At 45.7% G+C, this 68319-nt stretch overlaps 3 protein-coding genes and 1 pseudogene across 3 annotated transcripts; 1 reads left to right on the top strand and 3 right to left on the bottom strand.

Annotated features, from left to right (window-relative positions):
* The first annotated feature begins 16733 nt into the window (after window positions 1–16733).
* LOC123489004 lies at window positions 16734–30917 on the top strand (annotated as a pseudogene).
* A 4447-nt stretch (window positions 30918–35364) lies between these two features.
* Window positions 35365–44521, bottom strand: LOC123489007 (ras-related protein Rab-1B). Its single transcript, XM_045219724.1, has 6 exons — window positions 44438–44521; window positions 41345–41417; window positions 41134–41229; window positions 37873–37968; window positions 37517–37648; window positions 35365–37059 (listed from the first exon to the last, which is right to left on the bottom strand). The coding sequence occupies exons 1-6, from the start codon at window positions 44449–44451 to the stop codon at window positions 36865–36867; spliced, it is 606 nt and encodes a 201-aa protein (XP_045075659.1). The 5' UTR covers window positions 44452–44521; the 3' UTR covers window positions 35365–36864.
* Window positions 44522–48778: 4257 nt separating this feature from the next.
* Window positions 48779–56851, bottom strand: LOC123489006 (tyrosine-protein kinase receptor TYRO3-like). Its single transcript, XM_045219723.1, has 9 exons — window positions 56723–56851; window positions 55485–55576; window positions 55226–55345; window positions 55022–55102; window positions 50660–50752; window positions 50372–50493; window positions 50079–50187; window positions 49037–49196; window positions 48779–48824 (listed from the first exon to the last, which is right to left on the bottom strand). Exons 4-8 carry the CDS (start codon window positions 55053–55055, stop codon window positions 49078–49080), a joined length of 477 nt encoding a protein of 158 aa, XP_045075658.1. The 5' UTR covers window positions 55056–55102; window positions 55226–55345; window positions 55485–55576; window positions 56723–56851; the 3' UTR covers window positions 48779–48824; window positions 49037–49077.
* A 971-nt stretch (window positions 56852–57822) lies between these two features.
* Window positions 57823–60153, bottom strand: LOC123489005 (ephrin type-A receptor 3-like). The gene is made up of 4 exons (XM_045219722.1): window positions 59821–60153; window positions 59333–59397; window positions 58413–59055; window positions 57823–58215 (listed from the first exon to the last, which is right to left on the bottom strand). The coding sequence occupies exons 1-4, from the start codon at window positions 59900–59902 to the stop codon at window positions 57956–57958; spliced, it is 1050 nt and encodes a 349-aa protein (XP_045075657.1). The 5' UTR covers window positions 59903–60153; the 3' UTR covers window positions 57823–57955.
* Between the last annotated feature and the right edge of the window lie 8166 nt (window positions 60154–68319).

Genomic DNA, 68319 nt, shown 5'->3' with positions numbered 1-68319 from the left:
TTGCTTCTCATCCAAGAATGGGCTCACTCACAATTTTGCCTAAGAACTACAGCCATGAACAAAAACGGTACCAACACATCCTCCGAGAGCAACTTCTCCGCAACCATCCAAGAACCGTTTGGTGACGACCGATGCCTTTCCAGCATGATGGAGCACCCTTGCCATAAGGCAAAAGTGTGGATACTAAGTGGCCTTACGAGAACAAAACATCGACATTTTGGGTCCATGGCCAGGAAACTCCCCAGACCTTGATCCCCATTGAGAACTTGTGGTCGATCCTCAAGAGGCTGGTGGACAAACAAAATCCCACAAATTCTGACAAACTCCAAGCATTGATTATGCAAGAATGGGCTGCCATCAGTCAGGATGTGGCCCAGAAGTTAATTGACAGCATGCCAGGGCGGATTGCAGAGGTCTTGAAAAGAAGGGTCAACACTGCTTTTATTGACTCTTTGCATAAACTTCATGTAATTGTCAATAAAAGCCTTTGACACTTATGGCAATGCTTTTAATTATACTTCAGTATACCATTGTAACATCTGACAAAAATATCTCATAACACTGAAGCAGCGAACTTTGCTTGAAGACCCAATACTTGTGTCATTCTCAAAACTTTTGACCACGACTGTACACACTGCCTATGCTACTGTATACCTGTCTGAAGCCTACCTACTGTACTGTACACGTATCAGGGATCAGCAGCTGGCTGGAGCCAGCACGTTGTGCGAATCTGAAGACTGCCTTACGCAAGAATCGCGGAATCCTGACCAACTGCAGAGACGCATTAATGTGGGCGATGGTGGATCCGTGTGACTCCTGAGTTTTTCCAAAGGAGACAAAGCGCTAGAGAGAGATGGGCGTGACAACGGGGGTGTCTGGACCAAGACTAGTCTCCGGGAGGAAAGAGCATATCGCAGTCTCCAATGTATCCGATGACAACGGAGAGGCAATGCCGACTGTCCGGTCCAATGGTTGTTCCATCCAATTTACCTTCCCAGGTGGTGTTTTAACAACGGCACGACGCCCGATATTGAGGCCGCACGGGGATTGACACAATCCAAAAGGAATACAAAATCTAACGGACTCTACTTCGAAAACATCAGCGGGTATGTATTGATTAATTTGGCTACCTGTTCAATTACTTGCCATCAATGTGTGTTTGGATGCTGAAGTGGGGTGACAATTGGCCGGTCGTGTGTTTTATTTTTTATTTTGTTACATTCATGACACGATGCTAGGAGATAGGATAGCCTATTTTGTTGTCCGCGCGTGTGTGTTTGCGTGCGTGGTGATGTCTTACATTGTAGTATTTATTGTCTGTGCAGTGGATTCCCTTGTGTACTTCCCTGCCCGATAGACTGCTGTGCTATGGAGCGGAGAAACGTTGGACAAATAAAACATTATTACAATGGAAAGGCTATTAAAATAGACACTAACCTCATTAAGTTTAAAGATACTGTAATAAACAGACATCATCACTTCTCACCATAATAAAATGTAATAAAAAAATGTATGTTATAATAACATAACAACATGTTTTCATATAGCTTAAATATATTTCCAGTGATGGTTCTTTCAGCAAGCCTACGTTCAGCAAGCCTATTAAGCAAGGTTGTTAAAGCTGCAATATGTATAGTCCAACGAAAACGTCATCTTTTCCATACTGTTACGGCTACGATTATTATAAGCCAAATGACAAGGCCTTGTTAACACAACTGCGGCTCCTTGGATATAGCGACCGTCGTGAGTGTGACAGAGGGAGACGCAATCCTCTGCAATCTGCCCGCTGAAGGCACAAAGCAGAACCAGCCATGATCATTTTATCCTAGCTCAAATCAGTGTGTACCCTAGTTGGTTTACATTACATATAAAAATATGTCTAGCTTAGCCTTATTGCAGAACCAAAGGGCTCTGTGCATAGTTTATTTATTCTGATTATTGGTGCTTGGCAAATTATGTTATTTGGGGAGGCCTGCTTGATGAGAAAATAAAATCCGATAGGCGTGATGATAATGGGGACCAAGATGGCTCACAACTCCCGCATACTTTGGAGTACAAGTACACAGTGTGGAACCTGGAAGTGTGTCAATATTATGTAAGAACAATTATTGAGCATGTTTGGTTCCTTTAGGACCTCTTGTCCAACACACACACAAACATATTGTGAAGTTCTTACGATAAACTGTATAGGTAGTACGATCTGTAAATGTAGTAGATCTAGAAATAAACTAAAGCCTCAGTCTAAGAAATCAGTGTTGATTTGCCATATACTGTATTGTGTGCACAGTATAACACACACACACACACACACACACATACACACACACACACACACACTCACGATTCAACAACAGGTTTTGAGACACACTCATTCTCAATTTGTGTGCACCATAACCAGTCTCCTATTCCCCATGATGTACTGTAGTCTTTCTGTGGTCTTGCTGTGCTTGTTAAAGAGGCCCCGCTGTTCTCCTGTTGTGTCCTCAATAGAGCCTACTGGGAACCTGTCTGTTTTGTTCCTCCTCCTCCACTGTTTCCTCCTCCTATTCCTCCTCTTCCTCCTATAGAGTAAATACACAACTTCACTAATACGGTTTACAACTACATTAATACTGTTTACAACTTAATGAATACTGTTTACAACTTAATGAATACTGTTTACAACTACAGTAATGCTGTTTTCAACTTCAGTAATACGGTTTACAACTACATTAATACTGTTTACAACTTAATGAATACTGTTTACAACTTCATTAATACTGTTTACAACTTAATTAATGCTGTTTACAACTTCAGTAATACGGTTTACAACTATATTAATACTGTTTACAACTTAATGAATACTGTTTACAACTTAATGAATACTGTTTACAACTTAATTAATGCTGTTTACAACTTCATTAATACTGTTTACAACTTAATTAAAGCTGTTTACAACTACATTAATACTGTTTACAACTTCATTAATGCTGTTTACAACTTTAATTAATACGGTTTACAACTTCATTAATACTGTTTACAACTTCATTAATGCTGTTTTACAACTTAATTAATACTGGTTGACAACTTAATTAATGCGGTTTACAACTTCATTAATACTGTTTACAACTTAATTAATACTGTTTAGGAACTACATTAATGCTGTTTACAACTACATTAATACTATTTAGAACTATATTAATGCTGTTTACAACCACATTCATACGTTTTACAATGTCATTAATACTGTTTACAACTACATTAATACTGTTTACAATTTCATTAATACTGTTTACAACTTCATTAATACTGTTTACAACTTTATTAATACCGTTTACAACTACATAAATACTGTTTACAACTTAATTAATACTGTTTACAACTACACTAATACTGTTTACAAACTTTAATTAATGCGGTTTACAACTACATTAATACTGTTTACAACTTAATTAATGCGGTTTATAACTACATTAATACTGTTTACAACTTAATTAATGCGGTTTACAACTACATTAATACTGTTTACAACTTAATTAATGCTCTTTACAACTACATTAATACTGTTTACAACTACATTAATACTGTTTAGAACTTCAAAGAGCAAATACAGACAACCATAATGAGCAAGTTCCTCACACTAAAACAGAATCCCACATAAAAAATGCCTTATTAAATGGACGATTGTCTACTGTCTGCAACCACACAGATTAATCCTGCATGACTGATGCTTACTCATACAGGCCGCTAGCTGATTGTCTGCTGTGACACGTGGGAGAGAGAGAGAGAGAGAGAGAGAGAGAGAGAGAGAGAGAGAGAGAGAGAAGAGAGAGAGAGAGAGAGAGAGATGGAGGAAGAGAAGGATAGAGAAAGGGTGACGATAAGTGAGGGAGTGAGAAATAGAGAGAGAGAGAGAGAGAGAGAGAGAGAGAGACAGAGAGAGAGAGACAGAGAGAAAGGGTGGAAGAGAGACAGAGAGAGAGATGGAGGGAGGGGGGAGAGAGAGGGTGAGTCAGAATGGCTGAGGAGAGTGTGTGTGGTATTGGTAGAGAGGTGATGAGGTAACAGAGCAGCCCACCTGTGTCTTCCTGTAGAGCCAGAGGGGTCAAGCAGCTAGGTGGAGGTGGCAATAACACAGAGAGGAGATTTTTTAAAAACTTTTACCTACCGGCAAAATATTATTAAGTCTTTAGGGGAACCTTAGGCCAAGTGTAGACCAAACCCATTTGAACCATTTTGAGATATGAACCCAGTGTAACCTGACAAAGACTAGTCTCAGTAAAGGAAGGGAACGTGCTGTAACTCTGAATCCAGATGTGTAAACAAGTAAAAAGGTACTTTGAACCAAAAATGTATCACCTAAAAAAAGACCTGACAAAGACACCGTAATGTAACTTTGAAGGAAAATAAATGGTGTTATCAATGAAAGAGGACCCTTTCCAAGGAGATAGAGATAGAACTTTGACTAAGCTATAGTATGGCATGGATGTTGGACCTGGTAATGGATGTTGTTGTTGTTTTCAAGGCCTCCTCTATTGCTACAGTCTGTGTGTCAGCTGAATGGGAAATGAGGATTTGTCTCCTTCTATTATCTAGTGTAGAACATTGAGTGGTTTTCCTAACCTGATTAGGTGGAACCCTCATGAAGTTTGATGAAAGGAGAGAGGGAACAAAGACACACACACACACACACACACACACACACACACACACACACACACACACACACACACACACACACACACACACTTTCTCTCTCTCTCTCTCTCTCTCTCTCTCTCTCTCTCTCTCTCTCTCTCTCTCTCTCTCTCTCTCTCTCTCTCTCTCTCTCTCTCTCTCTCTCTCTCTCTCTCTCTCTCTCTCTCTCTCTCTCTCTCTCTCTCTCTCTCTCTCTCTCTCTCTCTCTCTCTCTCTCTCTCTCTCTCTCTCTCTCTCTCTCTCTCTCTCTCTCTCTCTCCTCTCTCTCTCTCTGAGGTGTTATGTTGTCCTCTCCTCCGACTGTGTACCCAGACAGGGCCAGCGAGGGCCAGACAGGACTGCAGGACATTGTACTCCCATCATAACACATACTGCATCACACAACACCGTCGGTCACAGACAGTCTCAGATAGGCCCTTTAGTACACAACATGAATGCTATCGGCATTTGGCCACCATAGACCATGACCGACCAGTGACTGGCAATCAATGCCATAACACAGGTTGAGCCAATAGCGTAGTATGTCCTCACGGATTCAAATGATCAAAGCTTGATGATTCGTTTATTATTTGAATCAGCTGTGCTAGGGCAAAAACTAAAATGTGCACCCCTTGGGGTCCTGAGAACCGAGTTTGGGAAACCCTGCACTACAGTAATAACCTAATACTACAAGCAATGATCAAATCAAATCAAATCAAATGTTATTTGTCACATGCGCCGAATACAACGAGGTGTAGACCTTACAGTGAAATGCTTACTTACGAGCCCTTAACCAACAATGCAGTTTTAAGAAAAAGAAGTGTTAAGTAAAAAATCGATCCGTAAAAATAAAAGAAGAAGAACATAAATAGAAAAATAACAAATAATTAAAGAGCATCAGTAAAATAACAGTAGCGGGGCTATATACAGGGGCTAGCGGTACTGAGTCAATGTGTAATATCAGTAGTGAGGCTATATACAGGGGGTAGGGGTACTGAGTCAATGTGTAATAACAGTAGCGAGGCTATATACAGGGGCTAGCGGTACAGAGTCAATGTGTAATAACAGTAGCGAGGCTATATACAGGGCTAGCGGTATTGAGTCAATGTGTAATAACAGTAGGGGGTATATACAGGGGGTAGAGGTACTGAGTCAATGTGTAATAACAGTAGCGAGGCTATATACAGGGCTAGCGGTACTGAGTCAATGTGTAATAACAGTAGGGGGCTATATACAGGGGCTAGCGGTACTGAGTCAATGTGTAATAACAGTAGCGAGGCTATATACAGGGGGGTAGCGGTACTGAGTCAATGTGTAATAACAGTAAGGGGGCTATATACAGGGGTAGAGGTACAGAGTCAATGTGTAATAACAGTAGCGAGGCTATATACAGGGGCTAAGCGGGACTGAGTCAATGTGTAATAACAGTAGGGGGCTATATACAGGGGCTAGCGGTACTGAGTCAATGTGTAATAACAGTAGCGAGGCTATATACAGGGGTAGCGGTACTGAGTCAATGTGTAATAACAGTAAGGGGGCTATATACAGGGGTAGAGGTACAGAGTCAATGTGTAATAACAGTAGCGAGGCTATATACAGGGGCTAAGCGGGACTGAGTCAATGTGTAATAACAGTAGCGAGGCTATATACAGGGGCTAGCAGTACTGAGTCAATGTGTAATAACAGTAGCGAGGCTATATACAGGGGTAGGGGTACTGAGTCAATGTGTAATAACAGTAGCGAGGCTATATACAGGGGGCTAGCGGGACTGAGTCAATGTGTAATAACAGTAGCGAGGCTATATAGGGGTAGCGGTACTGAGTCAATGTGTAATAACAGTAGCGAGGCTATACAGGGGCTAAGCGGTACTGAGTCAATGTGTAATAACAGTAGGGGGGTATATACAGGGGCTAGCGGTACTGAGTCAATGTGTAATAACAGTAGCGAGGCTATATACAGGGGCTAGCGGTACTGAGTCAATGTGTAATAACAGTAGGGAGGCTATATACAGGGGCTAGCGGTACTGAGTCAATGTGTAATAACAGTAGCGAGGCTATATACAGGGGGCTAGCGGTACTGAGTCAATGTGTAATAACAGTGCGAGGCTATATACAGGGGCTAGCGGTACTGAGTCAATGTGTAATAACAGTAGGGAGGCTATATACAGGGGCTAGCGGTACTGAGTCAATGTGTAATAACAGTAGCGAGGCTATATACAGGGGGTAGCGGTACTGAGTCAATGTGTAATAACAGTAGCGAGGCTATATACAGGGGGTAGGGGTACTGAGTCAATGTGTAATAACAGTAGTGAGGCTATATACAGGGGCTAGCGGTACTGAGTCAATGTGTAATAACAGTAGGGGGGGTATATACAGGGGCTACGGTACTGAGTCAATGTGTAATAACAGTAAGCGAGGCTATATACAGGGGCTAGCGGTACTGAGTCAATGTGTAATAACAGTAGCGAGGCTATATACAGGGGGTAGAGGTACTGAGTCAATGTGTAATAACAGTAGCGAGGCTATATACAGGGGGGTAGCGGTACTGAGTCAATGTGTAATAACAGTAGCGAGGCTATATACAGGGGCTAGCGGTACTGAGTCAATGTGTAATAACAGTAGGGGGCTATATACAGGGGGTAGAGGTTTTTTTTTTTTTTTTTTTTTTTTTCACCTTTATTTAACCAGGTAAGCCAGTTGAGAACAGGTTCTCATTTACAACTGCGACCTGGCCAAGACAAAGCAAAGTAGTGCAACAAAAACAACACAGAGTTACATATGGGGTAAAAAAAAACATAAAGTCAGAAATACAACAGAAAATATATATACAGTGTGTGCAAATGTAGCAAGTTATGGAGGTAAGGCAATAAATAGGCTATAGTGCAGAATAATTACAATAGTATTAACACTGGAATGCTAGATGTGCAAGAGATTATGTGCAAATAGAGATACTGGGGTGCAAAAGAGCAAATTAAATAACAATATAGGGATGAGGTAGTTGGGTGGGCTAATTTCAGATGGGCTGTGTACAGGTGCAGTGATCGTAAGGTGCTCTGACAACTGATGCTTAAAGTTATTGAGGGAGATAAGAGTCTCCAGCTTCAGAGATTTTTGCAATTCGTTCCAGTCATTGGCAGCAGAGAACTGGAAGGAATGGCGGCCAAAGGAGGTGTTGGCTTTGGGAATGACCAGTGAGATATACCTGCTGGAGCGCAGACTACGGGTGGGTGCTGCTATGGTGACCAATGAGCTAAGATAAGGCGGGGATTTGCCTAGCAGTGATTTATAGATGGCCTGGAGCCAGTGGGTTTGACTGACGAACATGTGGTGAGGACCAGCCAACAAGAGCGTACAGGTCACAGTGGTGGGTAGTGTATGGGGCTTTGGAGACAAAACGGATGGCACTGTGATAGACTACATCCAAATTTGCTGAGTAGAGTGTTGAGGCTATTTTATAAATGACATCGCCGAAGTCAAGGATCGGTAGGATAGTCAGTTTTCACGAGGGCATGTTTGGCAGCATGAGTGAAGGAGGCTTTGTTGCGGAAATAGGAAGCCGATTCTAGATTTAACTTTGGATTGGAGATTCTTTATGTGAGTCTGGAAGTTGAGTTTACAGTCTAACCAGACACCTAGATATTTGTAGTTGTCCACATACTCTAGGTCAGACCCGTCGAGTGGTGATTCTAGTCGGGTGGGCGGGTGCTAGCAGCGTTCGATTGAAAAGCATGCATTTAGTTTTGCTAGTGTTTAAGAGCAGTTGAAGGCTACTGAAGGATTGTTGTATGGCATTGAAGCTCGTTTGAGGTTTGTTAACACAGTGTCCAATGAAGGGCCAGATGTATACAAAATGGTGTCGTCTGCGTAGAGGTGGATCTGAGAGTCACCAGCAGCAAGAGCGACATCATTGATATACACGGAGAAAAGTGTCGGCCCAAGAATTGAACCCTGTGGCACCCCATAGAGACTGCCATAGGTCCAGACAACAGGCCCTCCGATTTGACACACACTGAACTCTATCTGAGAAGTAGTTGGTGAACCAGGCGAGGCAGTCATTTGAGAAACCAAGGCTATTTAGTCTGCCAATAAGAATGCGGTGGTTGACAGAGTCGAAAGCCTTGGCCAGGTCGATGAAGACGGCTGCACAGGTACTGTCTATTATCAATCGCGGTTATAATATCGTTTAGGACCTTGGCGTGGCTGAAGTGCACCCGGGTGACCAGCTCGAAACCGGATTGCATAGCGGAGAAGGTACGGTGGTATTCGAAATGGTCGATTCTGTTTATTAACTTGGCTTTCAATACTTTGTATGTGTAATAACAGTAGCGAGGCTATATACAGGGGCTAAGCGGTACTGAGTCAATGTGTAATAACAGTAGCGAGGCTATATACAGGGGTAGAGGTACTGAGTCAATGTGTAATAACAGTAGCGAGGCTATATACAGGGGGTAGCGGTACTGAGTCAGTAATAACAGTAGCGAGGCTATATACAGGGGCTAGCGGTACTGAGTCAATGTGTAATAACAGTAGGGGCTATATACAGGGGGTAGAGGTACAGAGTCAATGTGTAATAACAGTAGCGAGGCTATATACAGGGGCTAAGCGGTACTGAGTCAATGTGTAATAACAGTAGGGGGCTATATACAGGGGGGTAGCGGTACTGAGTCAATGTGTAATAACAGTAGGGAGGCTATATACAGGGGCTAAGCGGTACTGAGTCAATGTGTAATAACAGTAGCGAGGCTATATACAGGGGGTAGCGGTACTGAGTCAATGTGTAATAACAGTAGCGAGGCTATATACGGGGGTAGGGGTACTGAGTCAATGTGTAATAACAGTAGTGAGGCTATATACAGGGGCTAGCGGTACTGAGTCAATGTGTAATAACAGTAGCGAGGCTATATACAGGGGCTAGCGGTACTGAGTCAATGTTAATAACAGTAGCGAGGCTATATACAGGGGGTAGGGTTACTGAGTCAATGTGTAATAACAGTAGGGAGGCTATATACAGGGCTAGCGGTACTGAGTCAATGTGTAATAACAGTAGCGAGGCTATATACAGGGGCTAGCGGTGCTGAGTCAATGTGTAATAACATTAGGCGAGGCTATATACAGGGGCTAGCGGTACTGAGTCAATGTGTAATAACAGTAGCGAGGCTATATACAGGGGGTAGCGGTACTGAGTCAATGTGTAATAACAGTAGCGAGGCTATATACAGGGGGTACCGGTACTGAGTCAATGTGTAATAACAGTAGCGAGGCTATATACAGGGGCTAGCGGTACTGAGTCAATGTGTAATAACAGTAGGGGGCTATATACAGGGGTCAGTGGTACTGAGTCAATGTGTTATAACAGTAGCGAGGCTATATACAGGGCTAGCGGTACAGAGTCAATGTGTAATAACAGTAGCGAGGCTATATACAGGGGCTAGCGGTACTGAGTCAATGTGTAATAACAGTAGCGAGGCTATATACAGGGGCTAGCAGTACTGAGTCAATGTGTAATAACAGTAGCGAGGGCTATATACAGGGGGTAGGGGTACTGAGTTAATGTGTAATAACAGTAGCGAGGCTATATACAGGGGCTAGCGGGACTGAGTCAATGTGTAATAACAGTAGCGAGGCTATATATGGGGTAGCGGTACTGAGTCAATGTGTAATAACAGTAGCGAGGCTATATACAGGGGCTAGCGGTACTGAGTCAATGTGTAATAACAGTAGGGGGTATATACAGGGGCTAGCGGTACTGAGTCAATGTGTAATAACAGTAGCGAGGCTATATACAGGGGCTAGCGGTACTGAGTCAATGTGTAATAACAGTAGCGAGGCTATATACAGGGGGTAGAGGTACTGAGTCAATGTGTAATAACAGTAGCGAGGCTATATACAGGGGGCTAGCGGTACTGAGTCAATGTGTAATAACAGTAGGGGGGGCTATATACAGGGGGTAGAGGTACAGAGTCAATGTGTAATAACAGTAGCGAGGCTATATACAGGGGGTAGCGGTACTGAGTCAATGTGTAATAACAGTAGGGGGCTATATACAGGGGCTAGCGGTACTGAGTCAATGTGTAATAACAGTAGCGAGGCTATATACAGGGGTAGAGGTACTGAGTCAATGTGGGGGGCCCGGTTAGACTGAGTCAGTGGCGCTACTGTGCAAACATTAGTACCACTGCTATGAATGATAAACCACGAACAATAACTGAACTGACATCCCCACCTCTATAATTGTAGACTACTGGTATGATAGTGGCAAATATTTTCCATATATGGAAGAATATTAACAAAAAATGGTTAAAATGGCTAAAGAGGAGAAAAATGTGATCAATGTTGCCTGGAATTCATCATTTATTCCTGAGATCATTTCCCTGGTATTTATATTTAGCTCTCTGTTAATTTGTTACTGGATGGAGATGGAAGAGCTACACCCCTCCCTTTCTCTTTCTCTTCTCCTTCTTTTTCTATCTCTCCCTCCTTTACTCTCTCTCTCTCTCTCTCTCTCTCTTTCTCTCCCTCCTTTACTCTCTCTCTCTCTCCCTCCTTTACTCTCTCTCTCTCTCTCCCTCCTTTTCTCTCTCTCTCTCTCTCTCTCTCTCTCTCTCTCTCTCTCTCTCTCTCTCTCTCTCTCTCTCTCTCTCTCTCTCTCTCTCTCTCTCTCTCTCTCTCTGTCTCTCTGTCTCTCTCTCTGTCTCTCTCTCTCTCTCTCTCTCTCTCTCTCTCTCTCTCTCTCTCTCTCTCTCTCTCTCTCTCCTCTCTCTCTCTCTCTCTCTCTCTCTCTCTCTCTCTCTCTCTCGTCTCTGTCTGTTTCTCTCTCTCTCTCTGCTCTCTGTCTGTCTCTCTCTCTCTCTCTGTCTCTCTCTCTCTCAATTTCAATTTCAATTTAAGGGCTTTATTGAAACGTGTGTTAACATTGCCAAAGCAAGTGAAGTAAATAGTAAACAAAAGTGAAATAAACAATAAATATTAACAGTAAACATTACACTCAGAAGTTTCAAAAGAATAAAGACATTTCAAATGTCATATTATGTATATATACAGTGTTGTAACAATGTGCAAATAGTTAAAGTACAAATGGGAAAATAAATAAACATAAATATGGGTTGTATTTACAATGGTGTTTGTTCTTCACTGGTTGCCCTTTTCTTGTGGCAACAGGTCACAAATCTTGCAGCTGTGATGGCACACTGTGGTTTTTCACCTAGTAGATAAGGGAGTTTATCAAAATTGGGTTTGTTTTCGAATTCTTTCTCTCTCTCTCTCTCTCTCTCTCTCTCTCTGTCTCTCTCTCTCTCTGTCTCTCTCTCTCTCTCTCTCTCTCTCTCTCTCTCTCTCTCTCTCTCTCTGTCTCTCTGTCTCTCTGTCTCTCTCTCTCTCTCTCTCTCTCTCTCTCTCGTCTCTGTCTCTGTCTCTGTCTCTGTCTCTGTCTCTCTCTCTCTCTCTCTCTCTCTCTCTCTCTCTCTCTCTCTCTCTCTCTCTCTCTCTCTCTCTCTCTCTCTCTCTCTCTCTCTCTCTCTCTCTCTCTCTCTGTCTCTGTCTCTCTTTTCTCTCTCTCTCTCTCTCTCTCTCCACCCACACACACACACTTACACTCACCCTTCCCCTGCAGTAGGAGGAGAGAGAGTTGTGATGAATGTGGTGGAGGGAGGGAGGGAGGGAGGGAGCCAGAGAGGGGAGTTACAGTTGAAGAATGGTGTTAATAAAACCAACCAAAGGTAATATAATAAAGCGTTAGATAACGTTGTGATACCCTGTGTAATAACTGCAATGGAAACCTTGAAACATGTTTTCCTTTGTGTCTATTGACCTGTGTACTATCAGTGGTTGTTAGTCCTTTTCAGCCCCTATAGCCACCATCCTAGTCTTTTACTACGGACTGCATCTCTCTCTCTCTCTGTCTCTCTCTCTCTGCTCTCTCTCTGTCTCTCTCTCTCTCTCTCTCTCTCTCTCTCTCTCTCTCTCTCTCTCTCTCTCTCTCTCTCTCTGTCTCTGTCTCTCTCTCTCTGTCTCTCTCTCTCTCTCTGTCTCTCTCTCTCTCTCTCTCTCTCTCTCTCTCTCTCTCTCTGTCTCTCTCTGTCTCTCTTTCTCTCTCTTTCTCTCTCTCTCTCTCTCTCTCTCTCTCTCTCTCTCTCTCTCTCTCTCTCTCTCTCTCTCTCTCTCTCTCTCTCTCTCTCTCTCTCTCTCTCTCTCTCTCTCTCTCTCTCTCTCTCTCTCTCTCTCTCAGGTTGTGGCGGTGGGTTGATTAGAAAGTGCATGGCAGAGAACAAGCAATCAATCACCCTGCCAAACCCCTGCACCCGCACGCATGTGCACACACACACACACACACACACACACATACACACACACACACACACACACACACACACACACACACACACACACACACACACCGTCTGTCTGTCTTGTACACATCAGGGCAAGGCTTTATGTCTGTCTGCCTTGTACACATTTATATTTACATTTACATCATTCAGCAGACGCTCTTATCCAGAGCGACTTACAAATTGGTGCATTGAACTTTTTTTTGGGGGGGTAGAAGGATTACTTTATACTATTCCAGGTATTCCTTAAAGAGGTAGGGGTTTCCAGTGTCTCCGGAAGGTTGTCAGTGACTCCGCTGTCCTGGCGTTGTGGGGAGCTTGTTCCACCATTGGGGTGCCAGAGCAGCAAATAGCTTTGACTGGGCTGAGCGGGAACTGTGCTTCCGTAGAGGTAGGGGAGCTAGCAGGCCAGAGGTGGATGAACGTAGTGCCCTCGTTTGGGTGTAGGGTCTGATCAGAGCCTGAAGGTAAGGAGGTGCCGTTCCCCTCACAGCTCCGTAGACAAGCACCATGGTCTTGTAGTAGATGCGAGCCTCAACTGGAAGCCAGTGGAGTGTGCGGAGGAGCGGGGTGACATGAGAGAACTTGGGAAGGTCGAACACCAGACGGGCTGCAGCGTTCTGGATAGGTTGTAGGGGTTTAATGGCACAGGCAGGGAGCCCAGCCAACAGCGAGTTGCAGTAATCCAGACGGGAGATGACAAGTGCCTGGATTAGGACCTGTGCCGCTTTCTGTGTAAGGTAGGGTCGTATTCTGCGAATGTTGTAGAGCATGAATCTGCAGGATCGGGTCACCGCTTTGATGTTAGCGGAGAACGACAGGGTGTTGTCCAGGGTCACGCCAAGGTTCTTTGCACTCTGGGAGGAGGACACATCAGGGCAAGGCTTTATGTCTGCCTGCCTTGTACACATCAGGGCAAGGCTTTATGTCTGTCTGCCTTGTACACATCAGGGCAAGGCTTTATGTCTGTCTGTCTTGTACACATCAGGGCAAGGCTTTATGTCTGTCTGCCTTGTACACATCAGGGCAAGGCTTTATGTGTCTTTACCTCTCTTTTCTCTCTTCATCTCTCCTAGCCCTCCAACCCCTCTATCCCACACCTCCTCCTCCTCCTCCTCCACCATCCATCCATCCGCCCATGCCGTCATGCTTTTTCTGTTTCCATCTCTTCCCCCTCTCCCTTTTCAACCCGTCCCTTTCTTTCTCTCTCTCTCTCTTTCTACCCCCCCCTTTGTCCATTCTCTCTCTCCGTCCCATTTCTCTACCACTCCATCTCCCAGCCATAGCAATGAAGAGACGTAATGAAATGGTGACTGGCTGCCTAAATCTGCTCTCTGTCATCCATCATCTGATTACGAGGGGATATTCTCCCTGTTGGCCTCCGATTAGACGTCTTTATATTGAATAAAGTCTAATGTTCACATCATGATGCAATTGACAACTCGCCGGTACAGCTGTAGTTCCCTGCTCTTTGTCTGGTCTGGCCGTTCATTTTGAGGGATGGGTCTTTGAGGGATGAACGCACAAACTCAAGGTTATCTAGGGCATCAGACACATAGAAATAGAATGGAAATGTCAGTTCTAGTAAATCTAATTATATGATCAGACGTACAGTATGTGTGCTGCTGGGGGAAGAGAACATATTGGAGAGTTGGGAATTCCAGTCTGTTTATGACCGTAACGTGTTTGATTTGTTGTGTACGTATGCCATCTGCATGATCCATTAATGGGGAACAAGGCATTAGTCTCTATGGCTGGCTGTGTGATGTCACTGGCTTCATTGGGTTCGTGGAGTAGGTGGTCTCGCCCACTTCTGATTAATAATAGAGTATTTATATTAAACATTGGCATAGAATTTGTGTTCGCCTCATTGCCAACACAGACAACAATGTAGAGATTTGTTTTACTTGTGTAGATACGTTTGCAAATGTCAAAGGATCTACATGTAAATGAATATTGCGAGTAATTTACTCAATACATGTGCACCCACTGTTTAGGATAGAATAATTTTTATAAATAATTCATGAAATATGATGCTTGTTACTGTAAAGCGGCACTAAAATGTAACCCTGTGTTATTATACAATTGCATTAGGCTATCATAAAAATGTATTTTTAGTCCAATTCCTTTAATGCCAAGTGCTTGTTTTAATTTGACAGGGGCCCCCAATCGAACCGTTGAAATGCCACAGGCAGCCAAACAGCCATAAACCTTTAGTAAGAAATTAAAACCAATAATGTTGAACCGGGTCCACCCGGGGATGGGACCCGGTTGCCTAGGAAAAGGGTTGCAGCTCTCACAGGGTTCATTAAGAATCTTGGACATGACAGAACGTCAATTGATGGTTATCTGGTTGCTAACTTTAAAAGCTCTAGGAAACATGAGTTCATTTAGAACAATGGTAGGATATGTCAGACAGATACACAATGCGGTACAAACTGAGGCTGTAGATTTAGGCGTTTGTTTAACTGCCTGTGTGAAAATGCTAGGCCCACATACAGTCCCATTAGTCTTGCCTGTCGTGGGCACACACACACACACACACACACACACACACACACACACACACACACACACACACACACACACACTGTAATGTAAATGCACCAAGTCAGCAAAGAAGAGACAGTACTTCTGTTTAGTCACATAATGCAGAATGACAGTTATGACCTAGTATAGCAACAACATCAGGATGACTGTCTGAGTCTGACCACAAATGCAGCGTCTTCGTTGAGGGCCACATTACATAGATTAAGCCTATTGGTTAGCTATTTTAGGTGCAGGGGGCTTGATCCAGTAATTAACCAACACAAATGGATGCCAAGAGGAACTTAGTTGTTTTCCTGATTTGACAAGCTGTCATGTTGAGAGGGTACTTTGCATTAGGACTAACTGACATTCCCCCTCATGCCAGTAATTTGAAATGAATAGAGACCTTTCATTGTCCCCATTCAAAGGACCACCTGACAGGTGGATGAGGGGAGTGGGGGAAGACCCTAATGCAAATATTATTTAGTTTACAGGTCGTGTTTATTTGATTATTGATCTCTTTGATACTGTGATGACACATCAGTGATGGTCTACAGTTGTATCATTCTCTCTTTACTGATTGTCTTGTTTCTCTCTCTCCCCCTTCTCTCTCTCCCCCCTTCTCTCTCTCCCCCCTTCTCTCTCCCCCCTTCTCTCTCTCCCCCCTTCTCTCTCTCTCCCCTTCTCTCTCTCCCCCTTCTCTCTATCCCCCCTTCTCTTTCTCTCCCCTTCTCTCTCTCCCCCTTCTCTCTCTCTCCCTTCTCTCTATCCCCCTTCTCTTTCTCTCCCTTCTCTCTCTACCCCTTCTTCCCCCCCTTTTCTCTCTCCCCCTTCTCTCTCTCCCCCATTCTCTCTCTCCCCTTCTCTCTCTCCCTTTCTCTTTCTCTCCCCTTCTCTCTCTCCCCCCTTCTCTCTCTCTCCCCTTCTCTCGCTCCCCCTTTCTTTCTCTCCCCCCTTCTCTCTCTCCCACTTCTCTCTCTCCCCCCTTTTTTCTCTCTCCACCCCTTCTCTCTCTCCCCCTTCTCTTTCTCTCCCCTTCTCTCTCTCCCCCTTCTCTCTCTCCCCCCTTTTCTCTCTCCCCCTTCTCTCTCTCCCCTTCTCTCTCTCCCCTTCTCTCTCTCCCCCCCTTCTCTCTCTCCCCTTCTCTCTCTCCCCCTTCTCTCTCTCTCCCCTTCTCCCCGTTTCTCTCTCTCCCAGCTGTAAGCCCACGTTGTGGTCGGTGGGCATGGTTTTGGAGGGTAGCTCGAGGCCCTGTGTCCCCCACCCTCTCTGGAGCTGCGCCCATCCTGCAACAAGAGCCCCCTGGGTTCATGCTCCACACCGCACGACGGACTCTTTCCCGGGGACAAGGAGCCCGTCGAAAGTACGGGGAGCTCATCGTTTTAGGGTTGGTTACCTATATGTCCCTCTGGTGTGTGTGGTGGAGAGGTGGGGGGTGGGGGTGGGGGTGGGGGGGTTGAAGGTTGTGGTTGTGAGTGCATGTGTGCACGTGTGTGGCTGGGAGGTTGTATGTGTCACGGTTAACTAAGCCCAGAACCCAGAAGCAGACCAGGACACGGTACGTGAGACAAAGGTGAGTGTTTATTTATAGAGTCCGAGTGAAGCTGAATAATCCAGGGAACAGAGCGGGTGGCGTGGATGGGTTGTTGAGGGTGCAGTGGTTGGTCGGTACTGGCTCGGCAGCCGCCACCATCAGGCAGAGGTTGGGTGAAGGTTCGGGTGAGAGACTGCAGACAGAACAAAACGGAGGTGAGTACACAGCAAATCAACAAGGTGCAAAACAACAAAACTAACGCTAGAACTCAAAGGCTGATACGCTGACAAACATACTGTTCATGGCTAACGATCCGGCAGGAACTGGATGTTGGGCCAGAGCCTAAGAAGGGTGATGATCAGGACCAGGTGTGCAGATTGCTGATGGGATGCAGGTGCGGAAAACCAGAGCGCTCCCGGAGCGTTCCCGGACCCTCGGGAAACTGGAGAATACGAGCAGGAACACTAGTCACCAGACAGGACCCGACTCAGACAGCCGGGATCGTCACAGTACCCCCCTCCGACGAACGCCACCGGGCGGACTTCCCGGAGCGCCAGGATGGAGGCGGTAGAAGTCACTGATGAGGTCTGCGTCTAGGACCTGTCGCCGCGGAATCCAACTCCTCTCTTCAGGGCCATACCCCTCCCAGTCCACGAGATACTGGAAACCCCGGCCCCGCCGTCTGGAATCCATGATGCGACGCACCGTGTAGGCAGGGACCACCTCCGATCATCCGAGGAGGAGGAGGGGAGGAGGCGGAGGAGGCAACAGAGGACTGAGGAAGACAGGCTTGAGGCAGGAGACATGAAAGGTGGGATGGACTCTGAGCGTCCTCGGTAGTTTGAGTCGAACTGCCACTGGATTGATCACCTTCTCCACCACAAACGGACCAATGAACTTCGGCAACAACTTCCTAGACTCAGTCCGTAACGGAAGATCCCGTGTGGCCAACCAAACCCTATCTCCGATGGTATAGGTGGGAGGCGGGAATCCGGCGACGATTCGCCTGGAGCTGATACCGGTCCGAAACTCTAAGGAGTGCCTTTCTGGCCCGATGCCAGGTCCGGTGGCAACGCCGAATATGGGCCTGAACAGAAGGCACTGAGAGCTCCTTCTCCTGAGAAGGAAACAGGGGAGGTTGGTAGCCATACAGGCACTGGAAGGGAGACATCCCAGTGGCAGATGTAGGAAGAGTATTGTGGGCATACTCAACCCAAGGCAACTGAGAGACCCAGGAGGTGGGGTTGGAAGAGACCAGACAGCGTAGCGTTGATTCCATCTTCTGGTTGGCTCTCTCCGCCTGACCATTGGATTGGGGGTGAAAACCAGATGTGAGACTGACCGTAGCTCCAATGGCCAAACAGAAGGACTTCCAGACAGCAGAGGTAAACTGAGGGCCACGGTCGGAAACGATATCACTGGGCAAACCGTGGACCCTGAAAACCTCCCTAACCAGGATCTCGGACGTCTCCGAGGCAGAGGGAAGCTTGGCAATTGGCACAAAGTGGGCGAACTTGCTGAATCTGTCCACGATAGTCAGAACGACCGTGTTCCCCTCAGAAGCGGGCAACCCCGTGACGAAGTCCAGGGCCAGATGCGACCATGGTCGCCGGGGAATAGGAAGGGGGTGAAGTAGTCCAGAGCTGGCCCGATTGGTACTCTTATTCTGCGCACACACTGGACAGGCAGCAACAAAACCCCGAGTATCCTCGGCCATGGCAGGCCACCAAAAAGCGTCTGCGAAGAAACGCCATAGTCCGAGCCACGCCAGGGTGACAAGCCATCTTGCTGGCGTGGGACCATTTGAGGACAGCAGGACGAACCGACTCAGGCACAAACAACCGACCGGGTGGACCGTTACCGGGACCGGGCTGAGTCCGAAGGGCCGCCAGCACCTCCTCCTCAATCTTCCACATAACTGCTCCCACGACGCAGTTCCGGGGAGGATTGTCTCGGTCTTGGACCCACTCTCCTCCGTCTTGGAGAACATCCGGGACAAGGCGTCCGCCTTGCCGTTCTTAGATCCAGGTCGGAACATCAGGGCAAACTTGAATCGTCCGAAAAACAACGCCCACCTGGCCTGACGGGAGTTGAGGCGTTTAGCCGATTGCACGTAAGCAAGATTCTTGTGGTCCGTCCAGACCATAAACGGTTGCTCCGCCCCCTCCAACCAGTGGCGCCACTCCTCCAAGGCAAGTTTCACCGCGAGAAGCTCCCGGTTACCCACATCGTAATTCCTCTCCGCAGGCGAAAGGCGACGAGAGTAGTAGGCGCAGGGATGGAGTTTACTGTCCGTGGAGCATCGCTGCGACAGGATGGCGCCAACTCCCACATCAGACGCGTCCCACTTCAACGACGAACTGACGGGCCGTGTCCGGTTGAGAGAGAATCGGTGCGTTGGTGAATCGCCTCTTCAAATCCAGAAACGCTCGATCCGCCTCCGATTCCACTTGAAGGTCCTGATGCTGGAAGTCAAGGCAGTTAACGGAGCGGCCACACGGCTGTAATCCCGGATGAATCTGCGGTAGAAATTCGCAAACCCCAAAAATCTCTGGAGCTGCAATCTCGTACCGGGCTGGGCCCATTCCAGAACCGCTCTAACCTTCTCCTGGTCCATCCTAATCTCTCCCCTGGAGATGATGTACCCGAGAAAGGATGTCGTGTGGGCGTGAAACTCGCACTTCTCGGCCTTCACAAACAGGCGATTCTCCAACAATCGCTGCAGAACCTGCCGGACATGCTGGACGTGGTCGGAAGGTTCCTTCGAGAAGATCAGAATGTCATCCAGGTAAACAAACACAAAGAGACCGATCATATCTCTCAGGACGTCGTTCACCATACTCTGGAATACCGCTGGAGCATTGGTCAGTCCAAACGGCATCACCTGATACTCGAAGTGACCCATCGGTGTATTGAAACCCGTCAACCACTCGTCCCCTTCTCTGATCCGGACCAGGTGATACGCATTGCGTAGGTCTAGCTTGGTGAACACCGTAGCACCCTGTAAGGAGTCGAAGGCAGAACTCATCAAGGGCAGGGGATACTTGTTCTTGACCGTGATGTCATTCAACCCCCGATAATCAATACACGGTCGAAGAGAGCCATCCTTCTTACCCACAAAGAAGAATCCTGCCCCCAGGGGTGATGACGAGGGACGAACGAGACCAGCAGCTAGGGACTCCTTGATGTAGGTCTCCAACGCCTCACGTTCAGGTCGGGAGATACTGTATAACCTTCCCTTGGGGTAGACAGCTCCAGGGACCAGGTTGATGGCACAATCGTATGGTCGGTGGGGAGGGAGTGACAGAGCCTTCTGCTTACTGAAAACTTCCCCAAATCGTGATATGTCTCGGGAACCAGGGACAAATCTGGGGGTTTAGCCTCAATCACCTGACTGGGAACCGAATGGGGGCAGGCAGTCTTGAGACAGTTAGCATGACAATCAAGGCTCCAACTCGTTACCTTGCCCGTCACCCAATCGAACGTGGGATTGTGTTCCTTCAGCCAGGGGTATCCAAGGACCAGAGGAACATGGGAAGACGGCAGAATGAAGAATGAAATCATCTCAGAATGATTCCCCGACAACCGCATCTTAACCGGTTCAGTCCTCATCGTGATACGTGCCAGACTACTGCCGTTCAGAGTGGTAGCTTCAATGGCTTCCGGCAATTGCTCCTTGGAAAGCCCCAGCTGTTCCACCAACTCGGCATCTAGAAAGCTTCCATCGGCACCTGAATCGATAAAAGCGTTAATCGCTAAGCTCTGATTCCTGTTCATAAGGGTAGCCGGGAAACGGGGTCTGACAGAGGTATTGAGAGGTCGAAACTGGCTCGCTAAAAGTCCTCCCAACTTTAGCGAGCCGCGCAGTTTGACGACCCCGACTGGATCCTGAGAAGCTGATCGGTTGGACGGAACCCATTGCTTCTCCCTCCTTCGCTCTCGGACTCGATTATCCACCCGAATAGACAAAGCTACCAAGCTGTCCAGGTCACTAGGCTCCGGATAGGAGATCAACTCATCCTTGAGCTGCTCCGACAAACCCTGGTAAAAGGCCGCTTGCAGAGACTCCTCGTTCCACCCACTCTCCACAGCCAACGTCTTGAACTCGATCACGAAGTCGGCCACGCTGCGAGTTCCTTGGCGAAGCGAAAACAGGCGCCTAGCTGCGTCCCTCCTCGGACGGAATGGTCGAAGAGCTTCCTCATCTCGGCCGTGAACCCCTGGTATGAAGCCATGCAGGGATCCTGTCGTTCCCAAACGGCTGAAGCCCACTCCAGCGCTCGACCACGCAGCAACTCAATCACAAAGGCTATCCTAGCCTTGTCTGTGGCATAAGAGTAGGGCTGTAGATCGAACACTAGTCCACACTGCATAAGGAAGGAACGGCATCTTCCCAGCTCTCCCTCATACTTATCCGGCGTCGGAACCTTGGGCTCACGGATGGACACAGCTTCAGAAGCGGCAGGCGAGATGGGTGAAACCGGTAGTGGATCCTCCACCGGACACTTGCGTTGGTTCTGGACCTCCGTCAGACCGGTAGAAAGGTTCCGAACTGACAACGCGATCTCCTGTAGTACCGTGCTATGATAGCCCAACATCTTCTCCTGCTGGGTAATAGCATGGCGAACAGAGTCCAGGTCCGCTGGGTTCATTACTGGCGGATCGTTCTGTCACGGTTAACTAAGCCAGAACCCAGAAGCAGACCAGGACACGGTACGTGAGACAAAGGTGAGTGTTTATTTATAGAGTCCGAGTGAAGCTGAATAATCCAGGGAACAGAGCGGGTGGCGTGGATGGGTTGTTGAGGGTGCAGTGGTTGGTCCGGTACTGGCTCGGCAGCCGCCGACCATCAGGCAGAGGTTGGGTGAAGGTTCCGGGTGAGAGACTGCAGACAGAACAAAACGGAGGTGAGTACACAGCAAATCAACAAGGTGCAAAACAACAAAACTAACGCTAGAACTCAAAGGCTGATACGCTGACAAACATACTGTTCATGGCTAACGATCCGGCAGGAACTGGATGTTGGGCCAGAGCCTAAGAAGGGTGATGATCAGGACCAGGTGTGCAGATTGCTGATGGGATGCAGGTGCGGAAAACCAGAGCGCTCCCGGAGCGTTCCCGAACCCTCGGGAAACTGGAGAATACGAGCAGGAACACTAGTCACCAGACAGGACCCGACTCAGACAGCCGGGATCGTCACAGTATGTGTGTTGGTGTGTGTGTGTTTGTGTGTGTGTGTGTTGGTGTGTGTGTGTTTGCTTATGTGTCTTCAACAGTGCTTGATATGTACAACAGTTGGTCCATTTGCCATACCATTCCTCCCATCCCAGACTGTTTAACAAACACCATGCCCTGAGGAAACCTTATTTTATATGGGGTTGCAAGTCTGAGTGGTTGTGTGTACAATAGACTTGTATGTACCTTAAAAAAATGTTTTTTTCCCTTTTAGAAGAAATTAGAAGAAAACCCTATTCATCCTACCTACTTTACAAAGCCAGAAAGACTCCTCTCTCTCCGTTTCAGCGGCTCGTGAAAAAGAGCTCATTTGACTGCCTTACAAAGATGTCAATAAGACACGGAGTCATGGGGAAGAATAGGACAATTAAACCCTCAACGAGAGAGAGAGAGAGAGAGAGAGAGAGAGAGATCCACCACAATCGTGTTCATGAGAATGCCCCCTTTCCACAGTGGGGTCACATTAGTTTTTTAGGCCAAACCGCTCGGTCACTAAAGACATTTTCGTGAGAAGACCAATTTTCGGGATGTATCATGGTCTGACAAACACCGCTGTAGATGTGGAAGGCCGCCATTGGCGGATGTATTGGATTGAGACGCAGCCTATGCAAAGAAAACATATCTCTAGCTTAAATTGATGGATGTTGACAGGATTAGTTTATTATGTTACTTTGAAGCAGTCTAACCTATATAAGGAATATTACCCTTAGAACCCAATGGCGGCAGGTAGCTTAGTGGTTAAGAGCGTTGTGCCAGTAACTGAAAGGTTGCTGGTTCTAATCCCCGAGCTGACTAGGTGAAAAATCTGTCAATGTGCCCTTGAGCAAGGCACTTAACCCTAATTGCTCTGGATAAGAGTGTCTGCTAAATGACTAAAATGTGAATGTTATGGATTGAGATTCAATACATTTGGTCCAGGTTTAAAGGGATAATTCACCCCAAAACTAAACCTACTGGGAAAAACTGGTTGAATCAACGTTGTTTTCACGTCATTTCAACAACCAAAAATCTATGTGATGATGTTGAATCAACTTGGAAAACTGATTTGGATTTGCAAAACGTCATCAACGAACGGAAATTTCGTATTGCTTTTCACCTAACTTTTAAACTAAATCCAATGACATGGTAATTGTTTCACGTATAATTCTCATTAGTTGACAACTCAACCAGATGTAAATCAAAACTAAACATTGAAATGACGTCTGTGCCCAGTGAGAAGTTTGTCACGTTTTCATACCTCAAAAGTAGTCTAAAGTCAACTTCTCCTTTCACATCATTTGTTGTGTAGATTCCACTATATATAATAGGATAAAACTGCAAGCCTCAATCCCAACTGAATGGGAAATATAGGCACCATCTAATAAAAGTGTATGTTTTGTCTATGTTGTATATTGGATACGTGTTTTCTATTATGGCCCATACTGTACTCAGGCACAATGGTTCCTTGGCCAATGGGGACAAGGGACGGAGGAGAAGTCGCCTGGCCCTCTACAAGAGACCCAAAGCCAACGGGGTCAAACCTGATGTCATCCACAATGTCTCCACCCCTCTGGTGTCAAAGGTGAGAGGTCACATTATATTTAGACAGTCTTTCACAGTATTAAACACTATCTATAAAATGTTTACTTATTAACTCTATAACTGTTTTTTAAAACGCAGGAATTAATAGTACATATATACGACTACGTTTTTTAACTCTTACCACATATGGTACTAATACATTTTCAAACAGGCAAAACTTTTGGAATGCCCTTTCCTATGTAGCTGGCTATATGACCTGGTTCCTGTATATGTGTCTTCTGCATCGACAGGCTCTTAGCAACAAAAGCCAGCACAGTATCTCCTACACCCTGTCCAGGAGTCACTCGGTCATCGTAGAGTACACCCATGATAGCAACACAGATATGTTTCAGGTGAGTCACCTTTAACATGACATGCCAACTCAGCCAGAGCCCCAACGCTTCAGCCCAAAAAGGACCTAGAAACTGAGAACAGAGTATGCAACACCCTATTTCCATTTTATTGCCATTTGGGATCCACACAGTCACAGCCTTATAGGAGACTCCCCTGTCCTTGCCTACACACTAGCCTGGCCCTAGATCAGTTTGTACTTTATAGCATAACAACGACCGTAGGAGTTGGCTATATGGCACAAACAGATCTGGGACCAGTCTACCTACACACTCACTGTGAGCAGATGTCACAGTTCAATGTAATTTGTTAGCAGACGCCATAGGGATTCTTAGAAATGCAGAGTCATGAGAAGACTGTGGTGGTGTCTGCTCCTCTCTTCTCCTCTCCTGTCCTCCCCTCCTTTCTCTCTCCTCTCCTCTCCTCCCATCCGCTATCTATCTCTCATCCCTGTGATGAATGTGGAGTCCCAACTCCTGCAGACTGAATGGATCCGAGGTGCTGCAGGCTGCAGGGCTGTGATGCTCCAGGGCTGCAGTGAGCCCATCTGTCCCTCTGTCTGCTCTCTCTCCAACCAGGGGCTGTGATAGGCTGCCATTTTATCTCCTGGCAGCCTGGGAGGGAGCTGATAGGAATTTGAACTGTTTGAAGTGGAATTGGGCTTGGGACGGACTTGTGAAATGTTGTGGGCATTTGTCCACAGTGCCCCAGACGATATCCTGACTTCAGTGGGATTTAAATGGAATTGGGTCTTTCTATCTCCCTCCTCCCTAAAGACATATTTACACTCATATATTTGATTATATTCATGACACTACTCCACCCTACTCCACCCTACTCCACCCTACTCCACACTACTCCACACTACTCCACACTACACACTACTCCACACTACTCCACCCTACTCCACACTACTCCACACTGCTCCACCCTACTCCACACTACTCCACCCTACTCCACACTACTCCACCCTACTCCACACTACACACTACTCCACACTACTCCACCCTACTCCACACTACTCCACCCTACTCCACACTACTCCACACTACTCCACCCTACTCCACACTACTCCACCCTACTCCATACTACTCCACCCTACTCCACACTACTCCCCACTACTCCACCCTACTCCACACTACTCCACCATACTCCACCCTACTCCACACTACTCCACACTACTCCACCCTACTCCACACTACTCCACCCTACTCCACCCTACTCCACACTGCTCCACCCTACTCCACCCTACTCCACACTGCTCCACCCTACTCCACACTGCTCCACACTACTCCACCCCTACTCCACCCTACTCCACACTGCTCCACCCTACTCCACACTACTCCACACTACTCCACCCTACTCCACACTGCTCCACACTGCTCCACACTGCTCCACACTACTCCACACTACTCCACACTACTCCACTCTGTTCTGCTGTACTTTATTCTGTAATTCTATTAACCATCTCCTATGTTCTATCTCCTATGTTCTATCTCCTATGTTCTATGTTCTATCTCCTATGTTCTATCTCCTATGTTCTATCTCCTATGTTCTATCTCCTATGTTCTTTCTCCTATGTTCAATCTCCTATGTTCTCCCCCCTACAGATCGGGCGTTCTACAGAGAGCATGATTGACTTTGTGGTGACGGACACGGCAGGCTGCAGCACCAGTGGTGGCGGGGGGCAGGGCCAGGGGGGTGGAGGAGGAGGAGGGCAGTCGGCCCAGAGCACACATATCCCGCTACGCGTGCCGCATCATGTGCGAACGCAGCGCCCGTACACGGCCCGCATCTATGCCGCCGGCTTCGACTCCTCCAAAAACATCTTCCTGGGGGTGAGTCATCACGTTGACGACTACAGTGTGAGTGACAGCATGGGCAACATCACACCCCTTTGATTTAATTGTGGTGATGAGCGTCATTATGTGTGATATACTGTGGAGATGAATCATGGAGGAACTGGTGTTGTGGTGTGGAGGAGTTGTTAGTGGGTGTGTGAATGTTCACCATGTGGCCTGCTTCTTGGGAATGTTTTGTCGAGGTGTACACAGCCTGGACAAACACATTAGCACTCTCTTGTCCCCATCTTATGCACAAACGCACTTCATCTAGCCCCCCAGTGCACACACACACACACACACACTTCATCTAACCCCCTAGTGCACACACACACACACACTTCGTCTAGCATGGTTTTCATGTGTTTGATGCCATTCCATTCACTCCGTTCCAGCCATTATTATGAGCTGTCCTCCCCTCAGCAGCCTCCACTGATAGAGACATACACACTCCTCTGGTCTGGCTGTCTTCTTCGCCTTGGTGGTATAGCTTCTCACTGGCCGGTTGGCCCTGCGCCCAGCCACAGAAACAGCTCCGGCCTGCACTTTGTTTAGAGATAAGACGATCAACGGTAATTATCAATAAACACATGTCCGGGACGGCCAGGCCGCTTTGTCAGGCTCTAAGTGCCACAACTCTTTTAATGGATTGGATTTATGACAGCATTGTTGGATACTATACTCTCACACACACACATACACACACACACACACACAAACTGCAGGGAAATGGGACTTGTGGGAATCAAGGAGCTGTGATTAAATAGATATGTATGCATGTTATGTGTGTGTGCAAACACTTGTGTCTGTGTGTGTGTGTGTGTGTGTGTGTATGTGTGTGTATGTGCACAAACGCGTGTGTGTGCATGTGAGTGCAAGTGTGAGTGTTCGTTTGCTGAAAACCGCTCCAATCAGCAAATACAACAATCGACTAGCATTAAAATCACAGTGCAGTGGTCCAGTGTTGTGAAGTGGAGGGGGGTTGCTAGCTTACTCATTGACAAAATAAGCTTTTGATCCATTCTGGCAGAGGCACTCAGTTCTCCCCCTCCCTCTCCTCTCGCCCATACCATGGAATGAGATATTGAAGGGGTTCTGCAAGATTAATTTGTTAATGGAGAGAGTTGGCAAGGGGGGAGACAGGGAGGCCGGTGGGGGAGGGAGGGAGGGAGGGAGGGAGGGAGGGAGGGAGGGAGGGAGGGAGGGAGGGAGGGAGGGAGGGAGGGAGGGCATTGTCATTGTGGAAGACATTGGCGGCAGGGGTCCAGCAGTACTCATCTCCATCGATGGGAGCGAGCCCCAGGGTCCGAGTCAGACACACTGTACTGCCACACCGCCAGTCTGCCACTGACCTCCACTAGCACTTGATTATGAGGGGCAAGAAGGGCGGCCATATTGGATTGGATTAAGGAAGGTGGTAATGGGTTTTAAAAGATTGAAAACTGCCTCCTGTGCCAACAGTGACCAATGACAGGATAGTTAATATACCATATGCAGTTATACAGTGTGGGCTTTAGTGCATAGCACACAAGAAAGCATTGTTTATTCTGAAAATGTTTTTACTGACTACAGCCAGAGAGGAAGAGGAGAAGCGAGAGGAATAACTGGGCCCAAAATCTGTCTTCTCCAGCAGGTGGAGATTTTTCAATGTTTTTTCACTCACCATGCGAGGGATTTTTGTATGGAGATCAATGACAGCATGTCGAATTTGGTAAAGGAAAAATTGAAGGGCTTATTTGCTACGTGTGGCATATTTGATAAAATAGAAGTTTCGTAATGCTCATATGTACTCATATCTCATATGTACTCATATCTTTGCCCGTTTTGCCTGTTGTTTACACACGTATCTGCCCTCTCATTGGCTAGAATGCTCCCACCTGATCTTGCCTCCTGCCCTGCCTTCCATGTTTTGTTTTATTGTTAGAGCAGCCACTTGAGTATCTGGTCAATATAATGGATAATCTGTGCTACAGCTAACACAAAATGACGACACTGATGACAGTTATAGCGTGACATCACATCTTGTGACACTACAAAGTCAACCCACAAGGACAATGTGACCATAACATCCGGATGACTAACCTAACCCAACTATAGAGACTTTTATAACTGATCTCAGCATCGTAGCATGCCGTCGGTGCGCGGCTATGCTAACAATACAGCTAGAGAACCTCAGAGCCCACAAGGACGTCTAATAGCTTAAGAGCTGCTAGCTGCTGTCAATGAAGTGCAGGCTTAGTAACCTCAGCACGGCTCCCTCCTTCATACTGTAACTGGCACACATACAATGTCCTTGGCAGATAGCGGAGTCAGGCTGGCAGCTCGGCCCACTGCTAGTGTGGAGGTGGAGAGAGAGAGAGAGAGACGTACATTTACTGTACTGGTTGAATGGCTTGCAGTCGTGACCGCTTTAAATTCTATGTCCACTGACAGAGAATATCAGAGAACACTGCCGCTGCAGGGATTGAATGCCCTGCAATGTTTATGCGTGCGTGTGCATCTCTGTGTGTTAGTCAGTATAGCAGTCATACTCTGTGCTAAATATAGCAGTGCAAAAAAGCAATGTTAGCTGTTTTTTTCTCCCCCTCTTTCTCTATTTGCCCTCCCTCCCTCCCTCTCTCTCTATTTGCCCTCCTTCCCTCCCTCCCTCTCTCTCTCTCTCTCTCTCTCTCTCTCTCTCTCTCTCTCTCTCTCTCTCTCTCTCTCTCTCTCTCTCTCTCTCTCTCTCTCTCTCTCTCTCTCTCTCTCTCTCTCTCTCTCTCCCTCCCTCCCTCCCTCCCTCCCTCCCTCCCTCCCTCCCTCTCTCTCTCTCTCTCTCTCTCTCTCTCTCTCTCTCTCTCTCTCTCTCTCTCTCTCTCTCTCTCTCTCTCTCTCTCTCCCTCCTCCCTCCCTCCTCTCCCTCCCTCCCTCCCTCCCTCCCCCTCCCTCCCTCCCTCCCTCCCTCCCTCCCTCCCTCCCTCCCTCCCTCTCTCTCTCTCTCTCTCTCTCTCTCTCTCTCTCTCTCCTCCCTCCCTCCCTCCCTCCCTCCCTCCCTCCCTCCCTCTCTCTCTCTCTCTCTCTCTCTCTCTCTCTCTCTCTCTCTCTCTCTCTCTCTCTCTCTCTCTCTCTCTCTCTCTCTCTCTCTCTACCTCCCTCCCCCCTCTTGATCTCTCTATATCTCTTTCATCACTATCCCTCACCTTGGCTCTCTGTCTGTCTCTTTGTGTGCGGGGGCGGGTCTCTCAGGAGCGGGCTGCCAAATGGCGGACATCGGACGGCTTGATGGACGGCCTGACCACCAATGGCGTGCTGGTGATGCACCCGGCGGGGGAGTTTGTGTCTGAGCCGGCGCCAGGCGTGTGGCGGGAGATCTCAGTGTGCGGGAACGTCTTTGCCCTGCGGGAGACACGCTCGGCCCAGCAGAGGGGGAAATTGGTGAGAGGGGGTACATGAGTGGTAAGGGGGTGGGGGGTTATCAAGGCTACTGTTATGCCTGGAGGTATCTCAAGGACACCTAGACTAGACTATGAATGATGAGATATTATTATATTTTATAAGTAAATTAATTGATAAAGGAAACAGAGCCTCAAACCTGTCTGGTTATCAAGGCTGTTACACTACTATGTGTGTTTCTGAGGGGTTATATAATGGACTGCACAGTCAAACTAGGTTTCTCAACTATGAGTGATGAATTATTGAATGATGTTTTGTTAATCGATCATTGGCATTTTTATTAGATTCTTGATGGTATGTAAATCATTTGATTCAATTCTTGATGGTATGTTAATCATTTGATTAGACTCTTGATGGTATTTGAATATTTTGATTAGACTCTTGATGGTATGTGAATCATATGATTCAATTATTGATGGTATGTGAATCATTTGATTAGATTATTGATGGTATGTGAATCATTTGATTTGATTATTGATGGTATGTGCATCATTTGATTAGACTCTTGATGGTATGCAACAGGATAAGATGGATCCCCTGGTTTTAATGTCTATGGTCTGATCACAGTGCCATTAAGTTAAGATCGTTGGGAAGGAAACAGGAAAATAAGTACCACACACCTAAAAAGGAAACAATGTATGCAAATAGTTATGGGTTAGTCAGTTACAGTATTTTCTGTGCTAGTTTACTAATCGTCCCCCCTATCCCTCCTCACTCTCCCTTCCTCCACCCTCCCTTCCTCCACTCTCCCTTCCCTCACCCTCCCTTCCTCCACTCTCCCTTCCTCCACCCTCCCTCCCTTCCTCCACCCCTTCCTCCACCCTCCCTTCCTTCCCCCAGGTGGAGAACGAGTCCAACACCCTGCAGGACGGCTCTCTGATCGACTTGTGTGGCGCCACCCTCCTGTGGCGTACCCCGTCGGGCCTGCGCCGCACCCCTACCCTCAAGCAGCTGGAGACCCTCCGCCAGGAGCTGAATGCCGCCCGGCCCCAGTGCCCCGTGGGTTTCAACACCCTGGCCTTCCCCAGCCTGGCCCAGAGAGAGATTGTGGACAAGAAGCAGCCCTGGGTCTACGTCAACTGTGGTCACGTCCCACGGCTACCACAACTGGGGCTACCGGAAAGACAAGGGCCACAACGTGGGCCCCGGGGGACGGCTCGGCGAGCACCGGGAAAGGGAGTGCCCCATGTGCCGGTGCGTGGGCCCCTACGTGCCCCTGTGGCTGGGCTGTGAGGGTGGGCTGTACCTGGACGCGGGCCCCCCGACGCATGCCTTCTGCCCCTGTGGCCATGTGTGTTCGGAAAAGACAGTGGCGGGCTGGAGCCAGATCCCGCTGCCGCACGGCACGCACGCCTTCCACGCCGCATGCCCCTTCTGTGGCACCTGGCTGACGGGCGAGCAGGGCCACATCAAACTCATCTTTCAGGGGCCCGTCGACTGAGGCTGGCACTGGGGGGTGATATGGGGGCAGGGTGGAGGGAAGGTGGACTATGGAAAAGTCTAAAAGGAAATGAAAGGATAAGGATTGGAAAGACTGTTGAAATGACGATGGACTGAACTGAAGAGGCAAATGTGATGGAAGCAGATTAAGCATAAATGGCATTTAAGTTGTATTTGGGGAATATGTAAATAAAAGGTGTTGAAATGAAAACGTGACAAGTGTTTGATGATTTTTGGATTACTGATCGTAGATAAAAAGCGTGAATGAATAGCTTCATCATTAGATGAATTGAATTGGTGAACTGGCTATGGTTTCATTGCCTGACGACTCATCCTGAATATAATTCCGCTGCTCCATCGATCGTGTGGAAAAGAAACACTAGTGGGCGTGGCGTTTGGCCAAAGCCATGTGGATGGTAGTCCACATGGTAGTCCACATAATAGTTTTAGTCAATGCAGATGAATCAGATCTAATGATGAAACCAACCATTGTTAATGATGGTGTTTACAGATCTAAAACAAGTGATTTTTTGAGCACTTGGTTCCCCATTGACTCAATGTTAGAGCTAGATCTGCTAACTGTTTCTATCCTGGTGATTGACTCATTAGATCGGATTCATCAGGATGGGTGTGAAGCAACAAGATGGCTGACTACCTACCAGGCCATTAGCCAAACAACAGCATCCTCAACAGCTAATTGATGACATGAGGAAACCCATTCAGTGAGGTTTGATTTCAACCTACATCAGAACCTCTTGGTTTCTCTCTCTCTCTCTCTCTCTGTGCGGTCTCCCCCTGAGTAGTGTCTGGTACCTTGCCCCGAGTCTGCAGCGTCACCACACTATAAATAACTCACTCAAAGTCACCAGCGCCCTGCCACCACGCGGCCACGATAGGAGAAGAAGAGAGGGAGGCAGGGAGGGATGAAGGACAACGGGTCAGTTTAGTCAGGACAGATTCCACATAGGTCATGGCCCTGGAGGGCAGATCTCGGATCAGATCCCCCACTCCTGTCCATATAATCTTATTCGTTATGATCTAAAAGGCACAACTGACCCTAGGTCAGCACTCTTACTCAGATGCTTTATGAATACAGGCCCTGTCCAATGAGCGCATCACACTCTCAGATCAGCGCAAATTGCATCAGGACTGATTTTGAACAATGACCTGATTCTAAGCCTGAATACTACTTAAGGATACGTGTCTACACCAATGTCTGGCAGATTACTGAAAATAATGTACTTGGCTTGTATCACAAAACTTAATTGAATTCAACATACAAATATGAATTTTAGTACACACGACTGCAATTCTCCATTGTAGCTTCATCATTACGTTTCAATATGTGATGCAAATAGTGCTAGAATGGGATTAGCTGGTATGTTTTCACTGAGAGGGTCTTCCTACTGCAGACAACGAGCAGTCTGCAGCAGCAGTCCTAAGAGGGAAGTCTGCAGTACTTTCCATACTGGAAACACATTACTTCACTCTCATGCAGTGTAGGAGAGTACATATTCAGATGAGCAGCTGTCTGGGTCTTCAGTCTCAACGTTTATTTATGCTTGTTTGTGTGTGTGTGTGTGTATGTGTGACAAATCAAGGACAAAGCAGAGATGACAGATAGGGCCAGAACAGATCCAGTATCTGCTATCTGCCTGGCAGCCTCCGGCGGTGATTCATGGAAGGGAGTGACCTCATGCGGCACCTCCAGCGGACTACACTCCTGCAGACACAAAACACACATACTTTTAAAAACACACAAAGTCTGGCTGACATGGACTTGTACATATAAAACACACACTTTCATATAGCTGACACAACACCGGTGTACTGATAATAATAATAGTATACATTACATGGGGGAAATAAGGGACAGTTTACCCATGTTGACACTGATCTTTTTTATTCGTTTTATTATATATATATTTATAATATGTACATAAAAAAAAAAAATACAATGATCAAACTCAGCAGTGAGACAGAGAGCACCAAAGTGGACAAGCGAAAACAGAAAAGAAAAAGTGCGGATCAGGAGACGACCTGCATGATATTACATTATGATACGTTACATGATATTAATATGATTATTACGGTATTAAAGAACAATGTGTGCGCTCCTTTATTAAGCCATAGGAGAGCCACAAAGAAGTGTGAAAATTACATGGAAAAAAAACAAAAAGGGAAAAAGATCAGATTCTAGCAAAGTTCCATCATAATCACATTCATGAGTAAGCGCCCTACCAAAGCCCGCCCTAACTCCACCCCCCACATGTTGTCCCACCTACATTTCATAAACCCCTCCCTCTTACCCGTCGATGGACCACAATATAACCACAGTATATTTTCAATGAATATATTAAAATCAGTAGAATATCAAGAATTCTTGGTAGGAAAAGCACATTTAGAACAAATCGAATGGGGACTCACGCTGTTATGGCGTGAAACTTCCATTTTAGCGGGTCTGTGTGACCGAGTGTGTGTGTGTGTCTGTGTGGAGAGTTGCAAACAATCAATTCATTCACATAAGGACTTGTGAGATTTGAGGGAAAAGCCTGTGTTCAGGGAGCAGGAATGTCATGCACACACATCCACCCCCCACCCTACTGTTCCATCCCTTCCTCCCAGCGATTACTTAGTCCTACCAGATCCTCAAATTCATCAGATCAAAATGACTGAGCATAAAATGAGAGCTGGCACACAACCCAGTCTAGTTGAGTCTTGCATGGTGGCACAGGGTTGGCTAAACCACAACTGTAAGGGCTCTACCAAAAGACGACACACTAACAGTGCTAAGATGGCTGCTGTATCTACTACCCTAAAGAATCACATCTACTACAAATACTTTCTGTAAACCAATCAGATACCGCTTTCTGCCCTCGCATCTCTCTTCTAGACATTAATGCCATGTTCTGCAGACAGCAAGTGCTCACTAACTCGTCAGTATACATTGGACGTCACAGTTTTTAGAGGCTGAAATTGCATGCAGAAAGCATAGGCTACGTTACTACCTGGAGCTCTGAGCTGGGAGGCCGAGGCTGTGTCACCTTAAGTGCTGAGGAATTTCAACTATCTCCCGAAGACTGACAGGGAACGCCGGGAATGCTCCCAAAGTTACAAGCGAGATTCCGTTTTATCAATGAGTAGTAGGAGCCATTCACAGAGAACAATGTTGTAATATATTGATTGGGAATTCATATCCGGTCTGCATGCCAAGACCAGTCATTCAGTCCCTACTACCCCTAAACGTCCAAGCACGGTCCAACTCACTCCAACCCAATGAACCAGAATCTAGGACATGCTCTATGACCGTTACATGACCATGATGACCGTAACGACATAACATGCTCAAACCAAATGAAGCCAAAATGAACAAGGCTCAATAACCACGAAGATGACCATATAACATGACCATACAACATGACCGTACAACATGACCGTACAACATGCTTATATAGTTGTCGTTAGAGTAAGAACCTTCCCGTCTGCTCTTTACATAGTAATAAAGATTTACAGGTAGAAGATTAAAACTGTTACACACTGCCTACTGCACGATGTCAGACTGTCAAGACCCACGGGAAACCAAGAGGACAAAATGAATATGTCAATTCCACACACAGTCACAATAGGCCCACTATAGTGCTGTAACGTGTCTATAGGTCCAGTCCTGGCTAACAGGATGTCATCCTAACTCCAACCAATTTCCCTAAAGTCCCGGTGTAACCATGACTACTTCTACAGTTGTAAACCGTCTAGAAAAATGGATAGAAAACCGAGGTTGTAATCACCGACGAAGGCCAATATTCTTTGTTGTCAAGAACACAAAAGCTTAGAGGCCATGTTCATTACATGAATGAAAGACCAGGGTTGGTTAAGGTCAGGGGTCAGAGGGTTTTCTCCACATTCCTGCTAGGTTCCATAGTTCCATAGGAATGCCTCTGAGAAATAACCCACTGCCATGAGAACCATGAGGACAGACTGGGAAGGGAACGCAGCAGGACAGGTTCATGTAGGAGGGACTCAGTCAGAACAGCCAGGCCCATTAAACACGCTATATAGAGGCTACTGGAACTAGCTAGCCGTTGACAACGATGAAGATTTGAAGAACACCATTCACGCACTGATCTAAAGAGAGAGGCAATGAGTTGGCGTGTGGTCATAGTACTGTACGGAGACCTTGGTCTCTTGAACATAATTCGCTAGGTCAGGACGTCTCAAATGCACTGTGGGACACGCGACGACAAAGACGGAATGGCGATACGGTCTGAGAAGTCGGTCACGGCCAAGGCGTAAAGAACCTGTGGTGTGACATGCTACACAAGTTACGAATCTTTAGGAGTTCAGTGAGGCACAGGAGGGAACAGTAGCTTTCAGAGACAACTCCCTGACTCCCCCGACCCTGTCAAACCAAAAAACAACATCCCAACCCACCCACCCGATAATGTCAATTCGACAACATTTCAAGCTATTTAAGCTTTTTTTCAAAAAAAAGAATAAAAAAATAAAATACAAATAATAAAATAAAATAAAATCATTGTAATAAACAATATTAATAATCTATTCATACGAACACAGAATATTGCCAATTTCTTGTTTCATATGTCCTGTTAATTAGTTGTGAATATCGGTTGCATTACCCAAGCCCCTACCTACTCCTGCCACTAATCTAGTCCTACGTCATGCCCCGTTTTCTCTGTGTGTGTGTGTGTACTGTCTGTCCATGTTTTAGAACCACCTTGGGCATACTGTAATAGTGTCCTGACAACTTAAAGACATACAAACATGACCTAAGCATATCTCACATTTATCTCTATTTTTTTTTTTCATGTGAAATCCTAAGAGGAGCAGTGATGTGAGCTAACTAACACCATATATTACAGCGCTTAAAAGCCAAGTGTCTCTCTCTCTCCCACTCTCTCACTACATCCTCCCTTCTGCATGTAGAGGGATGAAGGGATGGAGGGATTCCAACTCGACCAAAAGTGATCCTGTTCTGTGTCGAATCAACCTAAAGCGCAGGCCTCTATGAGGAGTCAGAGCTATCCTTCCCACCACCCCCCAGAACCCTCTTCTCCACACAGACTAAGTGTATGTCTCCCCTCTCAGCTGATGCCTCCCTTCAGAGTCTAGTCTATTCATTCTATTTATATGACACCTGCATCCTCATCAATTCATATGATGGATGCCTCCGTTGTTAGTACCCTAATAGTGGTACAGGACTGTCGGCAGTCTGCTCCAATGGACGGATGCATGAGTATACATAGTACATTGGCGTTACTATTGCATGTGGAACGTTGGCTAGATTGAACACTCACTTGATACCTATAGACAGACTTAAGATGGTGACGTGTCGACCATGACTACAAGGCACCCCAACAGTCTGAGATAAAACAGGCCCAATACTTAAATGATAGATTATTGTAGCACTCTAAACTTCATTTTGCTATGTGACTTCCATTGGGTTGTAATGGCAGACATAGCCTGAAGGAAAGAGAACCACACCTGTGACTACTTCCTATGGGAGAATCCCTCCGCCCCCTGGCCCACTATCAGTGTGTGTGTGTGTGTGTGTGTGTGTGTGTGTGGCAGGAGAGGGAGATAATCTAAAACCTAATCTTATATCACCCAGTTCCCCTCTAAGTCAATACAAATCTTTTCTCATATCTGTTTACCTTCCTGCCTCATCGCTCGGCAGAAATGAAAAAGTTCTCAACCCCCCCAACCCCCCAACCTTTTCTCTTCACTATACGGTCTTCAAGTCGGCCCCCCAGTTCTCACGCCTCAACTCCTCCCCTCCATCCCTTTCTCTCAACCTCTCCCTATCCAACCACCCATCCCTTGGCAAGAGTAAGAGAACGGGAGATGGAGATGGGAGCGGAGGGAGGCTGAGGGATGAAGAGGTGGAGGAAGTGAAGCCCAGGGCAGGGAGGGTGAAGAAGAGGAGGGCATTCAGAACAGGGTCCCGTTTAACAGCACCCCCCTCCAGACTGCCTGACAGGGGTGCTGTCTATCTTCAGGTTGGGCTTGTCCCCTCCGGCCGTGGCCCCGGGGCCCATCCTCTTCTTGATTTCAGCAGCCATGGTCATGAAGGCCTGCTCCACATTGGTGGCGTTCTTGGCACTCGTCTCCAGGAAAGGGATGGCCAGGGAGTCGGCAAACTCCTGCAGGCGGCAGACAGGGATAGAATAGATCAAACATAGATATAGAAAACATAGAACATACAAGGTAATGCCCAGCTGTTGTTGTATTGTCCATGGTGTTTAATTATGAAAAGCAGTGACAGTATGGTCTGTCATTTAGTCTGCGAGTTTAATATGCACTAGTGATGGGGGAAAACATTTATACAGTTGCATATCGCGACATTTTATCTATACTTTGACTCAAAGTATCTTTTTTTTGTGTTTATCTGACCAATGAAAATAAAAGATCTAATATTATGCTATCGATCCCCTCAGGTATTACCACATTGATAAGGAGGACATAGCTTTCTAGAGATATTGAGTGCTCAAAACTAAGAAATTAGCTACTTTATTGATTTGTGTAGCCTGAAATCTCCTAAACACTACTCACTGGGAGTGTATTTCATCCGGGTTTGTAGATGTTGTATGGTAGCTGTACCTTGGCTGTTGTGTAGTCCACTACTTTCTTGGTGGTGAGGTCACACTTGTTCCCCACCAGCAGCTTGTTGACGTTCTCGCTGGCGTAGCGGTCGATCTCCTGCAGCCACTGCTTCACATTGTTGTACGACTCCTACAGAGCAGGATAGAGTTACACAAGACAGAGTGTGAGAATCGTGACAATGTATGGCTGCCTATCCTACAGGCATGTGAGAAACAGGCAGAGGGCTAATATGTCCACGCCATCACAGTTTAGTGAGTCAAAAGGACTTGGGAAGTACAGCATTTGATTTGATTAAGAATTTTTACAACCCAGTACGTCTAAGCACAGATCGCCTCTTTGAACTAATAACCCACCTGGTCTGTGACATCATAGACCACGATGATGCCGTGGGCCCCCCTGTAGTAACTGGAGGTGATGGTGCGGAACCTCTCCTGACCAGCGGTGTCCCACTGAGAGAGGGAGGGAGAGACAAACAGACTAGACTCACTTAATGACTGAACACACACTCACCTGTCATCACCCAAGTTCACATCACTCCTGTCCTGAAAGCATTTGGATTAGCACTAGGTATGTACGGTCAACGGAATATCACACTAACATCTATAGTTCGTCCCTCCTTGCATCTAAAGAGCCACGGTGGGAACATAACTGGATCCCTGTTGTTTAGCCTTAGGGTGTGGTGTTACACTACAGAGCAAACACAGGAGGTAAAACTAAGCAACATAACTAATTACTGAACCGTTTATCAAATCTAATCAAGCCTTTATAACATCAGGAAATGGGCGCCACTGTTGGGAGTAAAGGCGGGGGAGTGGGTAGTGGTGGCGGAGTTGGTGGTGGCGGTAGTAGTGTTGGTAGTAGTGGTGTTGGTAGTGGTAGTAGTAGTGGTGGTGGTAGTGGTAGTGTTAGTAGTAGTAGTGGTAGTGGTGGTAGTAGTAGTGGTAGTGTTAGTAGTAGTAGTGTTGGTAGTAGTGGTAGTAGTAGTGGTAGTGGTGTTGGTAGTAGTGGTAGTAGTAGTGGTAGTGGTGGTAGTAGTAGTGTTGGTAGTAGTGGTGTTGGTAGTGGTAGTAGTAGTGGTGGTGGTAGTGGTAGTGTTAGTAGTAGTAGTGGTAGTGGTGGTGGTAGTAGTAGTGGTAGTGTTAGTAGTAGTAGTGTTGGTAGTAGTGGTAGTAGTAGTGGTAGTGGTGTTGGTAGTAGTGGTAGTAGTAGTGGTAGTGGTGGTAGTAGTAGTGTTGGTAGTAGTGGTAGTGGTGGTAGTGGTGGTGGTGGTAGTGTTAGTAGTAGTAGTGTTGGTAGTAGTGGTAGTAGTGGTGGTAGTGGTAGTGGTGGTGGTGGTAGTAGTAGTAGTGGTAGTAGTAGTGGTGTTGGTAGTAGTGGTAGTGGTAGTAGTGGTAGTGGTGGTGGTAGTGGTAGTGGTGGTGGTAGTGGTGTTGGTAGTAGTGGTAGTAGTGTTGGTAGTGGTAGTAGTGTTGGTAGTAGTGGTGGTAGTGGTAGTAGTGTTGGTAGTAGTGGTAGTAGTGGTGGTGGTGTTGGTAGTAGTGGTAGTAGTGTTGGTAGTGGTGGTGTTGGTGGTAGTGGTAGTAGTGGTGGTAGTAGTGGTGTTGGTAGTAGTGGTAGTGTTAGTAGTGGTGTTGGTAGTAGTGGCTGTATTGGTAGTGTTAGTGGTGGTGGTAGTGTTAGTGGTGTATTAATGGTAGTAGTGTTGGTAGTGGTGGTGTTGGTAGTAGTGGTGGTAGTGGTAAAAATAAACCCATTGCAGGTAGAAAATATCCTGATAAAAATAAATATCATATAAATCACATTGGCCTGTCTGCAATGAACTTGAAACATTGTATCAACTATTAACGTGGGTCCTGCCTGAAGCTCCTTGCAACATTGTATAAAATATTCCCTCAGACAGACACAGCTGTAGGCTATTTGCGCTCGGGATAAGAAGTAATCAGGTAGGCCTATTTTATGACGTTTCCACTGGATCAGGGCATGACATTTCTCCCTTTCACGCCGAGTGGTTATCGAAAGGGAGAGAGCTGGAAAAGATTTTTCAAATACATTGAGGAACTATTGTAATTCTCAATGGATGTAAAAACAGACTTTGTTTGCTTGCTGTTTGAGGTGAAGAAAATATTACTTTGAGGAGCTCCACAGCTCATTAGTGGTGGTGCATTAAGCCAATCAGAAACACTATCAGATCCCCAAATGGGTACATTTATAGGCCTACATTTGCGAGCAGGCCCGGTAGCCTACAGGCCTAGTTCTATGCGTAATCAGGTACGTGTCCTTACTCAACACTGACAGGAGCGTACCAAACAAAAGACAATGACTAAATTGACAAAACTCGTAAATGGAATTAAATAAACCAAAACGTGTTTCTCACAAGTGTAGCATAGGTTGTGCGCTCTGCAAACAACGTGTCCACTCAGACAATGAGAACGGTAAAAGACTGGAATAATATTATATTGAATGCATTAACAGACATTACTGTAACCAAACAAACATTGTTGATTAGAAATTAACAGTAAATGTACTACTGGTGATACTGTATGTACTGGGGAATTGATAGACACTAACAATCAAATGCAAACAATTCACAAAATGAAGTTACGAAACAATGAATGTGCATAAATTTGCGGGAGAGAGTGCATTCTAGAAAGACGTGCATTGTGCAGCCACACTCCTCCTCCTTCTTGGACTGTGACCATCCCCGCAGCCTCCGCAATGGATTAGTCTCTGCCTCCGCAATAGATTAGTTCACTGAGATGGGCGAGAATAAGACAGGTGGTGTGCCATAAAAAATATTAATGTATTTGCTGCTGCTCGAAAAATAAATAAAGAATTGGTCCACCAACAGCCTATCGACTAAACAATCGACTAGTCGAATAATTGGGGTCAGTGGTGGTGGTGGTGATAGTGGTGGTGGTGATAGTGGTAGTGGTGGTGATAGTGGTGGTGGTGGTGATAGTGGTAGTGGTGGTGATAGTGGTGGTGGTGGTGATAGTGGTGGTGGTGGTGTTGATAGTGGTGGTGGTGTTGATAGTGGTGGTGGTGGTGGTGATAGTGGTGGTGGTGGTGGTGATGGTGATAGTGGTGGTGGTGATGGTGATAGTGGTGGTGGTGTTGATAGTGGTGGTGGTGGTGGTGATAGTAGTGGTGGTGATAGTAGTGGTGGTGATAGTAGTGGTGGTGATAGTGGTGGTGGTGATAGTGGTGGTGGTGATAGTAGTGGTGGTGATAGTGGTGGTAGTGTTGGTAGCGTTGGTGGTAGTGGTGGTGGTGGTAGTAGTGTTTGTAGTAGTGTTGGTAGTAGTAGTGGTAGTGTTGGTAATGGTAATGGTTGTGGTGGTAGTAGTGGTGTTGGTAGTGGTGGTGGTAGTGTTGGTAGTAATGGTAGTGGTGGTGGTAGTGGTGGTGGTAGTGGTGGTAGTAGTGGTGGTGGTAGTGTTGGTAGTAATGGTAGTGTTGGTAGTGTTGGTAGTGTTGGTAGTGGTGGTGGTAGTGGTGGTAGTAGTGGTAGTGGTGGTGGTAGTGGTGGTGTTGGTAGTGGTGGTGGTAGTGTTGGTAGTGTTGGTAATGGTAGTGTTGGTGACATGCCGCAGTGTTCATTGTGTCAGACTCACAATCTGTAGTTTGATGGTCTTGCCGTCCAGCTCGATGGTGCGGATCTTGAAGTCTACACCGATGGTGCTGATGTAGCTCTCTGTGTAGGTGTCATCCTGGAGGGAGAACAGTTAGACATATCCAGGAACCTGCATTTTTGACAGAAGGCACCTGAACGCCACTTACTAAACAACTGTGTACAGTAATAGTATATACGGTAACCATACTTACAGCAAATCGGAGCAGAAGACAGGACTTTCCCACACCGGAGTCACCAATAAGGAGGAGCTTAAACAGGTAGTCACTGAAATGAAACCATCCAGCATTAGACCAAAGACTAGACATTCTAAACAGTGTTGCTACTTAACTCCAGTAATAAACCCTACGGATGTGACGTTGCATCAATTTCTTCTACTTAGGATTAGTGTTGTCACAATACCAAAATTGTACTAACGATATGATACCGAGTAGTATCGCAATTCCACGGGGAAAAAAACAAAATCAGTGGCCTAGCATCCTGTTCGCCCCGTCCCCCGGACGGTTGTTCCCATTTTCTAAACGTTCTACGCAATGTGCTACGCTGAGAAGTATTTCTGTCTGTAATAAAGGGGAAAAACTCATTCTGATTAGCTGGGCCTGGCTCCCCAGTGGGTGGGCCTATGCCTTCCCAGGCCCACCCATGGCCTCTGCCCAGTCATGTGAAATCCATAGATTAGGGCCTAATTTATTTATTTCAATATACTGATTTCCTTCTATGAACTGTAACTCAGTAAAATCTTTGAAATGGTTGCATGTTGCGTTTATATTTTTGTTCATAATGATCTGCATGTCATTGTGGCAGTAAGAGGGAAGCATTGCATGAAACCTTCTTTACTCTTCAGTTAACACAGACACACACACTCTCCATCCTTTCCTCTTTCCTCACACACGCTCTCTGGTCTCCCTCTCTCTCAGAAGCGGTGCTCCATTTTCCCTCTCTGGAACTCAGAGGCTGCATGACAGTGAACTTGCAAAGTCTACTCAGATTGGCCTGTGCACTTGGTTATGACAGGCGATTAAATTATACAATGTATCAACATTGCTCCCTGCTCCAATGTAACACATGTACAAATCTAACAGAAGACTCATCAGGGCCTGCATCCCCTCTCGCCCTCACGGCTAAATTATATTTTAAAAACCTGATGGAAAATAGATGCGCATGAAGAGCAGACAGAGGGAAGCAGGTGAGTGAAGGCTGGTTGGGGATGCGGCTGGCTGATTACAGCTGCCACACATGATATGTGCATAATATTGGACCTGCGCATACAAGAGACTAAAGGCTGTTGCTTAAATTCAACTGAATTTATAAACAAAACAGACTTTATAAACATCTTATAACAGGCGCCAGCAGGTTCTTTGGATCGGTAAGGCTGGAAAACTTGGTAGTATCATATGAAACGGTACTACGGTATTCTAAAATATTGGTATCATAAGTTGAATTATGTTTTGGTACCGTGATATTACGGTGGTACCGGTATACCTTGCAACACTACTTAGGATAGCTTAGGATTGTAGGCTAAGGCCCAATATAGAGAAAGTGTGGGGAAAGACACTCCTGAGGCAACAATTTATCACATAATGTTTTTGTTTTTTAAAAACATTTTTAGTCATTTAGCAGACGCTCTTATCCAGAGCGACTTACAGTTAGGTGAGTGCACACATTTTTCATACTGGCCCCCCGTGGGAATCGAACCCACAACCCTGGTGTTGCAAGCGCCATGCTCTACCAACTGAGCTACAGGAGGGCTACCAATATTAATTTGTGTTCAAGCAACTACTTCTACATAGGGCATTTAGCTGTGCCTCTGGCAGTACACAGAACTAATTCACCGATATGGAACTGAAATGTTTAACATTATGCAAAGCAACTATCATTACTGCCCTTACGCACAGTATGTACTCCAAAATCCACCTTCAGCCAAGTATGGCTAGCTGCAGTCCAATATGGCGACCGGAGTATGGGCGAGTGGGTGTGTCGAAAGGAGTGGGTGTATGGAAAGCGAATCAGCTAATTGGGCAGTCACTCAATTAGCCTGTGTCAGCAAAAAAAAAATAGATTGGTAAATTAGTCTAGCGGCCAGCTATCTAAACTTGTAGTAAGCAAGTCCGAATTACCGACCGGGGTGGGGCCCATTCATAATCACTTATCATATTAAAAACTGCAAACATTTGCCTCCACCCTATGGCAAATGTGTAGAATTGCAGGAAATGAACTTTAAAGCTTAAATGTTCTCTCTTCGCTGTCACAAGGGGGCCGCTAAAATGTTTTGCTCGCAAGGTGAGGGGGTGAGGGCTATCAATGTGTTTTTGCAGACCCATGAGCTACTGCAGCCACTCATGATGAGTTCCGATTTTTGTGGCCCCCACCCCCATCAAAATTACCCATCCATGGTCTAATCTATAATAAAGGTAAATTAAATAGCGCTTTTGACACACCTACACTCTGGTCTCCATATTGGGATGCATCTCCTTCTCCCTTCCGCACCTCCGATAAAATTACTCATTACTGCCACGCACAGGTCGGCTGATCCAGCAGCAGTACAGTATCGCGAAAGATCATTGATTTTATTTAGGCATTTTTTGGAAGTACATACCGTGCGTCGTGCGTAACGGCAGTAATGACGATAGTTGTTCTGCGAAACGCCATATTCTGGTGAGTACCGAACGTATTGACATAACGTTTGCAGAGGTGGTCAATGGGACTTTGAATTGAAGGATCCTGTGCGTCAGAGCAGACCTCGTCTCCTCAAGCCCATATACTCTGGTACAGTAGCATTAACAACATAGTTAACATTAGCTAGTTAGCTACATTACAACTAGAGACAAAGAACAGAGTGCCATCACAGAACTGTGGGTGCGTGTGTTTCTGACAACGCGATCTCAAAGCAAGACATGCTACTTTAACTACTGCGCCGGTTTGACGTTTCAGCACCACGTCCTATTTCTCCGGTCGCCACCGCACCGAGCATTTCAGGGCCACACACAAGTGACAGATGTTTGAGGGACTAGGAAGCTAGCTACATTTATTGACAATGCGTATATCAATGACGTGATAGCTAGCTAGCTGTGTTTATGTAAAACATTATGCTAACTAACGTTAGCTGGCACGAGAAAGCGATCAGCTGACGCTAGCTAGCTGAATAGCTACATACCGCTCGAGACGCAAACGTTATAGAACTGCCCGCGCACTACTAAAACAAAACAACAATAGCGTGTTGGATTTATGCATGTACCATTACAGTAAAATATATTAGTGGTGGTTCTCGGGGCGGCGGGTGTACTCACTATTCTGGATTCATGATTTGACTGACGTTCGGGATGTGTTTTTCTTTCGGCGATTTGACTGTTCCTTCCTCCTCTCACTCACTCACAAGCAAAAAGATGGCTTGTAGGTCTGGATATCCGAGGCACTTGAATGTCTATTTCACCGTCTTTTTTACCTACCCTTGTCCTTCTTGGGTGTCTAATCGTTATGAGGCTATATAAAGTTTACAGACATTCCTATTTTCTTCTGATTTGACAGGTTTAAATTATCATTTTTCTTTCTTTCTGTGTCCGCTCCTCGCTCGAAGTACAAGATGGCTGCGCAGGTGCGGCAGTGACATCAAATGACGTAGCACTACAGACAAATCTAGAACGGGTCTGATGATGGGAGTTGTAGTTCAAAGTCTACTGCCGCATTCAAAACAACTGGGAAATCTCCGATTTAAGTGCGTTCAAGACAACTGAGAACTCAAAAAAAAACGAGCTCCAACTGGGAGAATTCGTTTTGTACGGTCATCCAACTTGAATTCCAAGTCGAGAACTCGGGCCTCTTTCTAGAGCTCCGACTTTCCGACCTGAAGATCACTGACGACCTCGTTTCTTTTCGAGTTCCCAGTTGTCCTGCAAGCACCATACCAAGACATGATGACGCCACAGAGTTTCTAAGCCCAGAGGCGCAACATCGCGAGACTTCTGGGAACGCTTGCGAAACAGACCAAGCAGAACAGGCTGCGAAAAGTGAACAATTATTCCTTGGTTGTTACTTTTCTCGAAATCTAAAGGCACAACCTAGATTCGAGCCAATTTCTTAAGTAGTTGAACATGGTATTACTCCACCCTAGCTAAAGTGACAAACTGACACGTTTTCATTTTCGTCAAAAACAACTGTATATCGGAGTGCCTTTGATTTGACGGCCTGCACATGCGCAGTTCGGCGACCGTTAGACCCGATGATGTGTTTCTACGTATGAGGTTTGCGAGCGAAGGTCGCCATGAGATCGCCTACAACATTTACATTTTAGTAATTTAGCAGATGCTCTTATCCAGAGCGACTTACAGTTAGTGAGTGCATACATTTTCATACTGGCACCCCGTGGGAAACGAACCCACAACCCTGGCGTTGCAAGCGCCATGCTCTACCACCTGAGCTACAGGACGACAAGCGTCATCGGGGATTTCTAATGGAGAATAAGTTTTAGCCTATCTTCATACTGTACTGTCTTTGGTGACAGATCATTTCACATTTACATTTACGTCATTTAGCAGACGCTCTCATCCAGAGCGATTTACAAATTGGTGCATTTAACCTATGATAGCCAGTGGGACAACCACTTGTTGTTGTTTTTTAATGGGGGGTTAGAATGATTACTTTTATACTATTCCAGGTATTCCTTAAAGAGGTAGGGTTTCAAGTGTCTCCTGAAAGTGGTCAGTGACTCCGCTGTCCTGTTGTTCCACCATTGGAGTGCCAGAGCAGCGAATAGCTTTGACTGGGCTGAGCGGGAACTGTGCTTCCGTAGAGGTAGGGGGGCTAGCAGGCCAGAGGTGGAGATCACACTCTATTCTTGCACAATATCACTCTTTCTTCATGCAAATTTGAATTCTATGGAAATAGGAAAATGTAATGCTTTTATGTAGCTATGGATTTCAAAGATCATCCCTAAAACAATGTTCATTATTTAAAAAAAGTATCAAACTTTATTCAAGTTGACATATAATGGATTATCAAACATTATTTACAGAAGTTGGAGAAACATTGTGGCACACCAATCATCAGTAGAGAAGGTAATGCCCAGTTGTTGTAATCTGTCTGCAACACACACACATACACACACACACACACACACACACACACACACACACAGAGAGAGATACTGTACATATAAAAGTGTCAAGGTGATTTGAATTGATCGATATTTGATATGTTGATTTGTGCCCTGGTATCTAACCACAGAGATAACACATGGAATAAACACAGTCAAACACGCTTTGATTGTTGTAGGCTATAACTGTAGCTGACAGAACATAAAACACCAAACTGACTGAAACACAAAAACACCAGAGAACGGTTTACAGAGCAGAGTCTCTTTCACAAAAAGCATCTATAAACCACCCACAACGCCATCCTAATCCACTGTCTTCACAGCAGATTCACTTTTCGTACACAACAGATATCCTTCCTCATCTTTCTTGGGTGGAGGTTTAGCAGTAGCCCCAGCCCCCACAGGGGTGGGGCAGGTACAGGTTCCCCACTGCGCCCCCTCGGAATCGAGGTCGTCGTGTCCATCGGCAACCCACTGACTGTGAGTGGCAGCCTCCAGGCCCTGGTTGATGTAGTGGGCCTCCTGGCTGGCCTCCAGCGGCGGCAGCTCACACAGAAGGGCTTTGAGCGTCTCCCCAGCTCCCTGAAACCAGGCCTGTGTCCCGGCTCCCTATGCCAACAACTCAGCATCACCTCATAACTAAGGGGGAGATGAGAGGTGCAGGAGAGAGATGAGTAGATATACAGTGCATAAAATTGAGTGAGATGAGAGAGAAAGAAAAAGAGAGAGAGAGGGAGGTGAAGAGGGAGAGAGAAAGAGAGAGGCAGAGAGAGAGAAAGAGAGGGAGGGAGGAGAGAGAAAGAGGGGGAGGGAGAGAGAAAGAGGGGGGGAGGGAGAGAGAGGGAGGGAGGGAGGGAGGGAGGGAGGGAGAAATAAATAAAGAGAGAGAGGGAGAGGGGAGGGAGGGAGGAGAGGAAGAGGGGGAGGGAGAGAGAGGAAGAGGGGGGAGAGAGAGAGGGGGGAGCGAAAGAGAGAGGAATAAGTCAGACAGTGCAGAAAGGAAGAGAGAAGGGGAGAAGAAGATCGATTGAGATCCAGGGATGGAGAGAGGATAAAGGAAAAGTGAGACACAGTACAGTATCAGAGAGAGGGAAAGGAAGATGGATTTAGAGGGGGAGAGCGAGAGGCAGGGGGAACATATGATTCATTACACAGACAATATCACCTCTTTGTACATGCTCCATGTTGCCCAACTCTCAGTTACAGCCTGTCGTGCCAATAAGGCTCACGTTGATTCAGTTAATTAGGGCAACAGAACTACAGGGGAGGTCCAGAAGCTAACCAATAAATATTTGGGGAGAAACCAGGAGCACGTTAGGACCCACTGGGCAGATGTCAGTTCAACGTCTAACTTTGATCAGAGGTGTAAAGTACTTAAGAAAAAATACTTGAAAGTACTACTTAAGTCGTTTTTTGGGGGTATCTGTATTTTACTATTTATATTTTCGACAACCTTTACTTTTACTCCAATACATTCCTGAAGAAAATATGTACTTTTTACTCCATACATTTTCACTGGCACCCAAAAGTACTTGTTACATTTTGAATGCTCAGGCAGGACAGCAATATGGTCTAATTCACGTATCTATTAATATAGCGTGTTGCCATCCCTACTGCCTCTGATCTGGAGGACTCACTAAACACAAATACTGCGTTTGTAAATAGTGCTGGCTGTCCGTAAATTTTAAAAACAAGAATATCATGCCATCTGGTTTGCTTAATACAAGGAATTTGATGTATGGCATTTACTTTTACTTTATACTTTTACTCAAGTATGACAATTTAGTACTTTTTCCACCACTGTACTTAAGTACATTTAAAACCAGATACTTTTAGACTTTTACTCAAGTGGTATTTTACTGGGTGACTTTCACTTTTATTGAGTCATTTTCTATTAAGGTATTTTTACTTTTACTCAAGTATGACAATTGAGTACTTTTTCCACCACTGGCTTTGATATACATTTGGTTGAGTTGTCAAAACTAAACTAAAATTTCACCCTGTACTTGGATGTAGGTTAAAAGTTGGGTAAAAAATATACGAAATTCACTTACGTTGATTACTTTTTGCAAATCCAATCAGTTTTCCACATTGATTCAACGTCATCACATTACATTTTTTGGTTGAAATGACGTGGAAACAACGTTGATTCAACCAGTTTCTGCCCAGTGGGGTACAAACGTGGCCCAAGTTGTCAACTACTCTGTGTGAATCTGTAAACTGAAGTTTTCACTAAATACAGCTACACATTCAAATGATGTATGAATGTTAATGCAAAACATTCTCAATTAATTATTGCACTCACACATTACATTGTAAACAGAGGCTAGTGGTTACCATATCTACATTCACTAGATCAGTGCTTGTGAACTTGAGCTACATCCCCCACTGATTCCATAACAAGTGAGGTCACACTTCTAAACTAGACAAAAATAAAGTGAGGACTAACAGTTTGTCATCACACTCAGGAGGCTTGAGTCTGTGTCCAGCGTTCAGCAGCTCCAGGAGCTCATAGTTGTGGACCCCAGGATACGGTGTGTCCTTCCCCTGGACACTATCTCCCACATGGTGACCCCAAATGACCACTGTAGTAAAGGGGCACACACACACACATACACACTTTCTTCAATTTAAACATGCATTGACATTATAACACCAAGTTATCTTTATGATCAACCTCTGCTAGCTTCAGTAATGAGTAGCAAACATAGTTTGTCCAGGTCAGGTCACACTGCTGGTCCTAGTGATGGGTCAGTCAGATGTCATGCCAGTCATCTCTTAGTCATGTGTGACTTACCACGTCACTCTTGCTGGTAGAGATGGACTCTGATAGGCTCTCTATGGCCATCCACTTGACTGGCATGCGGATAGCCACTGTCTGTCTGTAGTAGTTGTTGCTGTATATCTTCTTGGAGAGGCCGAAGTCAGCCACACACACACGCAAGTCGTCCCCCAACCTGGGAAAGACACACACACACACAAGTCATCCCTCAACCCGGGAAAGACACACATACACACACAAGTCATCCCTCAACCTGGGAAAGACACACACACACACAAGTCATCCCTCAACCTGGGAAAGACACACACACACACACAAGTCATCCCTCAACCTGGGAAAGACACACACACACAAGTCATCCCTCAACCTGGGAAAGACACACACACACACACACACACACAAGTCATCCCTCAACCTGGGAAAGACACACACAAGTCATCTCCCCAAACTGGGAAAGGCACACACAAGTCATCCCTCAACCTGGGAAAGACACACACACGAGCGCAGACACACACAGATACACACACAGCAAGTCTGACTGGTAGTCAACTACGTTATGCACTATTTATTAATATGTACTTACAGCTACAAAGAAAACATGTTTAATATTGCATGATCATCTGTATGCCTATTCATTGTGACAAGGCTTTGTTTCAATTGATTTACCAACCACTGTATCCATCCATCCCACTATCCTGATATCAATCTGTGGCTTGGTACCATGTCCTCGAAGGCCTGGAAGAACCTTACCCATCCTCTGAACATGTTGGTAGGTTCCATCTTATAGTATGCCCTTAGCTGAATACCAGTGGTGTGGACATAGATCAGTGTTGGCTCATAATAATGGCTGGAACGGAGCAAATGGAATGGCACCAAACCATGTGTTTGATACCATTCCACTGATTCCACTCAGCCATTACCACGAGGCCGTCCTCCCCAATTAAGGTGCCACCGACCTCCTGTGACATAGATGCAGTCTTCCTTTGAACAAAGAGGCCTTACCTGAGGCTCCCATGTAAGGACACCCTGATTGACTGGCACGCCCTGGTGGACTTACATGCAGTTGCGTGCAGCCAGGTCCCTGTGCAAAAGCCCTGTGAACTCAGATACTCCATCCCTGCTGCAATGTCAACCATGAAGCGCAGAAGACTCTGGTGAGGCACAAACTGTGAGGAGGGAAGAGGTATTCATTTAGATTATACATATTAGTCAGAGACTGTGTACGTGTGATGTGCGTCCTTGTGTCCATGCCTCTTTGTGTATGTGTGTGCGTGCGTGTGTGTGTATGTGTGTGCGTGTGTGTGTATGTGTGTGCGTGCGTGTGTATGTGTGTGCGTGTGTGTGTCTCACCATGGGAATATCCCCGTAGCGGGCAGCGATGAGGAACCGGCGCAGGTCTCCATGCTTCATGAAGGGTAGGATCACCAGAGGGACTGGCAGAGGAGAATCCTGCTCCTGCTGCAATGTGACCCCTGCAGGACAAACACAGATACTTTCAGAGGATGCCAGTATTCCAACTTTCAGAGGATGCTAGTATTGCAACAAGAATTTGAATGATGAATGGAATGTTGAATGATAGCATTAAAGTCGGCATTAAAATACATTACAGAGTAAGGTGAGCTAATAGGGGCGTCTTACCAAGAAGTTTGACAACGTTGTTATGGTCAAAGTGCTGCATGATCTCTGCTTCCTTCAGAAACGAGTCTAAATCCTCCTGACTGTGTAGTCCAACTGAAGCCACACAGGGAGAATATATACAGTATAAACTATACAGACCACAGGTAGCAGGTGGCACCTTAATTGGTGAGGACGGGCTCATTAATGGCTGGAATGGAATCTATGGAATAGTATCAAACATATCGGTTCCCCTGTGTTTGATAACATTCCATTCACTCCATTCAAGCCATTATTATGAGCCCGTCCTCCTCTCTGCAGCCTCCTGTGCTACAGACGTACAGCACTAAGGAATAGGCTGCATTCATGTTACATGGGGATAATTCAAGATATCCATTCATGTTACATGGGAATAATTCAAGATATCCATTAATGTTACATGGGAATAATTCAAGATATCCATTCATGTTACATGGGGATAATTCAAGATATCCATTCATGTTACATGGGAATAATTCAAGATATCAATTAATGTTACATGGGAATAATTCAATATATCCATTAATGTTACATGGGCATAATTCAATATATCCATTCATGTTACATGGGGATAATTCAAGATATCCATTCATGTTACATGGGGATAATTCAAGATATCTATTAATGTTACATGGGGATAATTCAAGATATCCATTAATGTTACATGGGAATAATTCAAGATATCCATTCATGTTACATGGGAATAATTCAATATATCCATTAATGTTACATGGGCATAATTCAAGATATCCATTCATGTTACATGGGGATAATTCAAGATATCCATTCATGTTACATGGGGATAATTCAAGATATCCATTAATGTTACATGGGAATAATTCAAGATATCCATTCATGTTACATGGGAATAATTCAAGATATCCATTCATGTTACATGGGGATAATTCAAGATATCCATTCATGTTACATGGGGATAATTCAAGATATCCATTAATGTTACATGGGAATAATTCAAGATATCCATTCATGTTACATGGGAATAATTAAAGATATCCATTCATGTTACATGGGAATAATTCAAGATATCTATTAATGTTACATGGGGATAATTCAAGATATACATTCATGTTACATGGGGATAATTCAAGATATCCATTCATGTTACATGGGGATAATTCAAGATATCCATTCATGTTACATGGGGATAATTCAAGATATCCATCAATGTTACATGGGGATAATTCAAGATATCCATTAATGTTACATGGGGATAATTCAAGATATACATTCATGTTACATGGGAATAATTCAAGATATCCATTCATGTTACATGGGAATAATTCAAGATATCCATTAATGTTACATGGGGATAATTCAAGATATCCATTAATGTTACATGGGAATAATTCAAGATATCCATTAATGTTACATGGGAATAATTCAATATATCCATTAATGTTACATGGGCATAATTCAAGATATCCATTCATGTTACATGGGGATAATTCAAGATATCCATTCATGTTACATGGGGATAATTCAAGATATCCATTAATGTTACATGGGAATAATTCAAGATATCCATTCATGTTACATGGGAATAATTCAAGATATCCATTAATGTTACATGGGGATAATTCAAGATATCCATTAATGTTACATGGGGATAATTCAAGATATCCATTCATGTTACATGGGGATAATTCAAGATATCCATTCATGTTACATGGGGATAATTCAAGATATCCATTAATGTTACATGGGGATAATTCAAGATATCCATTCATGTTACATGGGGATAATTCAAGATATCCATTCATGTTACATGGGAATAATTCAAGATATCTATTAATGTTACATGGGGATAATTCAAGATATACATTCATGTTACATGGGGATAATTCAAGATATCCATTCATGTTACATGGGGATAATTCAAGATATCCATTCATGTTACATGGGAATAATTCAAGATATCCATTCATGTTACATGGGAATAATTCAAGATATATATTAATGTTACATGGGGATAATTCAAGATATACATTCATGTTACATGGGAATAATTCAAGATATCCATTCATGTTACATGGGAATAATTCAAGATATCCATTAATGTTACATGGGGATAATTCAAGATATCCATTCATGTTACATGGGGATAATTCAAGATATCCATTCATGTTACATGGGAATAATTCAAGATATCTATTAATGTTACATGGGGATAATTCAAGATATACATTCATGTTACATGGGAATAATTCAAGATATCCATTCATGTTACATGGGAATAATTCAAGATATCCATTAATGTTACATGGGGATAATTCAAGATATCCATTAATGTTACATGGGGATAATTCAAGATATCCATTAATGTTACATGGGAATAATTCAAGATATCCATTAATGTTACATGGGGATAATTCAAGATATCCATTCATGTTACATGGGGATAATTCAAGATATCCATTCATGTTACATGGGGATAATTCAAGATATCCATTAATGTTACATGGGGATAATTCAAGATATCCATTCATGTTACATGGGGATAATTCAAGATATCCATTCATGTTACATGGGAATAATTCAAGATATCTATTAATGTTACATGGGGATAATTCAAGATATACATTCATGTTACATGGGGATAATTCAAGATATCCATTCATGTTACATGGGGATAATTCAAGATATCCATTCATGTTACATGGGAATAATTCAAGATATCTATTAATGTTACATGGGGATAATTCAAGATATACATTCATGTTACATGGGGATAATTCAAGATATCCATTCATGTTACATGGGAATAATTCAAGATATCCATTCATGTTACATGGGAATAATTCAAGATATCTATTAATGTTACATGGGGATAATTCAAGATATACATTCATGTTACATGGGAATAATTCAAGATATCCATTCATGTTACATGGGAATAATTCAAGATATCCATTAATGTTACATGGGGATAATTCAAGATATCCATTCATGTTACATGGGAATAATTCAAGATATCCATTCATGTTACATGGGAATAATTCAAGATATCTATTAATGTTACATGGGGATAATTCAAGATATACATTCATGTTACATGGGGAATAATTCAAGATATCCATTCATGTTACATGGGAATAATTCAAGATATCCATTAATGTTACATGGGGATAATTCAAGATATCCATTAATGTTACATGGGGATAATTCAAGATATCCATTAATGTTACATGGGAATAATTCAAGATATCCATTAATGTTACATGGGGATAATTCAAGATATCCATTCATGTTACATGGGAATAATTCAAGATATCCATTAATGTTACATGGGAATAATTCAAGATATCCATTAATGTTACATGGGGATAATTCAAGATATCCATTCATGTTACATGGGGATAATTCAAAATATCCATTAATGTTACATGGGAATAATTCAAGATATCCATTCATGTTACATGGGGATAATTCAAGATATCCATTCATGTTACATGGGGATAATTCAAGATATCCATTAATGTTACATAGGGAAAATTCTAAATATCCATCAATGTTACATGGGGATAATTCAAGATATCCATTAATGTTACATGGGGATAATTCAAGATATCCATGAATGTTACATGGGGATAATTCAAGATATCCATTCATGTTACATGGGGATAATTCAAGATATCCATTCATGTTACATGGGAATAATTCAAGATATCCATTAACGTTACGGCAGGTAGCTTAGTGGTTAAGAGCGTTGTGCCAGTAACCGAAAGGTCGCTGGTTCTAATCCCCGAGCCAACTAGGTGAAAAATCTGTCGATGTGCCCTTGAGCAAGGCACTTAACCCTAATTGCTCCTGTAAGTCGCTCTGGATAAGAGCGTCTGCTAAATGACTAAAATGTAAATGTAAATGTTACATGGGAGTAATTCAAGATATCCATTAATGTTACATGGGAATAATTCAAGATATCCATTAACGTTACATGGGAATAATTCAAGATATCCATTAACGTTACATGGGAATAATTCAAGATATCCATTAACGTTACATGGGAATAATTCAAGATATCCATTAATGTTACATGGGAATAATTCAAGATATCCATTAACGTTACATGGGAATAATTCAAGATATCCATTCATGTTACATGGGAATAATTCAAGATATCCATTAACGTTACATGGGAATAATTCAAGATATCCATTCATGTTACATGGGAATAATTCAATATATCCATTAATGGTATATGGGCATAATTCAATATATCCATTAATGTTACATGGGAATAATTCAATATATCCATTCATGTTACATGGGAATAATTCAAGATATCCATTCATGTTAAATGGGGATAATTCCCTGAATGATGCGTACCTCTCATGGTCTTGACAGCTACTTTGATGTCCATCCCTTCCTCTTGAGTAAAGATCCCCTCGTAGACAGAGCCAAACTCTCCTGGAGGTGCAGTCAGTCAAAACACATTATAATTCACTAAAAACATGCTTCATTATCAGGATATATCAATCAGAGATAGAATAGAACAACAGGCTGTAGAATAGAATAGTCTCATTGACTGACCAGCTCCCAGCTCCTTTCCCAGGGTCAGCAGGTTCCTGTCCACCAGGACGTCCCTCAGACTGGTCAGTAGTCTGTCACTAACACCCTCCAGCAACTGGACCACACCAGGTACCACCAGCGCTATAGGAGAAAAGGGAGAGGGGGGAGTCCAACGGGGACACAACACTGTTATCTACATGGATAGGACTGTCAAATTAACTAGCTGAGTCAAATACTGTGTCTACTGTTTATAGTGAATTGTTGGCAGTTTTAGACTCACTGTTGACTTCCTGAGGGGCAGCATGTGGGCCCTCGTTACGACAATAGGTCACATCTGTGTGAAAAGGCAGCAGCTCCACCTGCTGGTCTTCACTGGAAAATAAATATATATCAACGTCTACATCCAAGCTAGATCACAAAGGCCGCAAAGGCTCTGTCCCCAGCAGAGGAGGCTGGTGGGAGGAGCTATAGGAGGACGGGCTCATTGTAATGTCTGGAATGGAAGTTATGGAATGGAGTCAAACGTGGTTTCCATATGTTTGATACCGTTCCAATAATTCCATTCCAGACATTACAATGAGCCCATCCTCCTATAGCTCCTCCCACCAGCCTCCTCTGGTTCCCAGGTGGGTATTCCGGTTGACCTGATCTTGGTGTATTTACCTGATCTTGGTGTATTTACCTGATCTTGGTGTATTTACCTGAGCTTGGTGTATTTACCTGATCTTGGTGTATTTACCTGATCTTGGTGTATTTACCTGAGCTTGGTGTATTTACCTGAGCTTGGTGTATTTACCTGATCTTGGTGTATTTACCTGATCTTGGTGTATTTACCTGATCTTGGTGTATTTACCTGAGCTTGGTGTATTTACCTGATCTTGGTGTATTTACCTGATCTTGGTGTATTTACCTGAGCTTGGTGTATTTACCTGAGCTTGGTGTATTTACCTGATCTTGGTGTATTTACCTGATCTTGGTGTATTTACCTGAGCTTGGTGTATTTACCTGATCTTGGTGTATTTACCTGATATTGGTGTATTTACCTGAGCTTGGTGTATTTACCTGAGCTTGGTGTATTTACCTGATCTTGGTGTATTTACCTGAGCTTGGTGTGTTTACCTGATCTTGGTGTATTTACCTGAGCTTGGTGTATTTACCTGAGCTTGGTGTATTTACCTGATCTTGGTGTATTTACCTGAGCTTGGTGTATTTACCTGATCTTGGTGTATTTACCTGATCTTGGTGTATTTACCTGATCTTGGTGTATTCACCTGATCTTGGTGTATTTACCTGAGCTTGGTGTATTTACCTGAGCTTGGTGTATTTACCTGAGCTTGGTGTATTTACCTGAGCTTGGTGTATTTACCTGATCTTGATGTATTTACCTGAGCTTGGTGTATTTACCTGATCTTGGTGTATTTACCTGAGCTTGGTGTATTTACCTGATCTTGGTGTATTTACCTGAGCTTGGTGTATTTACCTGAGCTTGGTGTATTTACCTGAGCTTGGTGTATTTACCTGAGCTTGGTGTATCTGCGTCGCAGAGAATAAACAGCAGCAGGGACCAGAACAAAGAGCAGAAGGACTCCCAGTAGAGCTCCTATGATCACCCAGGGAGAGGGACCCTCCACAGGGGAGCGGTGGGGATCCAGGAGAAGGGACCAGGGGTGTTTATCTCTAAAGATTTCCCTGTAGACAGACAGATATATTCACATGCGCACACACATAAACACACACATATATAATTTAAAGTGGGTTGGATTCATATCTGTCCTGACATTCCATGTCCTTCTATATAAAAAGGAAAAGAGCTATATCTATTATCCATAAACTTACATGTGTGCACAGTGCATGAATTATCAGCATAGTGAGGCTTTTAACAACCAAGGTTAGTGCTCTGAGTCATGCTTATCTTTAAGCAGCGTTTATTAGCAACAGCCGTTTTAGTTGTGTTAATATACCGTGACAGCAATGCCCATGTGATGACATCATGTTGTGATGTGATAACGGTATGATCACAGTAGGACGGTACAATCCTTATCATGATCATGACTCACACATTCATCCTTAGTTTCAACCAATCAGCATTCAGGATTAGACCCACCCCATTGTATCAGCATCAGTAGTTACAGCTGTGTTAGAATGAGGTAGTAGTAATGACCATACATGCGATGACATCATCCAGACAGACTCACATCTATGAATGATTATGGTTACTACTGATGACGCTGCTGCTGCTACACTCTGGTGGAATGACACGGCATTACTGGCCCGGACCGACAGCCGGTAGTCCGACCGTGGGCTGACCCCTGTGAGGTTGACTGCAGTGACGGTCAGCCCCGCTGAGGCAGGGAGAAAGATGACTGCCTCCCCACACACCGCCCACTGACCATCAGTCCCTCCCTCCCTCTCCGAGCATTCCACGCCATACGTCACCTCCTGCCTCCCCCAGGTCAATGGGAGGGTCCCAAAGCAGAGTCAGCATTGAGTCGTTGAGGCGCTGGACTGTTACATTTACAGGAGCAGAGGGGGTCCTGTGGAAGAGAAATACTAAATGCCAAACAGCTCGAGAAATTAGAAGATTATAGATAGAAGAAAATTAGGCCATGAAAAAAACATGGTTGTCATCTACAAACATTTTCCCCATTGTGTCAATAAGATTCATGAATGACTCTCTCGGACTCCTCCAATATGGCACATCCTTATTCAATTCAATCAAGTTGTTGAACTATTTACTACATTCTACACAACTCATCCATAAATAAACATACAGTGTATATGCAAATTAATTAGATCTTGTTTGATAAAAATGACAAAAATAAAGTGGTTTGAGGAACTCGGTCGGAGTGTCTTACGTGTGCATCCCATGACATACGGGTCACCCGGGAGGCGGAAGTACCCCTGACCACAGTCACACCCTTCTGCACCCTCCCCGTCCGTCTTGCTATTGGGTGGACAGGAGCGACAACCCCCACTCTCATTGGCTGCCTTGTAGTATCCAGTTCTACAGGCTGTTGGAAGAAACCCAAATAAATCTGTCAAGGCTACTACACAGATAAACAGCTAGCCCTTATAAGATACATGGGGCCAGGAGCTTTTGCCGACTACACGACCTGACCGGGAAAAACTCCTGGCCCAAAAAATATACTGTGTATCTACGAGACTCAAAGTCATCTTGGTGGTATGTTTCTGGATAGTCTTCACCTACCTTCACAAGAGTCCCCCTTTTCTTGGTGACCGGGAGCGCAAGTGCACCCCCCTTGCAGTGGACCCCACGCCCCGTTCGCCTGGCACTCCCTCTGAGGGGGGTCCACCTGCCCCTCCACCCCCACGGCCCCCTCCACACAGGACCCTGTCAATGGCCCCGCTCCTGCAGACGCTCCCTCAAAGCCAACCAGGTGGCTGACCAACCAAGGGCATCTTCTGTAGTACAGCCTCACAGAGACTAGAAAGATGCACCGGCCTGAGTAGGTGAATCCAAGATGGAAGCCGTCGTGTGAGAGAGGCTCCGTGTTTAACACTAATCCCAGGCTGTTGTTAAGGTACTCCTTGATCTGATGCACTTCTGTTGTGGCGCTGAAAGTCTGCAATGCTTGGAGATGGAGGGGATTCTGGGATTCACTAAATTTGGACAGTGGAGAGTCTGATTCCAGAAGGTGGACCTGGAGTGGACTCAGCTGATTGGAGGATGACTCCTCTTCCTGAGCGAATTGTAGGTCCAATAGCAGGTGCAGGGCATCCTTCCGTGCAATCCAATGAGTCAATAGTGATCTGCGTTTGTTGTTGACAGCGCAGGCTTGATAGACTGGGACTTGGGTCTCTGAACCTATCTTCAGTGATTTCTCACTCCACTGTGTAGTGACACGAGAGGATGATACAGCATGTTATTAGGCATACAGCTATAGGCCTACTAAAGGACAGTGCCAAAAACACCAGGGGTCAGTTTCCTGCATACAGATTTAACCAAGTAATGGACTAAAAAGCACCTTCAACAGAGATTCTCATGCTTAATCTGTGTCAGGGAAACCGGCCCAAAAATGTATTTCATGAATGATCTATAGAGTAACTGGTCTAAACCTCCACAGCATCTACTGTTTCTGCTAGGCATAGAGAGCCCACTCTACTTACTGCTTTGAGTTTTGGATAAGATGTCCATTTCAGACTGGCCTGTTTGACTGAGTTGAAGAGCTCCACTGAAAGGAAGAGAGGATTGAGGGGGACAGAGGCGGGAAAGAAGGGAGAGGATGGGAAGTGAAAAGTGGTTTACATTAACCATAATGTGAGAGCATTGCAGCTGTCAAAGAATGTGGTGTTCTGGCATGAAATCTAAATACTGTAAAGTGACAGTCTATTTACATTATACAAAACTCCCCTTACCTCCTTTCGCTTCTATTTTTTAAAAAGGATAAATAAAAGTATGATTTGATTCATTTTAGCAGTGTAATGTGCAACACAGTAGCATATTACTACAGGAGAATTGAAAAGAAAACGATTGTTAATCTGAAAATATTATCAAATATACAGTACAGTACATACTATTTACGTGCATAGTCAAAGTATACACAGCAACGTATATCATTCAGAAGTCATCTTGGACATCTGAATGAATGATTTACCTTCTCCGGAGATTGGTTGCGCAAAGGTGCCGCCACAGTATACGCAAAACCAAAGTACCACATTCCACCTGACTGCCGACATAGTCCGCACACTTCCCAGTCTTCTCAAATTCTGTCAAAATTAATCAGAACGATGAAGCGATGAAGAGGTGCTATTATGACGAAGTTTTAACAGGAACCACCTTTTCCACAATGCATTTGGTCTGTAAGACGTCTATAGCTAAACTGGGCAAATATTTTGGTCATATTGCGATGGCAGAGCCTCCTACTGCCTGGAATCCTCCGTTTGACCATAAGAATGTCGCTACGCCTGAAGGCTAATACATTACTTGTGTTCCCTCCTCCAGCCACCCCTTGGTAGAATAACAAAATGACAGAAAGGAAGATTAGTGCTGAGGCCTGAAGTTCATAACATCCGTCCTGTCACTCAAATATCCTGTAGTAGTAGCTACATTAAAAGTGCACAGATACCTAACCTAGTCTTACCTCCTTTATCAAAATAATTTCATAATTTCATTTTGCTGAATAATTTTCTATTAGAAGAATTTAAATTAGAAGAATATTCTATTTCTGAAAGTGTCAGTTGGGGGCTGTCACTGTTTTTGTTGTCTCTGTTGTTGTTTTTGTTGATGATGATCAACCAATCAAATATTATTTTATGATTATTTATGGAGATGATTATCAGTTTGTAAACTTCAACAAGCATGTTAGAAATGTGTAAAAACACTCATCCAATTGTCATACTTGAGTAAAAGTAAAGATACAGTGGGGGAAAAAAGTATTTAGTCAGCCACCAATTGTGCAAGTTCTCCGACTTAAAAAGATGAGAGAGGCCTGTAATTTTCATCATAGGTACACGTCAACTATGACAGACAAAATGAGATTTTTTTTCTCTCCAGAAAATCACACTGTAGGATTTGTAATGAATTTATTTGCAAATTATGGTGGAAAATAAGTATTTGGTCACCTACAAACAAGCAAGATTTCTGGCTCTCACAGACCTGTAACTTCTTCTTTAAGAGGCTCCTCTGTCCTCCACTGCGTTACCTGTATTAATGGCACCTGTTTGAATTTGTTATCAGTATAAAAGACACCTGTCCACAACCTCAAACAGTCACACTCCAAACTCCACTATGGCCAAGACCAAAGAGCTGTCAAAGGACACCAGAAACAAAATTGTAGACCTGCACCAGGCTGGGAAGACTGAATCTGCAATAGGTAAGCAGCTTGGTTTGAAGAAATCAACTGAGGGAGCAATTATTAGGAAATGGAAGACATACAAGACCACTGATAATCTCCCTCGATCTGGGGCTCCACGCAAGATCTCACCCCGTGGGGTCAAAATGATCACATGAACGGTGAGCAAAATCCCAGAACCACAAGGGGGACCTAGTGAATGACCTGCAGAGAGCTGGGACCAAAGTAACAAAGCCTACCATCAGTAACACTACGCCGCCAGGGACTCAAATCCTGCAGTGCAAGACGTGTCCCCCTGCTTAAGCCAGTACATGTCCAGGCCCGTCTGAAGTTTGCTAGAGTGCATTTGGATGATCCAGAAGAGGATTGGGAGAATGTCATATGGTCAGATGAAACCAAAATAGAACTTTTTTGGTAAAAACTCAACTCGTCGTGTTTGGAGGACAAATAATGCTGAGTTGCATCCAAAGAACACCATACCTACTGTGAAGCATGGGGGTGGAAACATCATGCTTTGGGGCTGTTTTTCTGCAAAGGGACCAGGACGACTGATCCGCGTAAAGGAAAGAATGAATGGGGCCATGTATCGTGAGATTTTGAGTGTAAACCTCCTTCCATCAGCAAGGGCATTGAAGATTAAACGTGGCTGGGTCTTTCAGCATGACAATGATCCCAAACACACCGCCCCGGGCAACGAAGGAGTGGCTTCGTAAGAAGCATTTCAAGGTCCTGGAGTGGCCTAGCCAGTCTCCAGATCTCAACCCCATAGAAAATCTTTGGAGGGAGTTGAATGTCTGTGTTGCCCAGCGACAGCCCCAAAACATCACTGCTCTAGAGGAGATCTGCATGGAGGAATGGGCCAAAATACCAGCAACAGTGTGTGAAAACCTTGTGAAGACTTACAGAAAACGTTTGACCTGTGTCATTGCCAACAAAGGGTATATAACAAAGCATTGAGAAACTTTTGTTATTGACCAAATACTTATTTTCCACCATAATTTGCAAATTAATTAATCAAAAATCCTACAATGTGATTTTCTGGATTTTGTTTTCTCATTTTGTCTGTCATAGTTGACGTGTACCTATGATGAAAATTACAGGCCTCTCTCATTGTGACACTCTGGCTCTATGGACTTTTATTTTAGAGCCAGGGTTGTATTTCTTTTGGTGGTGTTGGGTATGGGTGAGTTTCATTTGTTTGTGTTTTGGTAATTGGTCAATGACTCCCAATCGGAGGTAACGAGTGTCAGCTGTCGGCTCGTTATCTCTGATTGGGAGCCATATATATACTGTTGTGTTTCACTGTTTGTTTGTGGGTTTTTGTTCCAGTTAGTCATTGTTACGTTTGGACTTTACGATTCGTCTTTTGTTTTGGTACTTTACGTTAATAAAGTCATCATGTTCACTCGCAACGCTGCGCATTGGTCTGCTCATTTTCAAGACGATCGTGACAGAATAACCCACCATAGAAGGACCAAGCAGCGTAACAAGCGGCAACAGGACCTACCTACACAGGAGTTATGGACGCCTCCTAAGGATTTTTGGACATGGGAGGAGATTCGGGCTGGAAAGGGTCCTTGGGCACAACCAGAGGAATATCACCGCCCTCGTGAAGAGCTGGAGGCAGCCAAAGCCGAGAGGAGGTGGTATGAGGAGGCAGCAAGAAGGCGAGGCTGGAGGCCTGTGGACGCGATTGTCAACAGCGCCGGAGAAGATGGCTGCCGTTTTACAGCCCTCTAACCAATTGTACTATTATGTGTGTTTTTCCGCGTTATTTGTAATTTATTTTGTACATAATGTTTATGCCATCGTCTCTTATAACCAAAAAGAGCTTCTGGATATCAGGACAGCGATTACTCACCTCGCATTGGACGAAGACTTTTTCTTCAACGAGTCGGACGCGAAGGATATTCTACAGACACCCGGCAAAGCCCAGATCCCCGTCATTCGCCTGAGGAAGAGACGGAGATATCGTGGACGTAGGTCGGGTGCCTTGTAAGGATCCGACGGCGAGCGAGAAACTGCCTCTCCCATCAATACTATTAGCCAACGTTCAATCTTTTGAGAATAAAATTGACGATTTAAGATTACGGTTATCCTACCAACGGGACATTAAAAACTGTAATATCTTATGTTTCACGGAGTCGTGGCTGAACGACAACAATGATACCATTCAGCTAGCAGGCTACACGCTACATCGGCAGGACAGAACGGCTGGCTCCGGTAAGACAAAGGGTGGCGGTCTCTGTATATTTGTAAACAACAGCTGGTGTACAAAATCAAATACTAAGGAAGTCTCGAGGTTTTGCTCGCCTGAGGTAGAGTATCTTATGATAAGCTGTAGACCACACTATTTACCAAGAGAGTTTTCAGCTATATTGTTCATAGCTGTCTATTTACCACCACAAACCAATGCTGGCATTAAGATTGCACTGAACGAGTTGTACAAGGCCATTAATCAACAGGAAAACGCTCATCCAGATGCAGCGCTCCTAGTGGCCGGGGACTTTAATGCAGGGAAACTTAAATCCGTTCTACCTAATTTCTACCAGCATGTCAAATGTGCAACCAGAGGGAAAAAAACTCTAGACCACCTTTACTCCACACACAGAGACGCATACAAAGCTCTCCCTCGCCCTCCATTTGGCAAATCTGACCATAACTCTATCCTCCTGATTCCTGCTTATAAGCAAAAACTGGAAGCAGGAAGCACCAGTGATTCGGTTAATAAAAAGTGGTCAGATGACGCAGATGCCAAGCTACAGGACTGTTTTGCCAGCACAGACTGGAACATGTTCCGGGATTCTTCAGACAGCATTGAGGAGTACACCACATCAGTCACTGGCTTCATCAATAAGTGCATCGATGATGTCGTCCCCCACAGTGACCGTACGTACATACCCCAACCAGAAGCCATGGATTACAGGCAACATCCGCACTGAGCTAAAGGGTAGAGCTGCCGCTTTCAAGGAACGGGACTCTAACCCGGAAGCTTATAAGAAATCCCGCTATGACCTCCGACGAACCATCAAACAGGCAAAGAGTCAATACAGGTCTAAGATTGAATCATACTACACTGGCTCTGACGCTCGTCGGATGTGGCAGGGCTTGAAAACTATTACAGACTACAAAGGGAAGCACAGCCGCGAGCTGCCCAGTGACACAAGCCTACCAGACAAGCTAAACCACTTCTATGCTCGCTCGAGGCAAGCAACACTGAAGCATGCATGAGAGCACCAGCTGTTCCGGACGACTATGTGATCACGCTCTCCGTAGCCGATGTGAGTAAGACTTTTAAGCAAGTCAACATTCACAAGGCCGCTGGGCCAGACGGATTACCAGGGCGTGTACTCCGAGCATGTGCTGACCAACTGGCAAGTGTCTTCACTGACATTTTCAACATGTCCCTGACCGAGTCTGTAATACCAACATGTTTCAAGCAGACCACCATAGTCCCCGTGCCCAAGAACTCTAAGATAACCTGCCTAAATGACTACTCGACCCGTGGCACTGACGTCTGTAGCCATGAAGTGCTTTGAAAAGACTGGTCATGGCTCACATCAACAGCATAATCCCAGAAACCCTAGACCCACTCCAATTTGCATACCGCCCCAACAGATCCACAGATGATGCAATCTCTATCGCACTCCACACTGCCCTTTCCCACCTGGACAAGAGGAACACCTACGTGAGAATGCTATTCATTGACTACAGCTCAGCATTCAACACCATAGTGCCCCCTCTAAGCTCATCACTAAGCTAAGGATCCTGGGACTAAACACCTCCCTCTGCAACTGGATCCTGGACTTCCTGACGGGCCGCCCCCAGGTGGTAAGGGTAGGTAACAACACATCTGCCACACTGATCCTCAACACGGGGCCCCTCAGGGGTGCGTGCTCAGTCCCCCTCCTGTACTCTCTGTTCACCCATGACTGCATGGCCAGGCACGACTCAACACCATCATTAAGTTTGCCGACGACACAACAGTGGTAGGCCTGATCACCGACAACGATGAGACAGCCTATAGGGAGGAGGTCAGAGATCTGGCCGTGTGGTGCCAGGACAACAACCTCTCCCTCAACGTGACCAAGACAAAGGAGATGATTGTGGACTACAGGAAAAAAAGAGGACTGAGCACGCCCCCCCATTCTCATCGACGGGGCTGTAGTGGAACAGGTTGAGAGCTTCAAGTTCCTTGGTGTCCACATCACCAACGAACTATCATGGTCCAAGCACACCAAGACAGTCGTGAAGAGGGCCGACAAAGCCTATTCCCCCTCAGGAGACTAAAAAGATTTGGCATGGGTCCTCAGATCCTCAAAAAATTCTACAGCTGCACCATCGAGAGCATCCTGACTGGTTGCATCACCGCCTGGTATGGCAACTGCTTGGCCTCTGACCGCAGGCACTACAGAGGGTAGTGCGTACGGCCCAGTACATCACTGGGGCAAAGCTCCCTCCATCCAAGACCTCTATACCAGGCGGTGTCAGAGGAAGGCCCTCAAAATTGTCAAAGACTCCAGCCACCCTAGTCATAGACTGTTCTCTCTGCTACCGCCACGGTAAGCGTCCGGAGTGCCAAGTCTAGGTCCAAAAGACTTCTCAACAGCTTCTACCCACAAGCCATAAGACTCTGAACAGCTAATCATGGCTACCGGACTATTTGCACTGCCCCCCCACCCCATCCTTTTTACGCTGCTGCTACTCTGTTAAGTATTTATGCATAGTCACTTTAACTCTACCCACATGTACATATTACCTCAACTACCTCAACTAGCCGATGCCCCCGCACATTGACTCTGCACCGTTACCCCCTGTATATATATCCTCCCTACTGTCACTTTATTTTACTTCTGCTCTTTGTATTTCTCAACACTTTTTTTTGTTGTTGTTTTTATTCTTACTTTTTTTGTTTAAAATAACGCACTGTTGGTTAAGGGGCTGTAAGTAAGCATTTCACTGTAATGTCTGCACTTGTTGTATTCGGCGCATGTGACCAATAAAATTTGATTTGATTTGATTTGATTTGAGAGGCAACCCCAAGAAATTTTTTGGGGGGCACATGGCAGGCACTGGGCAGCAGGAGGCTGCCACAGGGAGAAAAGGAGAGAAGGCTAACGGAGTACGGGAGCCAGTGGCGAGTAGAAGGAGGGAAGTGTGTGTGGCACGGCGTGAAGGACTGATGTGTGTTGCCAGTCCGGTCCGGCCCGTTCCTGATCCTCGGTTGAGGCCAGTGGTGTGTGTTCCCGGTACGGACCGGCCTGTTCCTGCTCCAAGCACGTATCCTACGGGTGCGTCACCAGCCAGCCCGGCCTGTTCCTTCAGAGCCGTCCGCCAGACCGGAGCCGCTAGAGCCTTCTGCCAGACAGAATCATACACCTGCTATGGAATCACGGCAGGAGCCGCGCAGCCTATGCTGGACTGGAGCTCGGAGTTCGATGACGGGCAGGAGCGGCTCATGCTGGATGGGAGCCGCCCTGCTGGAGGTGATGACCACTCTCCGAGGCTGGGGTCCGCCTCCACCGCCAGCCCAGCCAGATCCGTCAGCCAACCATGAGCAGCCAGATCCGTCGCCAGCGCATGAGCAGCCAGATCCGTCAGCCAACCATGAGCAGCCAGATCCGTCAGCCAACCACGAGCAGCCAGATCCGTCCAGCCAACCATGAGCAGCCAGATCCATCAGCCAACCATGAGCAGCCAGATCCGTCCAGCCAGCCACGAGCAGCCAGATCCGTCAGCCAGCCATGAGCAGCCAGATCCGTCAGCCAACCATGAGCAGCCAGATCCGTCAGCCAACCACGAGCAGCCAGATCCGTCAGCCAGCCCGAGCAGCCAGATCCGTACAGCCAGCCACGAGGAGCCAGATCCTCGCCAGCCGAGCAGCCAGATCCGTCAGCCAGCCGCGAGCAGCCAGATCCATCAGCCAACCATGAGCAGCCAGATCCGTCAGCCAGCCATGAGCAGCCAGATCCGTCAGCCAGCCAAGAGCAGCCAGATCCGTCAGCCAGCCATGAGCAGCCGATCCGCCAGAGCCGCCCAGCCAGGTTCCGCCAGAGCCGTCCAGCCAGGAACGCCAGAGCCGTTCAGCCAGGATCCGCCAGAGCCGTCCAGCCAGGATCCGCCAGAGCCGTCCAGCCAGGAACCGCCAGAGCCGGGTCCAGCCAGGATCCGCCAGAGCCGTCCCAGCCAGGATCCGCCAGAGCCGTTCAGCCAGGATCCGCCAGAGCCGTCCAGCCAGGATCCGCCAGAGCCGTCCAGCCAGGATCCGCCAGAGCCGTCCAGCCAGGATCCGCCAGAGCCGTCCAGCCAGGATCCGCCAGAGCCGTTCCAGCCAGGATCCGCCAGAGCCGTCCCAGCCAGGATCCGCCAGGCGTTCAGCCAGGATCCGCCAGAGCCGTTTCAGGCCGGATTCGCCAGAGCCGTCCAGCCCGGATCCACCAGCCAGCCCGATCCGCCAGAGCCAGCCAGCCAGGATCCGCCAGAGCCGTCCACCCGGATCCGCCAGAGCCCTCCAGCCCGAGCCGCCAGAGCCGTCCAGCCCGGATCCGCCAGCCAGCCAGGATCCGCCAGAGCCAGCCAGCCAGGATCCGCCTTTCCAGTCGAGCTGCCACTTAGCCGGTGCTGCCCCTAGTCCGGTGCTGCCCCTTGTCGGTGCTGCCCCTAGCCCGGTGCTGCCCCTTAGCCCGGTGCTGCCCCTTAGCCCGGTGCTGCCTCTTAGTCGGTGCTGCCCCTGAGTCCGGTGATGCCACTTAGTCCAGTGCCGCCCATTAACCCAGTGGGGTGTAGTTGGGGGGTGGTAATGTGGAGGAGGCTAGGGAAGCGAGGTGGTGACTAAGGTGGGATGGGGAGCACGACCAGGGGCAGAACCGCCACCGTGGACAGACGCCCACCCAGACCCTCCCCTAGACTGTATGCTGGTGCGCCGGAGTTCGCACCTTTAGGGGGTACTGTGACACTCTGGCTCTATGGACTTTTATTTTAGAGCCAGGGTTGTATTTCTTTGGTGGTGTTGGGTATGGGTGAGTTTCATTTGTTTGTGTTTTGGTAATTGGTCAATGACTCCCAATCGGAGGTAGCGAGTGTCAGCTGTCGGCTCGTTATCTCTGATTGGGAGCCACTATATACTACTGTTGTGTTTCACTGTTTGTTTGTGGGTTTTTGTTCCAGTTAGTCATTGTTACGTTTTGACTTTACGATTCGTCTTTTGTTTTGGTACTTTACGTTAATAAAGTCATCATGTTCACTCGCATACGCTGCGCATTGGTCTGCTCATTTTCAAGACGATCGTGACACTCATCTTTT

Source organism: Coregonus clupeaformis, unplaced genomic scaffold (assembly GCF_020615455.1).
Source record: "Coregonus clupeaformis isolate EN_2021a unplaced genomic scaffold, ASM2061545v1 scaf2671, whole genome shotgun sequence".
NCBI lineage: Eukaryota > Metazoa > Chordata > Actinopteri > Salmoniformes > Salmonidae > Coregonus > Coregonus clupeaformis.
This window is presented reverse-complemented; position numbering and strand designations above follow the sequence as displayed.

Bases quoted from the DNA above. Each gene is read 5' to 3' on its own strand.
- LOC123489006 (XM_045219723.1), bottom strand. From the start codon at position 55,055: ATGGACATCAAAGTAGCTGTCAAGACCATGAGAG. The intron at 50,188-50,371 runs GTGAGACACACA...CCCTCCTCACAG, and splicing joins GCTACGGGGATATTCCCATG to TTTGTGCCTCACCAGAGTCT. The intron at 49,197-50,078 runs GTAAGTCCACCA...TGTCTTTCCCAG, and splicing joins CTGGCTGCACGCAACTGCAT to GTTGGGGGACGACTTGCGTG.
- LOC123489005 (XM_045219722.1), bottom strand. From the start codon at position 59,902: ATGTCGGCAGTCAGGTGGAATGTGGTACTTTGGTTTTGCGTATACTGT. The intron at 59,056-59,332 runs GTAAGTAGAGTG...GTCACTACACAG, and splicing joins CTTATCCAAAACTCAAAGCA to TGGAGTGAGAAATCACTGAA. The intron at 58,216-58,412 runs GTAGGTGAAGAC...TTCTTCCAACAG, and splicing joins AAAGGGGGACTCTTGTGAAG to CCTGTAGAACTGGATACTAC.
- LOC123489007 (XM_045219724.1), bottom strand. The intron at 37,969-41,133 runs GTGAGTCTGACA...TCCCTCTCTCAG, and splicing joins AGACCATCAAACTACAGATT to TGGGACACCGCTGGTCAGGA. The intron at 37,649-37,872 runs GTGGGTTATTAG...CCTGCTCTGTAG, and splicing joins TCTATGATGTCACAGACCAG to GAGTCGTACAACAATGTGAA.